The sequence below is a fragment of the Anolis carolinensis genome, chromosome 2 (assembly GCF_035594765.1).
Source record: "Anolis carolinensis isolate JA03-04 chromosome 2, rAnoCar3.1.pri, whole genome shotgun sequence".
NCBI classification, from domain to species: domain Eukaryota; kingdom Metazoa; phylum Chordata; class Lepidosauria; order Squamata; family Dactyloidae; genus Anolis; species Anolis carolinensis.
The window spans coordinates 285934781-285988713 of NC_085842.1; the positions used below are offsets into that span (position 1 = coordinate 285934781).

General features: G+C 39.0%; 2 protein-coding genes and 1 long non-coding RNA gene across 3 annotated transcripts; 2 read left to right on the forward strand and 1 right to left on the reverse strand.

Annotated features, from left to right (window-relative positions):
* The first annotated feature begins 1426 nt into the window (after positions 1 to 1426).
* Positions 1427 to 31938, forward strand: ocln (occludin). The gene is made up of 9 exons (XM_016990914.2): positions 1427 to 1581; positions 4533 to 4621; positions 6258 to 6978; positions 8751 to 8909; positions 19738 to 19877; positions 23714 to 23902; positions 26725 to 26896; positions 28662 to 28703; positions 30484 to 31938. The coding sequence occupies exons 2-9, from the start codon at positions 4572 to 4574 to the stop codon at positions 30583 to 30585; spliced, it is 1575 nt and encodes a 524-aa protein (XP_016846403.1). The 5' UTR covers positions 1427 to 1581; positions 4533 to 4571; the 3' UTR covers positions 30586 to 31938.
* A 347-nt stretch (positions 31939 to 32285) lies between these two features.
* Positions 32286 to 37728, reverse strand: LOC107982363 (uncharacterized). The gene is made up of 2 exons (XR_001729863.2): positions 37410 to 37728; positions 32286 to 33555 (listed from the first exon to the last, which is right to left on the reverse strand). It is a non-coding gene; the product is annotated as an uncharacterized LOC107982363 (long non-coding RNA).
* A 61-nt stretch (positions 37729 to 37789) lies between these two features.
* Positions 37790 to 52185, forward strand: gtf2h2 (general transcription factor IIH subunit 2). The gene is made up of 15 exons (XM_003216267.4): positions 37790 to 38044; positions 38457 to 38534; positions 39723 to 39759; positions 40139 to 40225; positions 41207 to 41257; positions 41357 to 41411; positions 42765 to 42870; positions 44120 to 44210; positions 44847 to 44934; positions 45708 to 45815; positions 46308 to 46371; positions 46882 to 46985; positions 48361 to 48463; positions 49728 to 49767; positions 51788 to 52185. Exons 1-15 carry the CDS (start codon positions 37989 to 37991, stop codon positions 51938 to 51940), a joined length of 1221 nt encoding a protein of 406 aa, XP_003216315.2. The 5' UTR covers positions 37790 to 37988; the 3' UTR covers positions 51941 to 52185.
* Positions 52186 to 53933: the final 1748 nt, after the last annotated feature.

Sequence of the window (53933 nt, forward strand, 5' to 3'; positions counted from 1 at the left end):
GGAGGCTCCTACAGGCCTACAAGCAGAAAAAGATGAAATGCAAAGAATAAGGGACACCTGACTCGATTGCAGTATATGTGAAAAGGATATTGGAGTCCTCATGGACAACAAGTTAAACATAAAGCCAACAATGTCATGCAAGAGCTCACAGTCAATGGGAGTACAGTGTCTAGACCAGGAATGGGCAAACTTTGGCCCTCCAGGTGTTTTGGACTACAACTCCCACAATTCCTAACAGCCTACTGGCTGTTAGGAATTATGAGAGTTGAAGTTTGTCCATGTCTGGTCTAGATCCAGGGCAGTCATGCTCCCCCTCTATTCTGCCTTGGTCAGACCACACCTGGAATCCTGTGTCCAATTTAGGGCACTGCAATTGAAGGGAGATGTTGACAAGGAGGAATGTGTCCAGAGGAGGGCGACTAAAATGATCAAGGGTCTGGAGAACAAGCCCTATGAGGAGCGGCTTAAAGAGCTGGGCACGTTTAACCCTGCAGAAGAGAAGGCTGAGAGGAGACATGATAGCCATGTATAAATATGTGAGGGAAGTCATAGGGAGGAGGTAGCAAGCTTGTTTTCTGCCGCCCTGGAGACTAGGAAGCCGAACAATGGCTTCAAGCGACAGGAAAGGAACATTAGGAAGAACTTCCTCACTGTGAGAGCTGTTCAGCAGTGGAACTGTCTGCCTCGGAGTGTGGTGGAGGCTCCTTCTTTGGAGGCTTTTAGGCAGAGGCTGGATGGCCATCTGTTGGGGGTGCTTTGGATGCAAATTTCCTGCTTCTTGACAGGGGGTTGGACTGGATGGCCCATGAGGTCTCTTCCAACTCTACTATTCTTTGATTCTATGATTTTGGTCTGCATAAATAGGAGTACAGTGTCTAGACCAGGAATGGCAGGGGCAAACTTGGGTCCTCCAGGTGTTTTGGACTACAACTCCCACCATTCCTCACAGTCTCAGGCCCCTTCAGCTTAAGCGGCTGAGGGGGAAAAGGAAGGGGCCTGAGACTGTGAGGAATGGTGGGAGTTGTAGTCCAAAACACCTGGAGGGCCCAAGTTTGCCCCTGCCTGGCCTAGATGCCCCAATGCTGTGTAGTGGCCGAAACTGCGAGGCGAGAGCGGGGAAGAAGCTTCATCCTCTTTCGAAACACTCGTCCCAAGCCATCTCTCTCTCTCTCTCTCCCTTCTCTTTAGGGCAGGAACAACCTGTTCGAGGCTTGAAGCCGGAGAGTTTCAGGTTAACAGGTCACGGTGTCCAAGGAAGAGTTTCCGCTGCCTCTGATCTCCTTCTCTTTTCCCCCCGTGCGTGGGCTTGTTTCCCCGGGTGACTCTCAGTGAGCCTCGGGGCAAAGTTAAAGCGCGCAGAGAGAGAGAGAGAGAGAGAGAGAGAGAGAGAGGAGAGGGTGGGGCTCCACTTGGCCGCCCCGCCCTGGGCTCAGGTATGCGGCCGACTGCGCATGCCCCGCGTGGCTGCGGGCGTGGCGCGCGCCCTGCCTCCTGCCCGGGATGCGGGCGAAGAGGAGGAGGAGGAGGAAGAGGAAGGAGGGGGCCATTGAGGGAAGGACAGGCGCCCAACGAGCAGCACAGGTAGGTCCGTTCCTTCCTCTGGGAAAGGCCAGGTGGGCTGCCTTCTAGCCCTCTCAACTGGGCTCCCTCCTGTCTCTTGCTTGCCAGCTTCCCGGAGGCTCTGCTCTCCCTTTGGTGGAACCAGTTCTTCCAGGCTTTTTTTTTTTGTTTTGTTGTTATCTCCAACTTCTGGCTTCTGTGGCATTGGTTGTTTGGCTTCGTGGTAAAACTTGGGAATCCGCCACCTGTGTTGTCTTTTCTTCCCCAGCAAACTTTTAACCTATCTAAAAGTTTAGTTTGGGGACTCCCTCTCTCAAGACTCCTTGCTTATTATCCATTCAATAACTGAGCGATTCTCCTAAGGTTTCTTTTCCAAGTTGGGTTTCCCTTGGCGACTACAGTGGTTTCAGGTGCCTGCCGACCATGTTTACTTCTCATTCGTTCCCGTGCTAATAACTATGGGCCCTTCCACGCAGCCATATAACTCAGAATATCAAGGCAGAAAATCAAAAGGCAACCTGGCAAAATGGCACTACCTAAAGGAATCCTCCACCTTGTACGACTGTGGAGCAGAGCAGGCAACTCTGCATCTGTATGCTTTTCCTCAATGCCCTGTCTCATATACAGAGGAAGGATTGTTTGAGGCTACAGACAATGCGGTTGCTGTTGCTTGTTTTTTGGTAAAAAGATATTTGGCCATTTGTGCTCCTTCTATTTTTATCAGTTTTATATTACTTTATGCAATGCTTTTCATACGAAATAATAATAATAAAATCCCACATTAGCTGCTTAGAACTGGGACATCTGAGTTCACACAGCCATATATTCCAGTTCAAAGCAGATAAGGGTGAGGTTTTATTCAGCTGTATGGAAAAGGCCTCTGTCGCTTATTGTGTTGTTGAAGGCTCTCATGGCTGGAATCACTGGGTTGCTGTGAGTTTTCCAGGCTGTATGGCCATGTTCCAGAAGAATTCTTTCCTGACGTTTTGACCACATCTGTGGAAGGCATCGGCAAAGGTTGTGAGGTCTGTGGAGTTTATATATCTGTGGAATATACTACCGTATACCATTCAACTGTGGACAAGTCTACATAAGAACCACCAAACACAGCATCCACCAAGAAAATCCAGCAAATGCTACATTTGGCAAAGGAGAAGAGGGATCCTCTCACCTCTGCAGTTCTCTACTGTATACCATGTAGCTGTGGGCAAGTCTACAGAGGGACCCCCAAACACAGCATTGCCCAAACACAAATCAAGGAGCATGAAAGACACTGCAGACTAATTCAACCAGAGAAGTCGGCCATAGCAGGGCACTTGATGAACCAATCTGGACCTCATATTACTTGAGAACAGAGATGCTGGACCACTCTAACAACCACCATGTGAGACTACACAGACAAGCCACTGAAATCCACATGCATGTGGACAATTTCAACAGAAAGGAGGAAACGATGAAAGTGAATAAAATATGGCTGCCAGTATTTTTAAAAAACCTCTAAAATTAGGACAGTAAATAAAGAACAAAACAACTCTGAAAACAGAAATTTCAGACATGAATCAGTCAGGGACAGCTAACACCTCCCAACAAAGGATTCCCCCAGGTAGGAAGCAGCCAGACTTAAGGCTGAAAGGCTATTCAATACTAATCAAGGTGGCCAATTTAAATATTCATACCTGTCTCAAACAGACAAGAGTTCTTTCTCCCACCCTGGACCTTCCACAGGTATATAAACCCCACTTGCTTAGTTTCCTATATACCTCACAACCTCTGATGATGCCTGCCATAGATGCAGGCAGAATGTCAGGAGAGAATGCTTCTGGAACATGGTCATACAGCCCAGAAAACTCATAGCTACCGTATGTCGTTTGTCTTGATATATTGTCACACCTTCCAGGCAACCATGAAGCTAAATGAGTTTTTTTTTCATGATATATGCTTTTATAGACTACAGATTCCTTTGACAAACAAATAAAGGCCGCATTTTCTGGTTTGAACTGAAATATATGTCAGTGTGGACTCAGATAACCTAACTCAAAGCAGATACTGTGGGATTTTCTGCCTCGATGTTCTGGGCCCAAAGAAACCATGGCCCCAAAAACATTATGCCCTCATATTAGTCTTCAAGGTGCCATGTAAGAATGTGATAATCTATATATGTTTTTATATCAACTTCAAATATCGACCTCAAACTAAATACTGGTATATTGAAAAGGTTACCTTGGTAGATTGAAAAAGTATATAGTATGTGTTGTTTAGATAGAGCTGTTTCATCCGGCAGGTGCTTACACCCTCAAGAACTCATTTGTGGTGGTTTCGCAATTGTTTAAGGAGCAGTTTTCTTGTGCTTAGAGCTGTGCTCTCAGAGTAATTGCCTATAGGCTGTGCCCTTATTTCCTATCCTCAACAGCCTTTAAGGCAGGCATGGGCAAACTTGGGCCCTCCAGGTGTTTTGGACTTCAACTCCCACAATTCCGGTAACTGTAGTGCCTTGTCTTGACATTTCTGTTACCATATCTCTATAAGTCTGGATTGGGCTGCATTGGACAAATATATTTCCAATCGCTGGAGAAAGGAACTAATTAAGAAGCTGACTACAAAACCACATTGGAAGACTTAGAGATGCCTAGAGAGATGTTTTTTCTTGAAATATCAACGTACTCCAGAATGACTGGAGGAAATTGACCATAAGGTCACACTGGGTAACTCAGATTCCATTTTAACCAAATCTGTGAATAATCAAATCTGCACATGTGGAGGGACAACTGTAATTCTGCCTTTGCGTTCTCTACATACTCCTGCCTAAAAAGATTTGCTATATTGTGTCACTGAATTTAATTGTAATATTGTACCAATGAATTCAGTTGAGAAACGTTACTGTTTTATAAAAATAAACATATTTAGTTTCAGTTGATTTAATATAATAAAGATAACTCATTAGAATGTTTGACTTTATTTTTTTCTCATTTTAGACATAAAATCTGAGAACCAAGCAGTCCAGAGCTTCCACTATGTCTTCCAGGCCTTTTGAGAGTCCTCCGCCTTATCGACCTGATGAATTGTAAATATAATTTTTTCTGTTCTTGCCATTTCAGATAAGTAGTGCACACTGCTAAAGATATAAACACTGGCAACTCCTAATATTAATTGTGTAAACTGTAGATATAGTTGTTATTACGCTGGATATTTTTTTCCTCTAAAGTCACTGCACTTTTTAAAATCAAAAGTATACAGTACAGATTGAGTATCCCTTATCCAAAATGACTGGGACCAGAAGTGTTTTGGATTTTAGAGTATCTTTGGAATGATGGGAATCTAAACACAGTGTTCAGTACTCCAGATCCATGCCTCCTGCAATTTCAGAGAGACTTCTGTCTCTCTCCAGATTTGCATCTCATTTGTTTATTACTTCTGTTGTGCATGAAATACAGAGGTTGAAAAGAGATTGAGGATCTGAAAGGCTGAGAGCAAAAGAGACCTAAAATACATGTATTTGGGAGAGATACAGTACATATTGTACAAATCTCCAGTGAGCTTGCCAACAAACTAACAGACACATTACAGGGAGCTGCCCCTTGATGATTGGTGGCAAAATGTTTTGGATCCTAGAGTGTTTCAGATTTCCATATTAAGGATGTTCTACGTAATCTGGATACATTTTAAATTTTGCTCTCTGTATGTAATGATGGATTTGTCTATAAGATTTGAGAGATGTGCTGATAAATTGAGGAACCTGTTGCCCTCTAAATGATGGTGGACAACAGCTCCCATCATCCCTGATCATTGGCTATGTTGTGTAGGGCTGATAGAATATAGAATCTAATAGATTCTGGAAGGTTGCAGGTTCCCCATCCCTGGTGTAAATAAGCTTTCCCATATTATACACTGCATTATCCCACCTGCAAGCTGTTACCGCTACCTTAGTCCACTCTATTTAGGCAAAATGGTTGCCAATATGATGGAAGGAGGGAAGATGAGCCATTTGAATAATGGGAAAATTAATTTGCTTAACAAGCAGGTTACTGCAAACAGAAATCTTAGTGAGAGAGTCCATAATAAATATTTATATCTGGTCATGAACAGCAACGAGTAGATTTTAAACAACAACATTTTAAGCCTGCTCCATCCATTCAAACACAATTTCTTTTTAACAACTTGCTGTCTAAGACATGGCTTACTAGTGCTAGAAGCCTGCTGGATTGAAAATGCAAAGTGTTATGTGTTGATATATTAGCTGTAACATGTTGAACCTTGAAGTTGTGCCTACTAAATGGGAACAAGTTCTGGTTTTAAATCACATAGACTTAGTTCAAAATAACTTACTTAGAATCAAGGCGTTCTTGTTGCTCACAGAGCTGCTAATCTTCACTGTTTGGGCATATTATGTTTTGACCGGCGAAGATTAGCATCCTGTCAAAACATTACACCACCTGGTCTTCTCATGTAAAAACATGTATGCTTTCTGCCAAGTTGTTTACCAAGTCTGCCAAACATTTAATACCATAATATGTAGAAAAATGTGCTCAGGTTTCCAAATGTCTGGACTGACAATTTCACCTGAAGTGCATATAAAGTCTTAAACATACGAAGTACACTGTTGTGTGTGTATGAGGAATCTAGCCCAACCAATTTGAGTTTTCATAGTTTTATTAAAAGGTTAATGGTTCCTAACAGGCATTCTTGCTTTGTTTTCCTAGCAAACCTTCACAGTATCCTCCAAGCAATAACACGTATGGTGGTGAATTCAATTCTCAGCCAATGTTTTCTCAGCCTGCATATTCCTATTATCCAGAAGATGAAGTGCAACATTTCTACAAATGGACTTCCCCTCCAGGAATAATTAAGATCATGTCAATTATGATAATAGTCATGTGTGTTGGCATCTTTGCTTGTGTTGCCTCCACATTGCCTTGGGATATGGACTACTATGGAGGTATGGGAACTGGTATAGGATATGGCTATGGCAGCTATGGCGGCACAGGTTTCGGAAGCAATTACGGTGGTTACAGTGGCAGCAGTGGCTTTGGAGGTTATGGTGGCTATGGCGGCTATGGTGGTGCATATGGCGTTGGAGGGAATTATATTGATCCTCGAGCCGCAAAAGGTTTCATACTTGCCATGTCCGCTTTTTGTTTTATTGCTGGATTGGTGGTTTTCGTAACTGGCGTTACCAGGACAAACATGTCCAGGACAAGGAGGTATTACCTCCTTCTGATAATAGGAAGTGCCATCTTGCTGTTCTTGGTATTTATTGCTACAATAGTATATATATTGGCCGTCAACCCAACTGCACAAGCTTCGGGATCAGCGTTCTACAATCAAATTTATATGCTGTGCAGCCAATTCTATTCACCTACAAACACCGGGCTCTTCGTGAATCAGTACTTGTATCACTACTGTGTGGTTGAGCCTCAGGAGGTATGTAAATCTAATAATATTATGAATGCAAATGATTTGTCACATTTGTATTCTGAATCAGAGTAATTGTAAAAGCCTAGATTTTTATTTGAATGAGGTTGTTCCGGTCTCTGAATACTTGTTTGGTCTTTGCTAGCTTATGCCACGGTGTAATTATTTTTATTTTTCCCCATGCTAAAATGATGAAGATGGAAATGTTTGAATCTTATTTGCCTAAGTTATATTCCCAGAGACAGATTAATGAGTCCATATGATGGATGTGGAAACTCAGATTTAAAGTGAACAGAAACAATTACGTAAAATCAGGATTCCAACATATGGCTGTACTACACCTATCTACCTGAGTCAGCCTTCATGAATTTTCATAGGTTTTCTAAGGCAAGGAATACTTAAAGGTGGCTTTGCCAGTTTCTTCCTCTGAAACATTTAGCCTACAGCACCTCAACTTCATATCCAAGTCAGATTACACTTATACATTGTTGGATAAATCTGTCTACTCTCTTTAACACTCTCCTTGAAATATTGAAACATTTCCTTTCAAGCTGCTGGAGCCAACAATACATCTATCCATTTAGCTATTCTTTTAATTGACTTTTTGATTTGTCCTGGGCAATTATATGAATAGTCACGAATTCTAGATACATTGTAATTGTTTTGAGTAAGCTTCCATTCTCATTCCTGTAGAAAGGGACAAACCTGAATGTTAATGATTAACATTTTAGGTCTGTGGATCATCAAGAGGATTTGTAAAATCATCTGGAGACATTAAGGAGATGCCAAATAGTTGCAAGCATATTTTGAAGACATAATTATACTCAAATTGGATTTTTTCACCTAAAGGATTGGTCATAGACATGTTTGCCAAACTGTTCACTATGTTCAGTACGAACTGTGTTAAATGCCTAGGACTGCTACATCAGTTATTTTTCGGATGGATGCAGAATTCAGCTGAAAGCTTAATCTTTGACCTTTTGAGAGATTTCTGCAAAGGGGAATGTGCAGGGCAAGGGAAATGGCTCTGAATGTTCTCCTATTGCCCTTTTTGGAGACTGATTGGTGATCTGAAGATTAAAAACAGACTCGGGAAAGAGTGAAACAATTGGAGCTGATCAAGCAAAAGTGTCGTCTGAAGACATATTGTAGTTTTGTAGGATTGTTTTAGCATCAGTCATACTGGTATTAGGAAATCTAATCCAAATCTAATTGAATGGAGCAAAAAAAGGAGTTTCTATATACATGCATTATGCATTCATTATAATTTGTGGCTTTTGCCAGTCAAACACATGCAAATGAGCATGCCTACAGTCCTGAGATGAAGTGGCCTTAGGATGCCTTTTTTAAGGCACTTGTTTAACCTCATGGCTAATTGAACCAAAGATTATACAAAATGGCCCTTGTAATTAGGAAAGCACGTCATGTCATGTCACCTTTTGACATTATTACTTTCTCAACTTAGCTAAAGCTTGAACTTCTGGGAATGGAAGTGTGTCAGTGTGATGGATTATATGGCTAGATATGTATAAGGAAACTTCCACCTTTGTTGAAATGCTGGCCTTGTTTTGTTCACAATTGATTATTAGTGTGCTAACTGAAGTTATAGAATAATCCTTCAGACAATCCTGAGAGGCAGGCTATTGTTTTTAGTACTGGCTATCTAGCAGTAGCTGTTAAAGGAATTTAAAAGGGGCAGACCTCATGTTTAAGTCTTTTTTTTCCCTTGAAGGCATTAAAATGTAATATAACATCAACAAATGTATTTGTTTATTTCCTAGGCAATTGCCATTGTGCTAGGCTTCCTGATTGTTGTAGCTCTTGCCATAATAATATTTTTTGCTGTGAAAACCCGAAGTAGAATAAATTACTACGGTAAACCGAATATTCTGTGGGATAATGTAAAAAGCTACGAGGAGGCTCCCAATGTGGAAGAATGGGTAAGTTAAGTTGTTTTCATAATTATTTTTGGAACTTTGAATAATTGTGTGTTTTGTGGCTATTTAAAGACACTGGAGACAGGAGTGTTGTTATCTTTTGTGGCGATACTAATTTGAACCACCTGCAAAGCAGTGTTTGTTGAAGCTGTGTTTTAAATCTGATTCCTGATAATGAGGCTAGGCAGATTGTGGTACACTTGAATGGATTAGTGTGGGAGCATGTAAAACTGCAGTTTGATCTCAAAATGAGCAAGAGGCCTGAGTCATGTACTCTTTTGAGCCGAGAAAAGTGTCCCAGGCTTTACATGGATTAGCCAACCAAGCTGACTTGTAGATGTTGATTGGCAAATCTAAAGTATCATAGGGAATTCCTTGTTGCAAGTCTGTGTCGTTGTTGTGAGACAACAAAATGTGATATAACATGTAGACAACATAAATGTAAAACCAAACATTTACAGCATCTATTTTTAAAGAGCGGTATAGCTTTGAAACATGCTTCTACTGTATTTTTAATCATCAAAATGCTCCCAATTGACTGTATTATTGTCTTTGTGCATGAAGTATTCACTGTGCACTTTGATATTTTATGACTTTCATGTGACACTGCCTTGCTTTCTTACTGGAGAGTTAGTGTAAAGAAACTGACTATTTCATACAGGGCTTTGAATGATACGAGGTAAACGTTTCGGTGAGACAGTTTCGGGGCGTGTTCTTTGCCAGGTAATGATCTTGTTTACTCATGTTTCACTCTGGCAGGGAAGGGCCAAATAAAACTCAGGCAGCAGCTCCCAGGGAAGAACTATAACTGCGCCTTTTGTCTTTATTGTTAGTCAAAAAGTTCCAAGTAGAAAATTGTAACTAAATTCTGATATTTGAACTGGCTTTATGGAAAACACGGATTATTATCTCGAGAAATCACTGCTCTCCATTGTAAAAGAGTTCTTTCATTAACTTCTGTGCTCCTATGTTGTTTTCTTACCTTCACATTTTAGGATTGCTGACACTAACAGGCATGGGCAAACTTCAGCCTTCCTCCAGGTATTTTGGACTTCAATGCTGGCTATTAGGAATTGTGGGAGTTAAAGTCTCAAACACCTAGAGGAAGGAAAAAATTTGCCCATGGATGCTAAAATAATGGCCCTCCAGGTGTGTTGGACCACCACTCCTAATGGAAGGGCTGTGATTTCCGGAAATGTAAAAAGTTGTAGTCCAAGATACCTGCAGGGCATTAGGTTCCTCTCAGATGTAATTCAGAATTACTCAGACACAGGACTTGTGCAAATGTTAATTAAGCCATTTAAAGTGTACTTTATTTATTCAAAATATTACTGTTTTTCCTTTCAGGCCAAGAGGGCTTCCAAGGCAATAAACAAATAAGGATTAATTAGAATAGTACACAGATAAAAACATTTTAGAAACACATTTAAATACACTTTTGAAAATTTGGAAAAGCACTCTAAAATGACCCTAAAAGCCAGTTTTGAAATAGTTAAAACAGCAATTTCAAACACTGAATGTCATGTAGAACAGCAGTATTTTGACTGCCCACCAGAAGCTTAAGAGAGGGCTTGTTGCTGCAGTTGTGCTGAGCCTTAAGGTGCTTGGAATGCTCTATTCCCAATTCAGTGTGATGTCATACTCAAGACTGCACTTTTCCTGTTCAGGAAGGAGGAATCATGGTAGCAAGTCTTCATTTTGTCTGGGTGTCAAGACAAGGCAATATTTGCAGAGCCCCGAATATCATAACGAAATGTGCGTAGATTGTGTATGAAAAAGGAGATAATCATGTCTTGTACATTGTCCTTGTTTCCTCAAAGTTCTGTGGTAGTTTTCCATGGGAAATCTGGTTAATGGGTACTTCTACCATAATTGTCAAGAATAAATGTTTTTATGGAAGACTTGGAAAAAAAAAGAGATGGGTCACATTTGTCCCTTCACACCAAGGACCAAGATAAGAGGGTTGAGTCCCCAATATCTGAAAAACCTATACACAGTTACTGTTACTGATCACTGGAATATTAAATTGCTTTTCCATTGCTCAGTGTATCAGGTGGTAGAATCTGGTTAGGTGAACAGCTGTTGCCTAAGGACAAAATTTAGGTGTAGTCCTGAGCACATAACTTCAAATGGTAATAGGAAAAGTAGTGTTCCCAGTGTCTATAGGGGAAATGTGGTAGTGTGGTGACCTGTTTATGTCTGCATGCATGTGCAGGAAGGTTGTGGTAGGGGAAGAAGGCTTTTCTGCCTGTTGAATGACAGGCTTCTCTGATGGGCGGTATGGAGGGGTGACTTGGACTGTTAACAGGAAAAGTGATTGTTGATGCCTTTTGCAGAAACCAGCTGTTAAAAGAGTAGGCAGCACAGAATTACTCAATCACTGCAGCATGTTATGTCTTTCCCCCATCATAACTACCACTGTAGTTATGCTGCCCTTTGAACCAATGAGGTTCCAATACTAGTTAGAAAAACAATGATTACTTTAAAAAACAACCCTATATTGTTCACTTGGCGCTGGGATAAGATCTTCCTTATAAGTCTGGAATATGTGCTATGCATAAGCAAGCCTGTGATATGTGGTTTGTCTTGTCTTTATAAACCTAGTTTTAGCATTAGGACTAAATCCAGATGTTCAAGGAAGTGCCTTCTCCCTGTAATGTCCGACATCCCTTCTTGATGACTGTCGCAAGTGCAGTGACTCTGCCATTATTGGGTCAGTTCTGTAAACCAAGCTATGGTTTGGTGTTGAATGCATGCTTCTTTCTCTCACTTCCTCCTGTCTTTCCCTGCATGCTTCATTTAATGAGTTGTATTTCCTGAATTGAGACCAACGACAGTTTAATGAGCCATATTTAACAGTACATAATCATTTGCCACACACTGGAAATTTCATTAACCATATATATGAAGAAGAAAAGTACACATAACTACTGGGTTCATTTTTTGTTTGCTCATATGTAAATCAACTCTTAATCTAAATGAATCTACAGAAAGGATTTTTATAATTGTTGGGTATCTCTTTTTTCAGTATTTGGTACTTCCCATACATGGCCTTGGAATGACTACACATGTTGCATAGAGACAAATTTGGGTTTGCTTGCTGTTAATAAAACACTCAATGGTTCATTAGCCAATCACAATTATCTGCAAAGTATACATGCATGATATGTGTTTGGATTCAGATTTCATTGATTTAGGTGTGCCTGTTAAAATGACATGTGAATCACTGAGCTGCTGTGTCTTCATGTTCTAGTTTAGTCACACAAACAGGAGGACAACTTGCTCTTCTGACTGTGGAGAGACATAGTGCTGTTTACAGCCACAATGAACTGTATGTTGTCATTTCTTCTATGACACACTAAACATTCTAGGATTCTTGTCATGGCTAAATGTGATAAACACAAATGTGCTATTAATAATTATATTATTAATAATAATAATTAGCAAGGTAGATATAGGCAATGGGTGTTTGGTAGGTTTTTGCTAAAGAAAATCTGTCCTAGTTTTCTTCTAGTATGCCTTTGGTCAACAAATTGATTTTTTAAGTTGAAGGTTAGTTTGTTTTTCTTTCATATGTCTGTGTGTGTGAAAGAAGATTGACAGATACATACTAGATAGATAGACTGATCGATCAATTATAGCCATTTGTTTTTCTTACCTATTTGTATCTCACAATATTTTCTGTAGTTCAGATTTTGTCTCCATACAAAATGGATGTAGTCTTCTGTCTGACATTTAAAATAGCCTTTTTAGATTCCAGGAAAATAGGAAGGCATCCTTCTTGAAACTACAGAATAGTTCAGTTAATATGGGTACTTAGGTCCAATTTCTATTGGTTAATCCCAACTTGAATGATTCAAATTGGAACTAAATTGACTCAATTGGTGAATAATAAACCAAGGAATCGGTAAATCACATTAATTCATTGAGTCTTTTTTAATTGGGACTGAAAATAAGCCTCAAGCCTTGGTGTCCCACTCTTTTCTTTGTCCAGTCTGTCAGTCATGGAACTATACTTTCTGGACACACGTGAACTTTCTGGGTATTTCACTTTATCCTTACTTGGGGAATCTTGGTGCATGCTTATTCCCTTTAGGATTATATCACTGCTTTGTAGCTGGTGGAAAAAGGAAGCAGTATGGGACTTTTATGTCATTGATATAAAGTCGTGCTTCCTTACTTAATTTAGCAAATGCTTTCCTATCATCCTATGCGTGAATTTCTGTTAGGTCTGTGGTCTATCATTACTTCTGGTTGTCGTCATCTGGAGTTTTAGGTTTGGTGTACAGGAACCGCAGAAGCCATATCTGTAATTAACTTACCTATTAACTTCTCTCTAAGAATTTGCTGTGTCTTGCAGGCAATTTTATGGTATCTCTCCTCCTGAACTTACAATAGAGGTGCCTTGGAAGACCTAGCAAATTCCTGGGAACAAATCTCATGTGGATATGGGGATCTTTACGAGTAATATTGTGTGCCTGGTATTACTTTGAGAGTTGATTTCAAAAAGCAATGACGTTGGACTACTGCTCAGTGTCTCACAAATAGATTGACCCCTTGCTAATTAACAATATGTGTAACCATGGTGGGTGATAATCTGGAGGTTTACAATGTCTGTTTCTCCACCTTCTCATGCCAAGGAAGCTCTGAAAAACGGATTGAGTGGAGGCTAAATCAAGAAACCATCCTATGGCACTTTGTAGGCTAACAAATTTATTCTAGCATGAGTTTTCATGAACTATAGCCAACTATATCAAGATGTTGTTTGATAAAGCAAACTAGGCTAAATGGCTCTTTGAACAGGAAGCCTTTTGATCTAGTAACAGAGGTCAGTCTGCTTTGAAAGACTCTGTACTCTACTTGAAAGATCAGGGTTGGGTTTTAGGGGTTCCCCTTAATTCACAGATGGCAGGAGCTGGCAAAAATCTCTCTTAAAAGCTTGGGCTAGTGGAACTCAGAAAAAAGATTTTAAAAAATACAATAATCTTGTTTTTAAAGGATTTTTAAATAACAAATAACTGGGGTGAAACACCAGGAGAAAATGCAGCTAGAACACGCTCATACTGCCCCAGAACGACACAACATCCCAGTGATTTCGACTATGAAAGCTTTTGACAGTACAAGGGGAAATTACTTCAGATTTTGCTTTTTAAGTGAATGAAGTGTTTTTTTAGTTATGTAAATGATAACAATTCAATTTTGAATTTACCATGATTGAAGAAATGAAATGAATTCATCTTTTTTAAAAAGCACTAACTTTCCACGCTTTGCATTTTCTGGAGAAAGTAGATATGGAGATATGGATATAGACACAAATGCCTTAGTATCATCAAGATCAGATTACTGGCACATGTAAGACTGCTTTTGAGAAGTGCACAGGGAAATTAGCTGATTCAATATGTAACGGTGGAGTGCTGACTAATGCGAGTTCTTTGGTGCTTGCTATTTCATATTCATAAGCAAAAGTCAAGTGCTGATTATCAGTGTAAATATCATGTTAGGTATTTAGGGGCCCTTCCACACAGCCATATAACCCAGAATTTCAAGGGAGAAAATCCCACATTATCTGCTTTGAACTGGAATATATGGCAGTGTGAATTCAGATAACCCAGTTCAAAGCAGATGTTGTGGCATTTTCTCCCTTGATATTCTGGGTTATATGGCTGTGTGGGAAGGCCCTAGGGCTTTAAAGTACTGTTTCCTCCCATGATTCCTGTCTATTCAGTGATGATTTGCCACCATTGACAGGAATATGGGAAAGGCAGGACTTGATCATGGTGCCCAGAATGTGGAATGTCTTGCTCCAAGCAATCAATTTACACTTGAAGGGCTTAAAGTGTCCAATGAAGGCTCTGGATCGCCTACTCTGTGCCAAGATCCTGTCCCCTCCCATTTAGGCCGTTGCCTTTGATCAGAGGAAGAGTGTTGGCCAAAGCCAGCAGGTCTTAACTGGTGTTTGCAGTAACTAATCAAGTCCTGACCTTGTGCCTGGGCAGATTTGAAATGGGGAGAAGATGGGTGAAGCATTCCCAACTAGTACTTCAGCCAAGGACCCTGGGGATGTTATTAAACTCATAAAAGTCTACAACGGGAAGGAGGTATTGTTTAGTCCTCTCTCCTTCATTGGGTATTCCTGCATGGCAGGAAGTTGGGCTGGGTGACCCTTATGGTCTTTTCCAACTTCATGGTTCAGTTATTTCCCTTTGTATTACTTTCTTCTAATATATTGTTCCAGCAAAGCTATTCAAACTAAAACATTCCCTCCCTCCTTTCCTCACTTTTACTCACACTTCATGCCTCTTGTAACGTGGTGTGAAAAGCCTGACTATAATACACCATGCTATGACTGTAGAGAGTTGTGGCTTTGGGCAACTCCTTATCAAAATTTCAATCTTCTGGAGAATTTTATCTTAAGGCTGTTTGGCATGGTTGTGCCCTATGGAATAGATGAGGAAAATGTCAAATCCCTTTAACAGCCCTTGCCTCTTTTTCCTTTGGAAAAGGCTTTTGCAAATACTCATATAAAGCCTGAAAAACCAGTTAAGCTGCTCTCTGCCCCTTTCTCTGTCTAAAGGAAATCCTGAGGTGAAGATATACAGGTATGCAGTTAACTGCCAGGACCACAACAATGAGGTTTAGATGCAATCATAGAATAAACCCAACTTTTATGAAGTTTCTTGGAGATCATAGCCAGCATAAAAATTATGACATTGACAAGTGAAAGAAGAGAGCATTTTAGTGTTATTTTCCCTTTCTTCCTCCATATTCCTCAGTGACAAGTAGATTTGTTTAGCCAAAGGCCCCTTAGAAAACTAATCTGCTTGTTAGCAAAGTATTTGTCTTGTTTTGAAGGGGAAATGTTTGTATTCAAGGTCAAATGCCACTTTTTTGCTGCACATTTGGTAGTAAACCCTTGGTGGGTTTATTCCAGTGCGATGCCCACTCCTCTTAACCGTTACAGAAAAATATTATTGCTGATCTCTATATGAAGAATATTCTTTTTTGTACACGAAAGATTATTTTTATGGTACGTTCTGCAGAAAAAAGTCGTACTTTTGAGAAGAATGTGTGCTCTGTTATAGCCTTGAACATTTATCTTCAGCATGATTGTTAGTTGCATTGTGCAAATACTCCTTTGCCCAGAAATGGGATGGGCTGCTTAGGAAGAGGGCACACCAGGAGGGCTGCCTCCACCTATGTTATGCTTATGACATCATGCCTTCTATTGAGAATGTCAAAAATTCTGGCACCTAGGGAGAAACATTCCTGAGTATGTGAACATAGTATCCTGACCCCCAGTTTTCCTGTCTAGGGCAAAGCTGCCTCACAGACAATTAAGTAGCCTGAAGTGACTGGTCAGCCCAATGCAAGCAGTTAGTATGGGACATGTGGCAAGGACCAGAGCTGCTGTTTTAAAAGTATAGTGGGACCTCCACATTCTCTAGGATTGGGAGAGCAACACCTATACGGAAGTGCATAGGTCTGGACTGCAAATAAGAGCCTAATAATTTTTTTACACGAGTAAACATTTTTCTAGATATCTCTAGTCTTCTAGTGCCACTCTAGTCAACTTCTAGAAGAAGTTGATCATAAAGTAGGGGTCTTCCTGGGATTTTGGGCCAATATTTATCTGTTTTATGAAGGCATTGAATACATGCCGTTGTTTGTTGGAATCTGCCCTGAGTCCTTTCAGGGAGACACGGCGAAATAGAAATAATGTTTTTATTATATTAAAGTTGTGGTGGAGGATCTAGAGATCCCCAGACAGAACATATTAATCATATCTACAAATAACCAAATCTGCAAATTTAAATGTGCAAATGTAGAGGACTTTCTGTAATTTGTTTCCAGTAATGACAGTTGTTTGAATATTACTCCATGGTCACTACTTGTTGTCTTGTTTAAAAGGATAACCTGTACATGTTATTTGGTTTTTTTTTCATTTATTTTTCTTGTTTTCATTTATTTTTTCAATGCCAGCATGCCATAGACATGAAAACCTTTTCAATGCTAGCATTCCATAGATCATGCCACTGAAAGCATCCTTTAAGTGTAACTTTTACCAAAACTCGCTAATGCTACTAACTACACAATTACTAATTATATTGCTATGCCAGTCTCATCATATTTCTTTTGAAAACGAACTTAATTGCGTGCTTGTTGTCAACAAAATTGACTTGTTATGGGTTACTACAATACTTTTGCCACACTATTTCCAATCCCTGGTTAATGGGTGGCTTGAAAACAAACAGTCTGGAGCTCTAGTTGGTGTACTCAGACTTTCCGACATATGCAATTTGGATGAGCCAGCCATTTTAAATGCATGGTTTGCAACTCCGTGTAGCACCATTATGGGCAGCAGTCCATTGGCCTGCAAGTGAATTTTAAGAGGGAAAGATTTTGCTCTGGGCAGGTTGTCTTGGGTGAAGCTGGTGTGAAATTTAGCCTTCTCTGTGGAATGCGTTTCCCAAGTTGGGCCTCCTAGTTCCCTTGGTGAAAGCTTTTTGCTGACAAGTAGAAATGTGTGTGTTCTTGAGAATGTTTTCAACAAGCAGATTTCACCTGAAAGATTAGCTTGTTTAGACATTTTGTGTACTCATGTTTTTGTCTTCTTCCTCACCAAGAACCCAGAGCAGCTAAAAGCCCACATAGCATGGCACACAAAGACTATTAAAGCAACAGTTCTAAAACAGCAAACACATTTGAAAATACCATAAGGCATTAACGAAAATCAACTGGTAAAAGAAATTGAGGATCAGTGTTTGCCTGTAAACTAAGTTGTACCTATGTTTCAACTGGCATCTAAATGATTAGCCAGTTGTGTTGTGATGGCTGAGTTATTGCTGGCTTTCTGCCTAGATTTAGTGTAGTAATTTTTTTAAGAATAGTTCCAGTAGACTTTTAACTCTGTTTCCCCACATACCCCTACATAATACTTCCAGGATTAGAGACAACAATTACGAGTTCTTAGATTAGAGTTCTTGGGATCAATATAGGAGAGGCTATTTCTACTGCTTATGGTTTCTCCATAGCCCCACGGTGTGGGAAATAGCCATCTATATCACAGAATATGGCCAAAGTCTTGTACCGGCTCCTGTTCTGTATGGTGAACCAAGAAATAATTTTCAGGTGTGGATCTTAGTTCCAGGTGTAATATTCATCATTAGTCATAACAGCTTGATGTACTGAGTGTACTGAAACTTTGTGATAAGGCTGAATCCTGGTGAACTCTGGATTATCATGTTGCTTTGAGTGTGGCTTCTGCAAACAGGATTGGCTAAATAAACTACATATCTTCTGTCTGTGGCTTATGACAGTTTGAACACTTCACTGTGACTTTTCTTCCTCCGGGACACCACAGAAGTTATTTATGGCTTGCTATTGGTTTTCTTTTGTGGCTTGTTCGAGGATGGTTTGGAAGCAAACCAGAGAGCTGAGGATGGTAGTCGTAAATCAGGAGTAAGGAAGGTGTAGCTCATGGACCACCTGGGGCCAGGTTTATGGCCCTGAAGCACCTAGATATATTCATATTTGGGGGGGGGAGCTTTTCAGTTGAAATAAGTAGTTGAGGTTTTAAAAAACCAGATCACTACTAAGATATGGCACTTTCTATGCTCCTCTTGTCTTCCAAAAGCTTTGGGATTTGGCTACATTTGGGGCAATTTCTGGAACTAGGAGTAAAGTCATGTCACTTTGGGTTGTGTTAGGAACAAGTATGCAGCCAGCTAGAGTGGGGAAAAAAGAGAAATGGCTCCAACCCCTTCCACAGTTGTCACTTTTTAAAATAGTAAAAGTAAGCAGCCTGTAATCCCAGTTGTGGCATTCATCCAGGTTACTAATTCCTTCCACCAGCAATTCATATGAAAAGAGCTGTAATGATTTTGATAAACAGTCTTATTTTAAACTTTTCAGATGACAGACTGAGAAGAAATGCTGCAGACTTACCTAGTCAAATACTCTTATTTCCTACATTTATAGGGCTATAGTGAACCCATTGTAGAAGCTGCTTCTACCATTGCTTCCAACAATTCATAGAGATGCTATCTCTGTTTATTGAAGGAGAATGTAGCCATGAAGGCTAGCACTTGCTTACAGCTTTATCTCCACTTACCGTAATTCATCGAATTGCTATCTAAGATGTTTAAGGTCACTTCCACACAGCTGTATAAAATCCCACATTATCTGCTTTGAACTGGATTATAAGACAGTGAATAAATAATAATAATAAACTTTATTTCTAGACTGCCCTCTCTCCCCAAAGGAACTCAGGGTGGTTTACAGGCAAAAAAACAAAAAGGCAAATATTCAATGCCTCAAATGAGTAAAAACTAATACAATAATACAGTGTGGACTCAGATAACCCAGTTCAAAGCAGATGTTGTGGATAATCTGCCTTAATATTCTGGGTTATATGGCTGTGTGGAGGGGTCCTTTGATGGTGATTCTCATCTTCTGACAGCAAGTGTCATGGTTTATTGAAGGGTGGCGACTCTCACATGGCTTTTAATTAGAGTTAACTTGGTTCAAGATACTTGCAATGCGCAAATGGATCAATTGTATCTGAGTGAAGTTGCTTCTTATTACCCCTGTGAAAGACAAATGGCAGGCTTCCTGTTCATCAGTGATGTGATGTGTTCAGAGGACTGGTGCAGATGGTTAATGTTTTCATTGAATGCCAGGAGAGATGATCTCTTTTTGAAAACAGTTTGTGAAATTTAAGAATCTCAAATCCCCCTCATTAAAATGTGAAGGCACTATTCAGCTCTAGAAGAATGTATCCTGTTTGATGTTATGCATATATCTTCAATTCAACTTATATCTGTTCTTCTAGGTGAAAACTGTAAATGCAGAGCCAGGATCACCAATGCCAGTCGCCGACTATCCTGATCGGGTTGCTAGTCCAGCAGATTACTCAGAGTCCGATGCTCCTGTACATCAGATGTATAATGATCAGAGCTACAGAGGCACTCCGTAAGTACACTGTACCTATTTGTCTGAATGGAGCAAACACAGTGCAGCGGAAGGCCATTGTGGGATTATGGCAACAGTGATCATTGTGGTTATGCCCAGGATGGGCTGAAGTGCAGAGTTCATGCTTCAAAAGGGAGGAAGTAGAAGAAGTAATTGACAATTTTATACTTTCGAATAGCCAAGCAAAACAGATAGTTTAGAGTCTGTTTTTAGAATCACTATGGAGCCTCATAAATCTCACAGGTAATTACTTTTGTCATATGGTCATGCAAGTTTCATTAGTTACAGTGTCTATTAGAGACATGAATAGCTATGTATTTTTGTTTTGTTACTTATCCCAAAGCAAAACATGGTTAATTGTGAATACTATGCACTTCCTAAGATGTGCAACTCTAATGATAAGCATAATACTAAGAACACATAAACACTGTGATAGCAAACATCATGCTTTTCAAAGTATGCTTTCCAGGTCACGCTATTTTTTTACCATGCAGTGTGGTTCTGTTATCTTAAGAATAAGTGTTTGCCTAAGGATATCTGTATTTGAAGAAGAATAGCTAATCAACTTGTTGATAACCTAGGGGGTGAACACAATACTTTTATAGTGCAAGCTTATATATAACTACTCAGAAGTAAGCTGTAAGAGGTTCTGTGGGACTTTTTATTTCAGACTGTGTGTGTAAAACTGTAGACCTGGTGTTTTGGGTGTCCTTTTCTTTATCTACTGCTGTTTGGCTAAGCACTTCTCCTGCACCTTAATATTAACAGAAATTTATAATGAAAGTCAGCAAGAATGGAAAACAAGTTTGTTGGAATTTGAAATTGGCTCTAAAGTTGGTTTGAGAGCCTTTAAGAAAAGAGGAATAATAATCTGTGCCCCCATGTTCTTTTCTTATATGCATCTCTTTTCAACTTGAGATTTTGTTTATTTTCTCATACATTTTTTAGAAATACAAGAACATTTATAAGAATAAAGGATCACCTTAGGTATATTTGGATAATGTTCAACATAGTGACTGAGGACTTCATCATATTGAGGCCATGAAGTTAGTGGACAGCGGGGGAAACGGTGGGGCAGTGTAAAGCTGTGTTCCCTTTCCATCGTGGGTCATGGGATCCCTTCCCACAATGTTTCCCCGCTGGTTTCCTCCCACTTCCTCCGTGGCTTCTTGTATGAGGAGTCGGTGTACACCTGACTCCTCTCGACTGTTTCTCTGCACTGTTGGCACAGAGCCCTGCTGGAAGTAGCCCTGCATCATTTGATGGACTTCGGGGGACTTTGGGCCGGAAGAGCAGACAAGATGCTTCTCGACCTCAATGTGATGAGGTCCTGAGAGAGCCAATGTATGCTTCATGCATGTAGAGGCAGTCCCCGAGTTACAAACATCTGACTTACAAATGATCCATAGTTAGGAACAGGGGTGAAACAACAGGAACACTACAGGGGTGTTGACCCTTCCCTAAGCTATCCAAAGCTATTATATATATGGCTGGAGTTACACTTAAAATGTACTTGTTCTGACTTGCAAACAAATTCAAATTAGAACAAACCTACAGAATCTATCTTGTTCGTAACTTTGTGTTTGAGTAATCTCTTTTGACAACGTTTCCGCATTCTACTGCTTACCTTATTTATTTTTCCAGTGTTGCAAATGTTCATTGAGTATTCATTAGCTGTGATGGCTCATGATTGGCCTACTTCCATGTAGCACATTGCCATTGTATGGATTCAAGTGGAGTTCTGCAGAAGGGGTGATCTGAAAGCATCTGGATTTTCTGTGGCTAGCCTTTATATCTTGAGGACTTGGTTTTGAAAAACACCTTAACTCAATGTCTTAATTATGTTTATAAATTAAAAAAATGAAGCTGGTGTCCTATTTACATAAAAGGCACTCTAATGGCTGGTTGTCACATCTGACAACCACATATTTTAAAAGGTGTGTCAGTATGCTTCACATCTTCATTGCAACATTTTAGTTCTCAGGAAAGGTGGGGGAAACGTCACCCTAGTGAAGCTTTGTTATAGTGGCCAGGCCAAGTATTTACAGTTGGCACTCCACATTTCACTTTTGCAGATTTGATTTTTCATGGATTTGATTGAGCTTCTCTCAGAGACCATGCTTTTGGGTTTTGGCTATCATTCTCCTTTAAACCAAAGCCTTAAGCTTATATGTTTATTTCTTGCCATGTGTATGGATATGCCAATTTAATAAGCAAATGATATTCCAGCTGGGTGCAGCCATCCCACACCTTTCAAGAGGCTATAGCTTTTTTTCAGAAGAGGATAGATTAAATTTCACAATCATTTCTAATCATTCTGAGAGTTCTCAGATCTCCTGGTTCAAAGGGCTTACTTGACAATGACACAATAGTGGAGGCGTGGAGAAAATTAAGTCATTTAACGTGCATGTAATTAGCCTTGGTGGCAGTAGGAAATGGATATGGGTGAAGACGAAAATGATAAGGATAGCAATGATTGATAGTATTTGGCCATCTCCAGTTATACTCCTACACCTTACAATATTAGTTTCCTTTGTTGAATCTGTCATTAAGATCTGGTATAATATATGACATTTTTGGAAGCATAGGTTGTCAGATTTTCATTTGCTTTTAGATTGCTAAAGCTTACGAGTAACTGTGAGCCCATTCACTGAGGCTGAGTTGCAATTATAGGGTGCCGTTCTATTAGTATGTTTGCTGTGCTTACATGTGCGTCTGCCTTTGCCTTGAGTCCCATCTTGCAAAAAGGGCAGGATAAAAATTCAGTAATAAATACATTTCCATCTGTGTGAGGCAGAGGGATCACACTCTAAACCTTTATACTCCGTCCCAAACATGAAATGATCATAGAATACATTAATAAAGTTAGAGGAGACCATAAAGGCCATCTGTTTTAATTCTCTGCTATCCTATCCAGGAATACACAGTAAAAGCACTCCTGACAGATGATAACCCATGTCCTAGTAGCCATCAAGCCATGGAAATGTGTTTGTCTCCTGGTGAGGAGGGAATTGGGAGGAGAGATCATCTAGATCACACATGTCAAACTCAAGGCCTATGGGCCAAATCCAGCCCTCTGTGTGATTTCATGTGGCCTGTGAGGTTTTCAGTGCCAGAGCAACATAGTTACTTTCCACACAGTCTTACAATTACAAACGGCCATTTGAAGGTAGCCAAAAGGTTTATGAACCTTCGGTGAAAATGAGTTTGATACCCCTGATCTAGATGATGAAGATGTAGGCACTCTGGACTATGAAGGGGAAGGAAAAGGGCAATGTATTCCATCTGTGAGCATCTCATGTTTCTTTCTTCCTCTGATCTGAGGCCAGCTACTTCTTTGTTGTCTGAATTGCTTCCTCCATTCCCTGTTAAGCAGAAAGGACTCTTAGGGTTTGATAGCTGTTGGGGTGAAGATAGGACGGAATTGTTCTTTCTGTTCAATGTAGGATCTCTGCCTCAGAGTGATCATTTGTGTTTTGTTTGTACATTGATTCACGAATAGTGGCTTAAACTTCAGAGGGCCAAAAAAGAGGCATTCCTCAAGAAGCCTGTGTACAAATGTACTTAACACTCTGGAAGCAAGAAAACAAACAGATACAAAAATAAAATAACACTCATAATCCCTTTGCTTCCTACTGAAAGCTATAATGTCACATTAATCCACCCTAATCTGTGAAACAAGTATTGATTTATTGTATGTTTCTGAAAAACGAGGGAAATGTTGAGCATAGTATTTTAAAAAGCACTAAGTAACAGCCTTTATGCAGCCTCTGGTTTAATATATATTATTGATGCTTTGGTCTGCAATCACAACTATTTTTTACATTTTGTACTAGGATACCTGATGTTGCTGCTGCTATAAAGCAGTCTCAGTATGCCAACACCAGCAGTTACAATGGATCCTCTAAGGAGCAAACACAAAAAAGAAAAGCAGGAAGACCTAAAAGGAGCAATACAGACAACTATGATGCCGATTATACAACCGGAGGAGAATCTTGTGATGAGCTGGAGGAGGACTGGGACAGGTACAGATGACTTCACAAACTTGCACATTGCATTAGGCAGCCTAGAGCAAAGGGGATTTATAGCACCTTTGAGACTGAAAAAAATGTTTTAGCATAAGCTTTCATAGACTGGGTCTACTTCATCAGATACATAGAGATCTTGTAAAATGACAACTCCTCTGGCTCTGTAGCATTAAAAAAGAAAATGGGTTCCCTGGAACTACAAAGACAAGTATCTACTATTACAGTATGGAGGGCTTTCTTTTGAACCCACCAGCGTCACATACTCTTTTGTTGGAAACTTGCAAGAAGGCCTTTCCAGTGGCTGCTTGTAGGTGAAGTTGGTCCCCTCTCAGCAATGCTTTTGCCTGCAGGAAAATACCTTTTCATTTACAGAAACTTCTGACTATTAATGGAAGGATCTTTTAATGGGTGTGCCCCTGGTGATGCAGCGGGTTAAACTGCTGAGCTGCTGAACTTGCTGACTGAAAGGTCGGCAGTTCGAATGCAGGAGTGGGGTGAGCTCCTGCTGTTAGCCCCAGCTTCTGCCAACCTAGCAGTTCGAAAACATACAAATGTGAGTAGATCAATAGGTATTGCTCTGGCAGGAAGGAAACAGCGCTCCATGCAGTCATGCCGACTACATGACCTTGGAGGTGTCTATGTACTTCGGCTCTTCGGCTTAGAAATGGAGATGAGCACCAACCCTCAGAATCCGATACGACTAGACTTAATGTCAGGAGAAAACCTCTACCTTTACCTAAAGTACTTTTATCATTGTTATGTCTGAAGTATTTCTAACATGTTTAAAAATAAATGCTGTGTTTAGTAGGATAATGTTGGTAATGATTTTAAAACTTTTAAAAAATATTGATTTTAGCAATACTGTAATTTACATGGCAATCTGCACTGTGTCATGTTGTGCGTGGGGGTAACATATCAATAAAGCAAGCAAACAAGTGCAATTACAAACAAAATTACATTCATATTAGAAAATTACATTCAAATTAGATAGATAGATATGTCAACTTACATGGCAGAACAGAGAGGAACAAATAGCTAAGATAAATGGATTGCTTACAAAATTACAAATGTAAAGCCATAACTCTGTAAACAAAGTTTATGAAATATGCAATTTCTTAAACTGTTCATTAATGTGCCTGTAGTATTGAGTGAATAATTCTCAAGGACTACAGATAAAATGTGCTGTGGCTCCTTACATAAGCTGAAAGAGAAACACAATTAAGCAAGGTATGCATAGCTATGGCAACTCGGAATCAGCCAGCTAAGCTGCTGAACTTCTAATGAAACTCACATGCATATAAAGCAAACAGTAATGTCTTCCATTATTATCTCCATACACTGTATGAAAATCACAACATATGAAAAGTCTGTGGGTGGGAGGGTGCAAACATGCCTTTGATTCCTTTGTGGGGGGAATCATGAATACAGTAGAGTCTCACTTATCCAACATGCACTTATCCAACGTTCTGGACTATCCAATGCAGTCTGCCTCCCGTCCGGATCCACAGCTCTTTCTCTAAGCAGCAAGGACTGAATATTTTATGGATTTAATTTTCTGTAATGTTGTTACTCTATGTTCATTTTATGCAATTCTATCTTTATAGTCAATTTGTTAGTAATCAGTGTTTTTGTAGTCAATATTTTCAATACATTGCGAGGTTTTGGTGCTAAATTTGTAAATACAGTAAATACTACATAATGTTACCGTGTATTGAACTGCTTTTCCTGTCGATTTGTTGTAAAATATGGTGCTTAATTTGTAAAATCATAACATAATTTGACGTTTAATAGGCTTTTCCTTAATCCCTCCTTATTATCCAACATTTTCACTTATCCAACGTTCTGCCGGCCCGTTTATGTTGGATAGTGAGACTCTACTGTACTTGGAGCAAAGTTATGGCTAAAAATAGTAACCATAATGAGTTGAAACAGAAGTCTTGCAAGAGAAAATTATCTAGCTGTTTACATTCTGGAAATGAATTTGCTTCACAAAATACTATGCAAATCATAAGTAGTTTGCTTAATTGGTCAATCCAGTTCGTTTTCATTCAGAATTTTTTTTTAAAAATCACCACACCAGGGTTTCAAAAAAGTGCAATTGCATAAAATGGAAACTTTATGACTGAATTCTTTTTGCAATTCCTTGATAAATTGGATTAAGTACAATATTAGCATTCACTTTAAAACAATGCTATAAAGTGTATTAGGAATTAATCCCTAAGGTTTCTGCAGAAATAGTTGACAGACTGAAATACATAGCTGGAATTAACAATTACATGAAGACATGGATATCAGACTGTTAATGAATGTCAGGTGCTGTAGGCTATATTTCGGAGGAACTGGCAAAACCACCTCTGAGTACTCCTTGCCTAAGGAAACCTATGAAAATTCATGGAGTTGCCACAAATTGACAGGCAATTTGAAGGTACAATACACACAAAGGTAAAACGTTATATTTTCCCATTTAGTGATTATATTCTTCCATTTGTACAGTTACTATTCTGCCTCTTATCTATTCAAGCATTAGATAAGAAGCAGTTTAATGTGTCTACATTGGGCATGGGCAAACTTTGGCTCTACGGGTGTTTTGAACTTCCTGACAGGAATGGTGGGAGTTGAAGTCCAAAACATCTACAAGAGGCAAAGTTTACCCATGCCTGATCTACATTCTACAGTTTACAGTTTAAGATAAAAGACTAATGAAAGGTTAATTTCCTACTGAAACTAACTTAAGCTAGATGAGTTATTTTAAAGAATAGTCTCCCTGAAATTGAGTAAGCTTTATGCCTAAATGACATTTGAAATCACTCTTTCCCCAGAGAATATCCACCTGTATCATCAGACCAACAAAGACAAACATATAAGCGAGACTTTGATGCGGGGCTACAAGAATACAAGCATTTGCAAGCAGAGCTGGATGAGATCAGCAAAGAACTCTCTCGTCTTGATAAAGAGCTAGATGAATACGTTGAGGACAGTGAGGAATACAAGGTAATTCTATTGCTTTAAATTGCCACTTTTAATACATACAAGAAAATGGATCAGTTAGTGTAACCATCTGTTATCTGTGTAGTTGATTTGAATTTTTAAAAACATAGAAACATAATTTATTTTAGAGATGAAAGCAACAAACAGAACAGCATTTTTGGATGGAAACAGCAAATAGAACTGGATTGCGGAGAGTTTTTCTATGGCAGGCATCTTCAGAGGTTGTGGGGTCTGTTAGAAAGGAAAAAACCATGAAAATGAACAAAATCTGGCTGCCAGTATTAAAAACCTCTAAAATCAGGACAGTAATTAAAGAACAACACTAAAAAAGCAGGGGAATTCCAGAGAATAAACAATCAGGGCCAGCTAACACCTCCTAACAACGGATGCCTCCAGGCAGCAAGCAACCAGACTTTGAAGCTGCAAGGCCATTCAGTACTAATCAAGGTGGTCAATTGCAACATTCACACTTGCTTCAGGCAGTCAAGGGTTCTTTCTCCCACCCTGAACATTACACAGATATATAAACCCCACTTGCCTAGTTTCCAACAGACCTCATGAAAGCCTTTGACAACAGACCTCACAACTTTTGAGAATGCCTGCCATAGATGTAGGCGAAACGTCAGGAGAGAATGCTTCTGGAACATGGCCATACAGCCCCGAAAACTCACAGCAACCCAGTGATTCTGACCATGAAAGCCTTCAACAACACAGCAAATAAAACCTTTTTTAGAATTGGGAAGAGGAAACAAGAATGAACTCTGGAGCCAGGATCTTTTATAGAGGTTTTCAGTAGCAAAATAGGTAACTGAAGATGCCAGTGAAAAGCTCGTGTTTGATGGAACGAAAGGGATGGAGTTTTAATATTATTTATGGAAAGTGCATATGTTGATTTTCTTCTCAGTAGTGTTAATGAATAAAGAGGTTCTTAAGGAAAAAGTTCTTTGTTTGGAAGTAATTGCACCCAAAGTCCAAACCAGCATTCCCATATGATTTTCAATGGTGATAATAAATGGAGTTCTATCTATTTCTGTATTTTGGATGTATCAACTTGCTCAGTGATTTAACTCAAAGTATTTGCCCAACCTTCCTAGTTAACTCCTTTTTTCCAAACTGCTTTCAAATTTGGGCCTAAGATATTTCATTATGGATGTGTATGCCAATACAGGTATTCCAAAATCCCAAACATTTCTGTCTCCAAGCATTTTATATAAGGGTTGTGCAATCTGTACTTTGTTTATTGCCATTATAAGCAAGCAACTGGGGGGACTTCCTTGCAGATCATAATCTGGGTGGTTTTGTTTCCTAAAAAGCTCTCTCCTCTTAGGTTTCCTTTAGGCTGCTTACCTTCAGGTTCTTGAAGGTTAGTATGTTGCACATTGTGGCTGAAAGACATAGCTTAATTGTGATGTCTAGTGAGAAACCCTTCATAGTTTCTAAGAGTCAAAACCTAGAGGAGGAATGAGAAATGAATGAACCTCCAGACCCAAATTGTATGATCTTGGCCTTTTAATCATAGCACATGAGGCTGATGATAGATTATTGGCCATTTTGGTGGGAGAACTACAATTGGAAAGCCATGAGGGACCCTTAGCATGGATATGGGTGGATGCAGACCATGGACCATTGCTTTCTTCATTCTTCTTTTAGAAAAATAATTGTTCTTGCCCATTAAACTATTACACAGTCATAATACTGGCCCAACCTTTATTCTGTTTTCCCTCTGGGGTAACATCTGTTGCCTAATATAATCAATGCTTCCTTTTAGGCTGCTGCTGAAGAATACAACAGATTGAAGGATATAAAAGGAGTAAGTAGGTTTTTATTTAAGAAAATGAAATATAAGAAATATAGTGTTTGTTCTTCAAGAGAGTGAGTGCAACAATACAGCTTGGTTCTTCTGTGTCTCTGATATCTTTCTCCTTCCTTTCCTTTCACACCATTAATGGCCGTTATCATTCTATAACATGCATGTAATTCAATAATGCCACAGCACTGAGAAATAGGGGACAAATATTTACTTGCCTTCCCTGTCAATGTCCTTTCAGTCATTACCTTCTACAAAGCCTAAAAAATAAGACTATTCCTGATCACATTGTTCTTCCCAAATAATTGATAGTAGAAAGGCAGCTTGCAGTGGCTTGCGTGTGTTCTCATGCATGTTCTCAGCTGAATAGAGTGCATCTCTCCATAAACCTCTGTTTACTCTAGGTTCTTTACACTGTTAAAACATTTAGGAATTTGAACTTCTGAATAAGTTGTTCAAGTTCAGGACTATTTTTCTTAACGAAGTGGATATGTTTATGAACAGAAAATCTGGTACCAGAGGCAGAAATAACATGGAAATAATAGGGATAGGTTAGTACATGTCCCAAAATAAGAGCAGTTCAACACGTTTCAGCCATGGTGGTGCTATGGGTTAAACCTTTGTTCTGGTTAGACTACTGACCTGAAGGTTGTTGGTTCAAATCCACGAGATGGGGTGAGCTCCTGTCTGTCAGCTCTAGCTTGCAGGGACATGAGAGAAGCCTCCCATCAGGATGGTAACACATCCGGACGTCCCCTGGCAACGTCTCCGTACATGTTCTCTCACACCAGAAGCGACTTGTAGTATATTCTCAAGTCATTTCTGATGCGATAAAAAGAAAACATGTTTCAGTAAACTTTTTAATCCAGAAGTAATAATAAGTGTGAACTGAAACAACCAGGTCAGGTATGCCTTGTGCAAGTAAATAAAAACATTTCAAACATTCTAGAGACAACTTCAGAGTTTCTACCAAAATTCCTCCTTCACCAACCTTACTTTCCTTGTTTCCATTTTTGTAGCTAAACTCATAGATCTATTCTTTGTTGAAGTACTGAAAGTGGCTGCTGTAGTAGTCTTATCTGTTATCCTCCCTTTCCATCTTATTTGCTAAATGTGAATCTTCAGTAAAGGGTTCTGGAGTCACCTGTTGTTTATCTTGCCTATTGCTAGTAAGTACACACAGCTACCATAAGATGAGCTAGAGCACAATCCCATTCTTTTCCACCTCAAGCTTTATTGAATTGTTTACTACTGACATGCTGCTGCCTTCCTTTGACAATCTCCCAGTACTGATGCTGTTTTTAAAAAATTCCATCTAAGGCAAAGGACAAAGTGGGATCTATGTAGACATAAAAGGACTTCATTAAAATGAGCTTTTTAATCAGAGACTTTGTATACTGAGAAATGCCTGTATAGCTTCATTTATTTTTATCAGCATGCATCACGTAGGCTAAGTAATATGTTATTTAATGTTCTTGATGAGCATCAGAGTGGTAGAGTTTTGAGTACTGGACTGAGACTCTAGAGAACAGAGTTCAAATCTCCACTCAGATATGGAAACCCACTGGGTGACCTTGGGCAAGTCATTCTCTCTCAGCTTCAAAAGAAGGCAAAGGCAAGCCTCCTCTGGACAAGCCTTACCAAGAAAACCTCATAATAAGTTTAGTCTATGGTTACTATAAGAAGGAAATGACTTGAAGGCACACAAGATTAACAGTGTCATTGACATTGAAGATTATTTCTTCCCCTTCCATATTAATCTTATCTTGCATTTTGTATTTAGTCAGCAGATTATAAGAACCGGAAAGCATACTGCAAGAAGCTGAAGAGTAGGCTGTCACACATCAAAAGGATGGTTGCTGATTATGACAGACAGAAGTCTTAACAAGAAGGAAGAAAATGGTCTGCATGGCCAAATATTTTAAGATTCATTAAGCTGGGATATGATTGTGTTGGACTGCAAGCAATGAGAGCCCTTGGTTGTTTCTACTTCACAATTGTGTCACTTGTGCCATGTTTACTCTGAAGTATGGACTCTGGCACTCATTATATGGGGCTTCTAGTAGTTTCACTGAGTCAAGGATTTTCATGATTCTTTACATCAGGTGTGTCTGTTTTAATCCCATGTAGTGGACATTTTATCTATTTGCCCTTCATGTTCTCCATGCTCCATTTTCTTTTCGGCTTTAGACCCAAATCAATCCAGTCTCTTTTTGAAGAGTTCTTGCCACAGTATAGCTTTCCAAATGGCATTTGCAGGGTAGGCTGCGTGCTTTCTCCTTGCATTAAAATGTAGCAAATAATTTTCCCCATGTAGACCATATGTCAAGCTAATGGGAATTATATTTTGAATTGCATGAAATGTCAAAATGGAGCCAATGTTCATAATCTAGTATGTATCACCAAGGACAATGTGAAACTGAATGTGAATATATCATTTTTTAAATCTCAATTTGTATTTTAGGTGGTTTTATGGTATGCATAAAAGAATTGAGGAACTAAATGTTTTGACTTGAATATAGTAAATCCATTGACTATGGATGTCTCTTTGATTTATATCTGTGTGTGCAGTCCTATACAGAGTTACCTGGGAATGAAGTAGCAGTTACTTCAAAGTCAGCACATGCAAGATTCTGCTGGAAATGACCAGACAAAGTCAGCCTGATTTGCCAAAAGTTTAGACCACTCTGTAGTGTAACCCATTTATTATGGCCAAAGAAAGTGGAAACCAGAATGTCCCTTTTAAATGTTATGATTTACGAAAGCTATTAATGGAAATGGTAAAATCTAACTGCTATTTGTACATATTGATATCCTGTGCTTTGTTAGGTCAAATACTATTCTTAACATAAATACAATAGCCTTTGATTCTGGAACACATAAGGGGAAAGTAGATGCTGTTCTACTCACAGGTGGACATTATTGGGTGCAACACAATGAATTTGACCAAATCTTGTTTAAGGCTGGCTAACTGAAATCAGTGGGGCTTAAGTTAGCCATGATTAATAATCCAATGATTTCAGTGAATCCGCTCTAAATCGGACTAAGTCTAGATCGAGTCCAGTGTATCTAAGTACCTCAGCAATGAAAATATCTGAACAAGTTAACATCTTTTAGAGTGAATAATTTTTTTAAAGTGCTTTCATAACATGTTTTAATTGGAATACAGTCACTGTGTACATAAGTCTATTTTTAGATGTTTTTATGATATGTCAATAAAATTATTTCAACTTTTGGATATACTGAAACATTAATAATTACTATTGGATTTATTACATTTACAGCATGGCCCACTGTTTAAGGCCTTGGCGAGGTATAGTACTATTCATTTGAACTTTCAGAGGGATCATTGTGCTAATGTTTTACAACAAACAACAAAGAGCCTTGTGACAACTGAAAGACCAACAGGTTTATTCCAACATAAGCGATCATAGACCAGTGTCCACTGAGGCATTTATAACTTTAATAATCGGTGATGAGCAGAACAACATCTCTATGTCTGGCAAGATTGATCAGGCTGTAAGACATCCTTTGTGTCTTTTGGGAGAGGCTGGAAGTCGGTTGCTTTCAAAATACAGTGAAATATAATCTTAGCAAGTTCTCTGGAATGTAATAGCCTTAAGAATAACTAACCAAAGCAGTTTAAAGGTATGCAAGACGACATGGGACTTCACAACATAGCTTAATATTTACTCATAACTTGCTACCTAGCCAGAAAATCTCACAAAATTTTCTTCTGTGAATTCCCATGTGACAGTTTAATACTATTTTAATCATAACCTGTTGTATGTTTTTACAACCTTTGTATTTATTTGTAATTTCCTTTTGTTTTGTAAGCTGCCTTGATCCTCAGCTTTGGGGAAAGTTTGTATGGAAATGCAAACTGTCAGTAACCTGCTCATACAAATTCCTGAATATTCCAGCAGGTATCTGCGTAACATAAGCCTGAATCATATGGTGTCACTTTGGATATGTAGTAATACCATGTTTTACTGCCTATAGGAGCCTGTATGTCTGTTCATGTTTAATGCACAGAAGTATTTCCAGAGAGTACTGGGGATGGGTCAGGAAAGAGTTAGGTATAAAATAAGTCTTCTTTAAATCTTGCCACCTTATCAAACTAGGACGGTGGAGGCTCAAAAGAAGATATTTTCAGGGGCAAAACCCTGCATGTGTTGTGTTTTTTCATGTGATATAAATTCAGATTCATGATTTTCAGCAGCAAATAAAGTCCTTTCTATTTGCCTAGTTCTCTGAGCATGTTAGCTGATTTCATGTTTATTGTTCTCTTCTGGGTTTTATTATACTTTACTGCTCTGCTTTGTTTATATTGGGTGACTGTTGACACCCTTTATTTTTTATGATCCTATGAGCTGCCATGAGAGCTTGTTAACAACAGTACTCCACTTTTTCTTAAGCAGAAATAAAAGCAAACATTTTACAGATGAAGGGAACTGACCTGTAAAGAAGTATAACTGTGTATTCTTTGTAAGCCTTGTGCTAATCCAGGTGTCAACATGGGTGTGGGTATCCAAGTTACCAACCATTTCCGGAATACCAAGAGAGACCCTTCAGGATTGCTTAACTCTTAAATGAAAGCAAGCGTTAAAAAGGAGCTTAAAACAATTCATGGATTGGTAAATCTATGAAAAGTAGCTAACCATAAGCCTTGATAGACCTCCATCTTCAAGAAGATGGATATCTGCCAACTGCTTGGGCGTAAACAATGGAAGGAAGCTTGCAAGCTTTTTCTGGCCCTGTTGAAAATAGGATGCTGGATCAGACTGGTTTCATCCAGCAGGAAAGGTTCTTGCGTAAGTAGTTTTGAATCTTAAGAGAGCAGCTTGCCAACCATCTAGAAAACAAACAAAGAATAGGTAAGTCTCTCCCTAGGAGTTTGTGGACAGATACTTCCATAAAAAATGAAAAGAACTTGCCTCATTGGAAGAGAATGGCTTTAGATGCCACATAGTTTTAAATCAACCATTACATGATACAAAGACCTGCTGAACACAAATGTGTTCTTCAGATACTTTTATTCAGTATTCCCATGAAGATAAAGATATTGGAGATAACAAACCCATTGTTTTTATAATGCTCACAATTCAAAAATGAAATTATAGAAACCAAAGGCTATATATTAAAAATGATTAGTGAAAAGAAAAGTTGGAAGGGAGGAGATGTGAAAGTATGGAATGAAGAGGCAGACTAGGACTTTAAAAACCAAGGTTTTGAATCCTTACACAGCAGCCTGAAAAGTGCAGTGGGGCTCTCCACAGGTCAGTGGGAGCAAAGTGGAGGGGTTTTTTTGTGAGCAATATTTGGCGGGAAATCTAAGTGGACCACTCTCAACCGTACCATAATTAACACATTACTATTCAGAAGGACCAGAAACTTGGGGCAGTGATTTAGCATTGGGCTACAACTCGATAGAGTATAGGGTCCAAATCCCTGTTCAGCTATGGAAACCCACTTGGTGACCCTGAATAAACCATACTGTCTCAGCTTCAGAGAGAGACCAAAGCAAGCACCCCTGAACAAATCTTTCTAATAAAAACCCACGATGGGTCTTAGGTTGCCATAAGTTCAAAACAACGAGAAGATTCAAAACAAAGAGTGAATCAAGTGCATCTCATATTCATAACATAAAATATTTTAAGTTGGAAGAGATCCCAGACCATCTAGTCCAACCTCTGCCTTGCTTGACTATACAGCTAAAATATTCCTGAAAAATAGCCATGACTGAAAACACATTGGATATCTTTTATATGCATACATATTATTTTAATTCAACTTTTCAGCTTTGAAGACTTTGGACATTATTACTGAATCTCTTTTTTTTCACTACAGATTTCCATATAATTCAGATGTTAGTGTTGAGACAAAATAATTTTTCCCCAGGTACTGACACAGAAATGAATGGGGATTTACTGATCATTTACGGTGCAGAGTTGGGATATACCTATATCAGTAGTGCCATCTGGGTATGGCTTGCATGTTTCCTGAACAAGTTAAAATAGAATTGACTAACAAGCAACTTGTGATACTGTATTTCTTAATGAAGAATATGTAAACAATCTTCCCTATCTCTTAAGAAAAATGTTTCAGTAACGCAAAAGAACTAATACAAACAAGTCTCACCCAGTTTCAAACCGAGCCAGAGAAAAAGCTGTAGGAAGAGACTTTGAACTTGAACTCAAACACTTCCTACCTTTAAAATTAATAACAAAATGCTGTTGCCTTGTAGCAAATGAATGATGCAGAAATAGGTCTATTCATTGCTGGGAGGAATATGGTATCTGTGAAGTCTGAAGGATTACTCCCATTGAAAACTATGCAAATAAAATGTAGGGTGCTAAAAACCAATTTCAATTGCACATAGTAAGAATAAACATTATACAAAGGTGAACATATAAACTGATGAATAGTGAAGATAGTTAAGATATTTTTAAGCTGCAGTCAAGACTTTCACCGAATTCTTTAATTTTTTTAAATTGTGTCAGAAGCAACGAGAAACTGCAAGTCTCTACTGGTGTGTGAGAGAATTGGCCGTCTGCAGGGACATTGTCCATCCTGTGGAAGGCTTCTCTGATGTCCCCGCATGGGAAGCTGGAGCTGACAGATGGGAGCTCACCCTGTTTTGTGGATTCAAACCGCAGTCCTTCAGGTCAGCAGTTCAGCTGACACAAGGGTTTAACCCATTGCACCACTGCAGCTCCTTAGTTCTTTAAATTAAAAATGGTGTAAATGGTCTTGGCATACATTGAAGATTGTTTAGTACTGCAATAAAATTAAAATTAAATAATGTATATATGTCTTTGTGTGTTTAAAAAAGTTTCCTTTAAAATAAAATTAACTTTGAGACTAATTTAATTTTGACACTTTGAAAGACCTTTTAATAGTTTTCCGATCTCTTTGTAATAAACTGAGGATGGCATATTTCAAACCTGCATTTTTCCACTTGAGCACCCTGGTATTTTGATGTTGTATCACTTAATTAGGAAATATTTATGTTTTTGAATCAGTGATACTGTATTTTGCAAGAAGGCTTACTTGGGACAAACCATCACATGAAATCTTGGAGTTGGGAATCATCCCAGGACCTTCTAGTACAACTCCCTGTCAGTGTAAGGATCCATCACTAAAAGCACCCCTGAGAAGTGATCATCAAACCAATTAAAAAACTTCCAGTGAGGGCAGGTCCACCACTTTCTGAGAAATTAATATTATTGTTGATGTTCAGCAATTCTTATTGTCATCAAGTTCTTCATTACATTTTCTGTAATTTGAACTAATTTATTGTAGCTCCATTTCAGCCTTTTCAGAATGAACATAAAAAGGACAACCAGAAATGCCTAGCCTTGAGGGATTTGTTTCCAACAAGGACAGGCAAAGATATTCCACAATCAGCTTCTTCAATCCATGGCCATAAAATATAATGATTAAAGTAAACAACATTAATATTTGTATTTTTCTGCCATAGATTTGAGAAGTGATTGTGGGATTTTATGATTTAAGAGGCAAAATAATATTGCTGGCTTTGGATACTGTGTACATTGATATGGGCAGCTGCTTGGATTTAGGCACTAATTTTTATCTTTGCTCATCTCTGTTGGAAACAAATGCTTCAAGGCATCCTAGTAACATGTAGTGGTAACCTTTTCATTCTTTAAAGAAATAAGGACATGAAAATGTCGTTCAAAGCTTCCATGTCAAAATATTACATTGTAATTTATTTACATTGCTAGACATCGTTGAGAAGCTATGGTACTTCCAAAAGTGGCAGTTTCACAATGATGAAAAAGGAGCAGAAAGAAGGACTGAGCAGTACCTTTATATGAGCAATAGTTGAGTTACTTTGGGAGTCTACTGTACCTCTTTCCAAGGCTAATAATTGCTTCATAAAATACATACATGAAACAAGCTATATCTGTTGGGAAAAGGGCTTTATAATTCCAAACTGCCTATCATGGTGTTTTCTTTGCTCAGTGGTGGTTTGCTTTTGCCTTTCTCAGAGGCTGAGAAAGTGTGACTCTGCCCAGGGTCACCCAGTTTTCACAGCTGAACAGGGATTTGAACCCTGGTCTCTAGAGTTGTGGCCCAATGCTGCATTATTACATTGCAATGCTACATTGGAGGTCAGCTTTTGCCAACAATGCTATGGAATTTGAAAAGGCACAAATAGAGGGCGAAAAAAAGAAATATACCAAGAGGAAGGCTCATCATACAAACCCTTGTAGGAAATGTGGAAATCAATATCCTCATTGTGAAAGACCATACGGATCCAGAATAAGTCTCTACAGTCATTTACGGACCCACTGCCAAGACACTGCTTCTGGAAGACAATAATACTTGGTTTACAATGAGTCCAATGCTAAAATCACTGCACTACACTGAATTCTTAAACCATATGCACTTTCTGACCCTTCTGAAATAGTAATGTGTAAATTATGTAAGGCTGAGTGAGGTCTGTTCAGATTTTTTCTTCACAAAAAAGCCTCCACTTTGCTCCCAAAGTCAGTATCCTATATGCAAAGTCAGTTGTATACAGAAGCTTCATTTTCTATTGACTTGCAGGTAGGTCCACTGTATGTTTTAGGCTGCAACAAGAACAAAACTCTTCCACCCATTAGAGATACAGGTAATCAAAGAGAACTTTGGGAAAGGATTATGTCTAAAATTAGAGACTGTGGCATAATTTTGTCTCACCTAATGTTTCCCACAAGAAGCAAATGGTAAGCAGCAACAAAACCAGACTGTTTGCCCTTCAGAGACAGAAACTATGCAAAGGAGTGACTCACTACTGACTGTCTCTAGACATTTAACCACTCCCAACCCAAGTTCCAAGGCAAAGCATAATATACAGCTTAAGCGGCTGAGGGGGGGAAGGAAGGAGCCCGAGGCTGTTAGGAATTGGGGGAGTTGAAGTCCAAAACACCTGGAGGGCCTAAGTTGGCCCAGGCCTGGCCTGGAGAGTCTCCTGTAACAGCGGAACACTTCTTTTCGGGACTCGCGCAGCGACCGGAAGTTTTAGACCAACGGACGCAACCAGAGAGGCGGCTTTCCTAGCAGGGCTGCTACCTTTGTGAGTTCTCCATCCTGTGCCCCTCCCCTTTGGGCCTTTATGCACAGAGAGACTGGCATGCATTCACTCACTGTCCAATGCATGCATGCCTTCGTTAGTTATCCATGGTGGCCTATGTTTTAGCCATATGCCTTGCAGTGTTGCTTGCAACCCATGATCACTCTTTATTCCTATCCTAACTAGAAAACCTTGGGCAGAGAAGGATGGAAGAGGAACCTGAAAGAACCAAACGATGGGAGGGTGGTTATGAAAGGACATGGTAAGATTGTCTTTCTGAATGCCTCCCACTGATGCATGTGTGTGTGGTGCCGTGGGTTCAACCGCTGAGCTGCTGAACTTGCTGACCGAAAGGTTGGTGGTTCAAATCCAGGGAGTGGGGTGAGCTCCCACTGTTAGCCCCAGCTTCTGCCAACCTAGCAGTTGGAAAACATGCAAATGTAAGTAGATCAATAGGCACCGCGCCGGCAGGAAGGTAACGGTGCTCCACGCAGTGATGCCGGCCACATGGCCTTGGAGATGTCTACAAACAATCCCGACTCATCAGCTTAGAAATAGAGATGAGCACCAACCCTCAGAGTCGGACACGACTAGACTTAATATCAGGGGGAAACCTTTACCTTTTATGTATAACATATATATTTTCATTATCTCCTTCCTTTGTTTGCTTCTAGGGAAGTGCTGAAAGAAGATGAATCTGGGTCCCTGAAGGCCAGTGTAGAGGATATTCTCTTCAAGGCCAAGAGGAAACGGTTAGGACTCAACTGTATTCTTTGAAGTAATCGAATGCAAAAAACAGTAAACATCAGAATAAGAGCTGGATTTCAGTGTAATTTTATGAAGAACATCCCTGGGTTTAAATTAAATTTAACCTAATCCTCCTTAGTTCTTAAATAGTTCATTGATCCTTTATATGAATTTAAATCCTAAATATCTCGGTGTCACCTTAGATCGAACACTAGAATCATACAATCCTAGAGTTGGTAGAGACCTCGTGGGCCATCCAGTACAACCCCCTGCCGAGAAGCAGGAAAATCGCATTCAAAGCACCCCTGACAGATGGCCATCCAGCCCTTGTTTAAAAGCCTCCAAAGGAGGAGCCTCCACCACAGTCTGGGGCAGAGTTCCACTGCTGAACAGCTCTCACAGTGAGGAAGTTCTTCCGAATGTTCAGGTGGAATCTCCTTTCCTGTAGTTTGAAGCTGTTGTTCCGTGTCCTAGTCTCTAGGGCAGCAGAAAACAAGTTTGCTCCCTCCTCCAACATTTCTATCCAAAAGCTTGGTCTCACAACTACATTTTTAGTTTTTTTTCTTAAGGTCAGTAGGGATAGGGCTGATCTAATTTCACTAGAGAGGGAGTTCCACAGCCAAGGGACCACCACTGAGAAGACCCTGTCTCTTGTCTCCATCTGTGAAGGAGGCAGGACCAAGAGTAGGGCCTCCCCAGAAGATCTTAGTCTCTGAGATGCTTCATAGAGGGAGATACGTCCTGGCAAATGGCCATCCAGCCTCTGTTCCAAAACATCCTAAAATGGAGACTTGGGCAGCTTATTCCATTGTCAAGCAGCTCCTAAAGTCAGAAACTTATTTCTAATGTTAGCTGGATTTCAACTTTAATAGACTTGCTTTTCAGTAAAAATACATAGTCATTCATGAACAGTGGAATCCTAAGTACTATATTAACTTTTGAGAAGTCTTTTAAGATGCAATCTGTAGAAATATTTATGCATAATTCTATTTTTTTAAATACACTACCCTTCATTCTGTTTGGAATCTCAGAATTTAATAGATATAATCTGTTAAATTGCCAAATAAACAATAAAGCAGCAGTTGAAGCTCAGAATAATTGAAAATATGCAGAAATTAATTTATGTGAAAACAGATGGTACACTGAAATATTATAAAAACAAAGAATAAACCTTTTCGTTTTTTAATTTGCAGAGTTTTTGAACATCATGGACAGGTTCGACTTGGCATGGTAGGCTTTGCTTTCTTATTAGGTCATAGAATTTACTTTTCTGAAACTTTATATTTAAAATGACATATTCCTTCAGTTGAATATAAGAACATATTGAGCAACTAGTTTTTGCTTGAGTTTCATTTTATATTTGGCATATTGCCAATGTGGAAGATCAGTTGTGTCATTGCTCCAGTATGTTTGGATGGTGGTGACATCTGGCCATAATCTATTTCAGCAATTTAGGTCACCTTTGGTGAACTTCTGGTAAATAGGTCAAGAGGAAGTCCTCATAATTGCCCCATCATCTGAATATTTAATGCTATTTGATAGCAATGCAAATAGTACAATTGATTTTAATTTGCTGAATTATTTTGTCTATTTAAAAATGTTTATGCAGATGCGCCACCTGTATGTTGTGGTTGATGGATCAAGGACAATGGAAGATCAAGACTTAAAACCCAACAGGCTGACTTGTACCTTAAAGGTAACTATTTTTGAATATGCTATTTGTATTTCTTCAGGATACATTCTAATAGCTATAATCAATAGACTGTTAGACTTGGTCTAGGGAGACCCACAGTCAGATCATTGCTTGGTCATGAAGATCAGTGACAAGTTCCCACATCATAGTCTAATAAAGATAAAAACAGCGTACATCACTTTTGGAAGGAGGGAATAATATTAAAGTAAAAAATCATTCTCATTTGCCTTTCTTCTGTGAAAGTATTAAATATTGAGATTCCTATTTTTATGCCTTACTAGTTATCTTTATTTACAAGAAATAATCTCATAAGTCAGTTTATGTTCCACCTCCTTTGACTGACTGAACCAATGGCAGCTTGATCCCAGGTTTATGCAGCAGTTCCAATTCTGTAAGACATGATGTTTGGGAACTTAGCTTTACAAGGCAATCCCAAGTCAGTCTCATTTAGCAGGCATTATACTCAATAAGTATATGTCTGATTGCAGCCATAATTGCTTATAGTTAAATATGTGGACTGTGCAGGATAGGGAAATTAACTTTTGAAGGTTAGTTTGTTGATAGCACAGCCAAGAGGGAAGAATTCTTGGCTTCTGTAGCATTTTGCAATGGCACCTAACAGTAGTTCGCTTTGAATCCCCTACAGGAGAGATAAAACAGGATATAGATAAATATAATAATAGTTCAAATTAGGTTTATATTGAATAAATTGGCTCCACAAATAGCAGTACTACTTTATGGTAGTTATTACTGTTACTAAATCCTGAAATTAGATCTATTCTTCTTAAGGTATCTTATTTGAGGGCAGGATTTTCCCCTCCTCCTCTCCAATATATCAGGGACCAGCATCACTCACAGACTTCAACTTAGAATAACACTGCTTTAGACAATGGTTAATTAAAAACATTTTTTAAAAATCCCTGTGAATATGACATTAAAGATATATAAAATAACTTAGGATCCTAAAATTTTGTCTTTCTGTAGTTATTGGAATATTTTGTTGAAGAATACTTTGATCAAAATCCAATTAGTCAGGTATGTATGTCTGCCACCACTGTGCATTACCATATATAAATGTAATTCAAACCTTTATTGGCCTAGGAATACTATAAGTAATAAAAATCTTTCTTGCAGGTTGGCATTATTATAACTAAAGGCAAAAGAGCTGAAAAACTGACAGAACTAGCAGGTATGAAATTAGTATTTCCCCCGTTCTTTCTGAATCTGCATTGTCCACTTATTATTTCTGATTCAAATAATACACATGTTTCATGTTGCCTCAATTGTGTTATATGTTATTGATATAATTAGTTATATTTTACTTTTCTCCCAATAATGAGACTTGAGGTGGCTAACAGCATATTTAAAAACAATACACAGCAAAACCTGTACAAAAATTTCAGTAAAAGTATAAATGTGACAGTTATTTAAAAGAGTTAAACAATTTATAAAATTAAAAAATATTAAGATTCATTAAAAGACTATATACAAACCTTAAAGACAGTGCTGCACAACATTAAAATTGCACCCCAGTTGGTTTATGAAAACTTGAATGCGTAAAAATCTTTTTATTTCCTGGTGAGAGGAGAGCAAGGATTGGAGGGCAACTAAAATGATCAAGGGTCTGGAGAACAAGCCCTATGAGGAGCGGCTTAAAGAACTAGGCATGTTTAGCCTGCAGAAGAGAAGGCTGAGAGGAGACATGATAGCCATGTACAGATACGTGAAGGGAAGTCATAGGGAGAAAGGAGCAAGCTTGTTTTCTGCTGCCCTGCAGACTAGGACTCAGAACAGTGGCTTCAAACTACAGGAAAGGAGATTCCACCTGAACATCAGAAAGAACTTCCTCACTGCGAGGGCTGTTCGGCAGTGGAACTTTCTCCCCCGGACTGTGGTGGAGGCTCCTTCTTTGGAGGCTTTTAAGCAGAGGCTGGATGGCCATCTGTCAGGGGTGCTTTGAATGTGATTTCCTGCTTCTTGGCAGGGGGCTGGACTGGGTGGCCCATGAGGTCTCTTCCAACTCTACTATTCTATGATTCTATGGACTGTGCTGGCTTCTTGAGGAAGGAAGTTGCAAAGTCTAGGAGTCCAGCAACTGAGAAGGTCCTTACCCTTGTTCCTATCAAATGAATCTGAAAAGTTGATGGAATAGAGAGAAGGCTCTCTCTAGAACAGACAAGGGTAATCTTCGACCCTCCCTGCTGTGTTTTGGACTTCATCTCCCACAGGTCTGCCTATTTGAAACTTGTGAGGGAGCAGTACGATTGATGAGCAACCATGCAGTTTGCTGATAAATGTGACTGTTGCATTGTGAATGCTCTCCGGAGATAAGGGAAAGGATACATCTGATTGATTTTATGGCATTTCTACCTTTCATTCGGTTGTCATGTTATCTTCCGGTACTTTAGGTTCGTGCACTTTCTTTGTGCCAGCCTGCCTATAAAAGCCACATTTGATCCCAGGAAAGTCCCCCCCCCCCCCCAATATGGTTGCTTCTTTTCACTTTGATTGTGCGCTGATAATGTGTGAATTCTTTTCAAAGGGAATCCAAGGAAACACATAACTGCTCTGAAAAAAGCTGTGGATATGACCTGCGCAGGAGAGCCTTCCCTATATAATGCCTTAAATCTGGCTACACAGACATTAAAGTAAGTGCAGACTGGAAATGTCTTCTTTTTTAAACAGAGAACATTTTTGATCAAATCTGTGACTAATCAAATCCACAAAAGTCAAAACCGCAAATGTGGTGGGATGACTGTATTAATAACCTGTTAATGTTTAGTATCAATGTATGATTTCAAGGGGCCTCACACAAGTACTGTGGTTCCTCCCCTCTTTTCAGTTTTATCTAAAGTCTGCAAAACCAGAAAGGAAATAGAAGCTGTTTCTGCTGGAGTTTTCCTCTGGGTTATTCTACAAATTAAGTGTAAAATAAATCAAAACATGCTGCAAAATTATAGTAGGGCTCCTATATCTGCAGAAGATGTGTTTCCAGACTTGGATGGATACACAAAACTGCAGATGATAGTGAACTCTATTGCAATGAAGGATCTCCAGTCCAAGAATACTGTGGACTTTCACCTAGGAGGACCTAGAAAACATCTAGAGAAGACATATTTTCTCAGGCATGGGTAAACGAAGCTGGGTCCAGATTCCACGGATATGGGGGTCATACTATATTCTAATTGCTAACATGTGCTATCTGATATTGAAAAATACTTAAAGCCCACATGGTTTGTTTCCTTTCTGTTTTTAGCAGCCTTGATTGAGCTGTCAAACTAATTAGTGAACACAAATATGCATGCACCCATAGCCTGCTTATATTGTGAGTGCATACATGCAAATATATGTATGCAATCTTGTGCTTGGATTTGGGTGTCTTTTCTTTTTTCTTTATATGGGAAGGATCTTAAATGTTTTAGTTTTGCCACAGTTTGTGATAAACAGCAAAGCAAAGGGCCTTTCTTACATGTGTCACTAACCAATTCCATCCTTTGGCATGTTGAGAAATGGGTCTGAGAGAAGAAATAAAATATGGATCTTGTCTATATAATATATTTGGTCTACTTTAGGAGGAAGCTGATAATTGGGTGTCCGAAGTGAATGAGGGATGGAAGTGGGAGCTTTGAAAGGGGTAAAGTAGATATGTGTTACTTTGAGAGAAGATGCTAGCATATAAGCCTGATGTTCTGAAACAGCCTTTTGATCAAGTAAACCATTTGTTTTTGTTTAGTTTTAACCCGTCTGCTTTCTGAGTCTTTAATATCTTAGTCCCTAGCAGGAGACATCTTGGGGGCCCTAAGTATTACATCCAAAGTGTAACTTTGTTAATGTATGGTATATCATTCAGCATTTGCTTTTGTAACAAGCACAAGTAACATACTTTACTCTCTACAGACATATGCCAGGACACACAAGTCGAGAGGTTTTAGTAATATTCAGCAGCTTGACCACATGTGATCCCTCCAATATATATGATCTTATTAAGGTATGGATTCTTTTATTTATTATTATTTATTTATTACATGCATTTATACCCCGCCCTTCTCCCCGAGGGGACTCAGAGCGGCTTACATTCTGCCACAAGGGCCAGCAACAAGTATACTATAAAACAAAACAATTAAAACATGATAAAAGTATACAAAAATTAAAATGCTGCAAGGCAGCAATATTGCACCATCCTCAGTCATTCACTACTGCTACAATTACAGATTTGCGACCCGATTACATCAGCCAATGAGCTTATTTGCTGAATGCCTGGGCGCAGAGCCAAGTTTTTAGTTTTCTTCTAAATCCCAGGAGGGATGGGGTTTGCCAGATATCGCTGGGGAGGGAGTTCCACAGCCGAGGAGCCACCACCGAGAAGACCCTGTCCCTCGTCCCCACCAGCCGCGCCTGCGAGGCAGGTGGGATCGAGAGCAGGGCCTCCCCGGCTTGCTTTTATTGTTTTTTTAATTCTTTGAAAATACTAAATCAATACTGGACAGTTTGTCTGACAGTTGGGATAATTAAAAGAAATCTGCTTGATTAGAGAGCATTTGTCACAAAACAGTAGATTTTTTGTTTCTCTTACAATTACATTTTTTCTCACTGAATATTTTTTCCTCTCTTTTTTCATGTAAAGTCTTTAAAGATGCTTAAGATAAGGGTGTCTGTTATTGGCCTCTCTGCTGAAGTCCGAGTTTGTACTGTACTTGCCCGGGAAACTGGTGGTATGTATGTATGTATATATGTATGTATGTATACACAGTGAATGAATCACAACATGCACACTATTCCGTATGTATAGAAAATGTGGGGAAGTAGATGTGTATGGAAACAATTTCCATTATTTTGTTTTATTTGTTTACTTATAAAATTTATACCTTGTCTATTAATCATTGTTTGAATCCAAGATCTGTTTCATTATAGAACCAACGCAATTTGCAGGAATTGCTAAGAACTGAAAATAAAAAGTAAATAAATTATAGTTAATACACATTCATTGACATACGTTTCCATGTATTTAATTGAAAGTGAAGTGTTTCAAAAACTGGAAATGTTAAATTGATCTTTCATTTAGTATTCATGTAGCAAAAGTTTGAGTATGTTTCCATGTAATGTACAAAACAGTAAGTAAAGATGGTGAATCTTTAAATAGTTCATGCATCCAGTAGAGTGGGGATTAGCCAGTTGCCTTTTCACATCAAGGTATTTATTTTTTGGCTTGTGATGTAGTTAAATAGAGATTTTTTTCTTCCTTTTGATTGTTGTATGGCTATATTGTCTATTAAGTCTTTTAAATAAGCCCATAAAGCAGTCGAAAACAGAAAGTTTTACTGGCTTCCCTGTCCACATGTGTTAATCAAGTCTGACAGAAAAGAAAACAATCATTGTCTTTATAGGCTTTCCTTGCTTGGCCATTTTTAGATTTAATCATCACAGGGATTAGAGGTTATTTATAAGTTTTTCCTCAGTTAATTTAACTTCTCTTTCATTGTGGTAGGAACATACCATGTCATTTTAGATGAAAGCCATTATAGGGAACTATTGATGCACCATGTAAGTCCACCACCAGCAACTTCAGGTTCTGAAAGCTCCCTAATTCGAATGGGTAAGAATTTGTACTTTACCTTAATATGCCAATAGTGATCACACATTTTCCTTAAAGATACACATAGCATTGATTGTTCTGTGGTCTAATTCTCCATACTTTAACAATGTATATGAGCTAGAATGAACTTTGTCTTCATTTCCTGCATAGGTATTAGGAGCAGGTCAGATGTCTTCATATCTGTTTTAGTCTTAACAACAATTTAGCATATGCCTGAATTCCAAAATTTGATTAATCTTAACTGTGAAACAAGCCAGCTATAAAATTGGTTTATTTTAACAAATCACGATTAAAAATAACCATTAAGTGTCAGATTTGCATGGTGCTGATTTGGGTACCACAGCAAGCTTAATTAAAAATTGAGAATGGTCACACATCTGGAGGAAGGATTGTGCTCCAAACGATATCTAAATGGAACACTATTTTTTTTTTAAAAAAATAATTTTTAAATTGCTCAAAAATATATTTTTTTCCTTTCTTCCCCTCACTCAGGCTTCCCTCAGCATACTATTGCATCTTTGACTGATCAGGACGCAAAACCATCTTTTAGCATGGCGTAAGTGAGGTGTGGCTGTGATCAGTGTTTCATGCATCATAATCTTTAAAAAATAGATAGTGCTGTGATTTCTTTGAAAGGGTGGATTGGGGAAGCACTGTTATTGTTTTCATTTTGCTTCAAAGTAGTCTGGCATGGCCACATCACTTACATGCTGGAAGGTCTTGAATTTTATTCTTTGTAAAATTATAAATATTATAAAAATAGTTGAACCAACATTCTGTGAAAGTGTTCAGGGGACATAATGCATGTAAGATAATTTTATTACACTGTAGGTGCATAGGTTTACTATCCAAGATAGCCATGGATGTCTTTCCAGCAAGAATATCTATTGTAAGGCAATCTCATTTTATTGCATTTTGCAGCAAGTTGGAACAAAATTTTTAACGTAAGAAAGACATTTATTGTGGAAGTCTAATAGCTTGCCTGAACATCGCAAATAATCCTGTGGAAATAACAAAAAGGTTTTTTGTATAGCATTTTCACCCACAAACATACTCTTTCTTATAGGCACCTGGAAAACAGCAGTGAGCCAGGTCTTACATTGGGAGGGTATTTCTGCCCCCAGTGTAGAGCCAAATACAGTGAACTTCCTGTGGAGTGCAAAGTTTGCGGTGAGTTAATAATGTATTTATATTTGGCCATTGTAATGGAGTGTAATGGGAGTTACCAAAAAAAACCACTAACTGCAAAAGCAGACAAGAAAATCACAGGACTTATCAAAATGACACTGCAGCATAGTGGCCTAGTCCTCTGAAGCATATCTACTAGTGCAGAGCCTTTTGTAAATCATTTGTGTTATGGTTAGAGGACACAACTTCATCTTTTATGAATGTATCATGTTCAGTAGAAAACACTTCTATCTTCAGCCTATTACGGACTGTCAGTACATGGATATGAGAGACCTTCAAGGCACTCCTGTTGCACTTGGGTGTGGAGCCTCTTCACTCCAAACCACACACTGTCCAGATAATCTAATGTAAGAGTTTATTAAAAGCAGAGTATAATAAAAACTCCTTGTATGAAAAGCAAGCAAATATTAAAAAGGAATCAGAGTTCACCAGGTTATGTCCATGAAAGCAAAGAATCCCCAAAATCCCACAAGGTACGTAAATCCAAGGCAGGCAAAACTATGCCAATCAAAACAAAGTACATAAATCTAAAGTAGGCAAAACTAGACCTTACAATATCAGAATAAAGGTTGTATCATGAACCACCTTTAAAACCCAAAAATCCCTCCCAGGAGATCACTTCTTTTGCACCTGGCCTCCTTATCTCTGAGCCCGTGGGAGAAGCAAGTGGATCCTGTTGACTTAGCTCTAATCTCTCTGACCTTGACACACATTTGTCTTCCCCAATTTCCTGGGACTGCACTTCTGTCAGGTTCCCATGGGAACGGCCTTCAACCCCCCCCCCCCCCCCCCCTTGGATGCTTAAGTCCCATAACATACAGTGGTGTCTATTACATAACATGGCAAAACCAAGGCTTAGTTTTTGGATTTTGTTTTGAGGGGGGGAGATATATTTTCAAGCCTTGGTGGGTGAATCTTTGGACATAGAATTTGTAGATACACAGCCCAACTCTACAGGCAAATACAACATTCATTCCCAGTACATAATTCCTGAGCAAAATTGGTGCCACGATTCAAGTCTTTTTAGAAATCATACATTTTGATTTTATAAAGAAGTGTAATAAACCTATGACTGGGATGAGCTATTAAGAGAGTGGAATTTGCACATCCTGAGAAATACGGTTTGTATTGTTCCTCATATTTCTGTCATTAAGAGTAAGATCCAGAGGCTAAGGCCCTTGCAATTCCCAAATTGCACAGAGAAGAGCAGAACTTGTACCTTTTTATATTTTTTAAAAAACAACTTCTGGAGGGAGGCTATTTGAAATGACAGTAATAGAATAATAAGCAAAAACACCTGTTAAGAAAAAAATTGTGATTTATCCACTTCAGCAAATTTCCTGCTATATTTTTGTAGGTCTTACGTTAGTATCTGCACCTCATCTGGCTCGATCTTACCATCATCTCTTTCCTTTGGATGCCTTTCAGGAGGTCCCTCTGGAAGAGTATACAGGAGAACGGTACATAAAAAAGTCTTACAAAAGTTATCTAAACATCAGATTGTTTATTTTTAAGTAATATAGGCTCTGTATACCTCTTCCCCTTTGTAAACCTTTTGTTGTTGTTGTTGTTGTTCAAAAAGAATAACTTTCCTGGAAACTTCAATGCAAAAAGGCTTTAGTATGTATGTAGTTGTCGGTGGGAGTGTGTGAAAGTCTGGGATCTGCACATCATTGGAAGTAGATTTCAGGTTAATTCTGATTTTGAGAAAGTGCAAGAAAAAAAAACCCTTTGGAGATGTGCTGCTTGTGGCAGATTTGGCAGTGCATGATCTCTCCCACCCTCCCAAATCCACCAGAGCTGTTCACTTTGACCATAACATGGCAACTAAAAGGCTGGAAAGAGTACATTTATGGGTTTTGTCTGGTATTTTTCTTGTTGTTGCGTCCCTTCAAGTTGTTTCTGATTTATGGCAACTCTTAAGGCAATTCTACCATGAGATGTTCTTTCCAACATTTGTTCGGAAAGTTTGCCTTTGTTGTCTGTTGAGTTGAGAATGTGACATGCCCAGAATTACTTATTGGGTTTCCATGACCTGGATTTATTATTATTAGGGCTGGCTATAGGGAGTGCAAAACTCCCCTTTTGCAACAGTTTCATTGACTGCTGATGTGTTTCTGGACACAATTTGGGGTTTTACCTATAAAGCCCTATACAGCTTGGTCTTGTTATTTGTTTATGAGCCTGCTGGAACACTGCAATCATCTGGAGAAGGCTGTCTCTCAGTCTCAAGTGCATTTGACGGGAATCCGGGAGGGCCTTTTTGGTGGCTGCTCCCAGATTCTGGAATCCCCTCTCAAGAGAGACCAGAGGAGCCTCATCCCTGCTGCTCTTCTGCAGGCTAGTGAAAATGTTCGTCTGCCATCAGGAATTTTGGGGATGATGAGGGTGGGTGGTATTTTGGGGGCTGTGTAATTTTAAGTGTGGTTCTAAATACAAACTAATATCTTAATGCATTTGCTTTGTTTTAATTGTGTCATGTTTCTTGTTTGCTGTCTTGAGTCCCTGTATCAGAAGAAAAACAGAATAAAAATGAAGTAAATAAATAAAATGTAACATAATTATGGTATATGGGATTATTATTTGGTATACGGAAATTAGTAACATATAAAATATACTTTGATTATCTATCAAGAACCTCTTGAACTCCATCATGAATCATCATGAGGGGATTGTGTTTAACACGTTTTTCTAATATAGTTTTGTAAATATCTCTTTGAATAGCTATTGTCAAGGATGTCATGGAGGAATCGGAGACCAACACGTAAGTTTTCCATTTTCAGCCTACATTATGTTTTCTTTTCTTTTTGTGGAAGTTATATTTAAAATGAATTCTTGAAGATGATGAAAATGTTACTTGTGATCATGTTTATACATTAAGCAATGTGGATCATTTCAGTTTAATACACAAAGCGATGTTTTGGTTAAAATATTGATGTTTAATGACAATACATTGATTATTGGTTAAATGAATAAATATAAAAGTTCTGTTTCTTGGTAATTTTAAAGTGTTCACAATTATTGTTTCAAAATCATTGGGGTTTTGATATTAAATATACTTCAGATACTCTTTATATTAACTGATCCTGTATTTTCTCAAGAGATAGTGTTATATATTTCTTGATTGTCCTGATGTAAATAAGAGAAGAGTATTCTTAAGACAGTTGTAGAACAACCGCCACCTTGCAGGAGACTTGTGGAGATAAATCACAGCAGCCATTTTTTAGAAGAGTGAGCAGGAAACTCTTAGGTTCTCTAGCAGAGGAAGTCTTTGGTTTCTGACAATATCATGAATCATATAATTTGATCCTCTCTTCCAGAAACTCCACAGCTAATTGCTCATAGTGCAGAATGTTTTCATACCTTCCTGTTGCCTTTTGTCAACAGAGGAAATGTGTATATTTTATCTAGCACTGGATTGGTCTTATTTTCTACAGACCACGGATGACCTAGTGAAGCAGCATTCCCACTGAGCATTTGTTGGTTTCCATGCACTCCAAAAAGCACATTGTTTCAGAGCATATGCCAGTTCTTAATTGGTCTCCACCCATTTATACATCAAGCAATGTTGGTAGATTGAGCGTATATTTCTGTCTGGATTCTTTGTTGCACCAACTAGAGAGTGAAATATTGGAGATAACATTCTGGATTGATATAGAGGAGGAATCTACATAACACATGACTGGAAGAACAGATGCTTTCAGAGGAGGTTCTTAATTGGATATCTGTTTGGCTCCAGTTCGTGCCTTATTAGAATCATAAAATTGGAAGAGACTCCAAGGGCTATCAATTGCAACCCCATTCTGCCATGTAGGAACACACAATCAAAACACCCCTGAAAGGTTGTCATCCAGTCTCTGCTTAAAAACCACAAGAGGAGACTTCAGCGCACTCTGAAGCTGCATGTCCCATTACCAAACAGCTCTTACAATGAGGAAGTTTTTCCTAATGTTTAGATGAAATCTCTTTTCCTGCAATTTGAATCCATTGCTCCATGTCAAAGGGCCCTTCCACACAATCATATAACCCAGAATATCAAGGCAGAAAATTCCACAATATCTGCTTTGAACTTGGTTATCTGAGTTCACACTGCCATATACTCCAGTTCAAAGCAGATGATGTGAGATTTTATTCAGCTGTGTGGAAGGGGCCCTCACCTCCAGAGCAGCAGGAAACAAGCTTGCCTTCTCCTTTCAAATATTCAGACATGGCTATCATGTCTACTCTCAGCCTTCTTTTCTATTAACCTTTCTTTAATGACTGAAGTGTTTAGCTTAGTTATAAAAAACAGCTGGAAAGAAAGCCCAGAACCTTAGGCCATGTGGTTCCCAGCAGGCTTTTAACCACCCTGATCGCTTTTAGATGCTAATGAATTGAGGCAACAATAAATAAACAAACCAATTGAAACAGAAAGGCAGCATAGAAAATATGATAAATATGATAAATAAACTAATACAGTTCATAAGGTATCCTTGCCATATAACTAGCCACACTGAATACCTAGATAACCTGCTCTAAAACACACCAGTTTCAAACTATTTAATTTAGAAGCACTATTAAATACTGAAAAAGGCAAGTTGGTAGGAAAGAAGTCCCACAGGTTGAGGACCACCAGATAGTTATTACACCATCTTACCAATCTTAGCACCAAGTAATGTGAAACACTGGATGAGATCCAAAATTGTAAAACAATTTTAAATTGCGCTATATGCTCAAATCAGTAATAATTTTATTACTTTTACTTGCTGTGATTTCACTTTGATGTTCCCAATCTTTCCCTCCAGGTCTACATCTGTAAAGAATGCCAGAGTGGTTTTTGTGTGGATTGTGACATTTTTGCTCATGAAACACTGCACTGCTGTCCAGGTTGCATTCACAAGCCTCCTACTTCCTCTCCCTCTCCCTCTACTTCTGCCTCTGCCTCTACCTCTACGTGATGTCCGTCCGCTTCACCATCACTCTTGTTACTCCTGTGGCCTGAGTATCCACTTAATATTTGGTGAAGGAGATTAAACATGAGTTAGAGTGCCTGGCTGTATTCTTATGTAAATATTTTCACACTCTTTAGATAATAATTGTGCTTGTACACTGTAACTTGTTTTTGAAGAGTTTTATTTGTGTTGTAATAGCAATTTTGTATTCCTGAGTACAAAACTGATAAATTTAATATGAAAGTGTTCAACTGGGTATGTGTTGTTATCATTACTATTGTATTCCTTCAAGTCATTTCTGATTTCTCACAACTTTTAAAGCAAACCTATAAGTTTTCTGAGGCTGAGTATGTTTAACTTGTCCTTAGGGTTTCCTTGGCTGAGCAGGGATTCAAACCCTGGTCTCCAGAGTCAGAGTCCATTACTCAGACTACTACACACAAAGAAATGTGAGAGGGCATTCATATTCCTATATAGTAGGCATGGACAAATTTCGGCTCTCCAGGTGTTTTGGATTTCAACTTCCACAATTCCTAACAGCCGGGCTGTTAGGAATTGTGGGAGTTGAAGTCTATAAAACACCTGGAGGACTGAAATTTGCCCATGCCTACTATATACATACATAAAAAGCCAACGGGATTCTGGCCTGCATCAATAGGGGTATAGTGTCTAGATCCAGGGAAGTCATGCTCCCCCTCTATTCTGCCTTGGTCAGACCACACCTGGAATACTGCGTCCAATTCTGGGCACCACAGTTGAAGGGAGATGTTGACAAGCTGGAAAGCGTCCAGAGGAGGGCGACTAAAATGATTAAGGGTCTGGAGAACAAGCCCTATGAGGAGCGGCTTAAAGAGCTTGGCATGTTTAGCCTGCAGAAGAGAAGGCTGAGAGGAGACATGATAGCCATGTACAAATACGTGAAGGGAAGTCATAGGGAGGAGGGAGCAAGCTTGTTTTCTGCTGCCCTGCAGGCTAGGACACGGAACAATGGCTTCAAACTACAGGAAAGGAGATTCCACCTGAACATCAGGAAGAACTTCCTCACTGTGAGAGCTGTTCGACAGTGGAACTCTCTCCCCCGGGCTGTGGTGGAGGCTCCTTCCTTGGAGGCTTTTAAGCAGAGGCTGGATGGCCATCTGTCGGGGGTGCTTTGAATGCGATTTCCTGCTTCTTGGCAGGGGGTTGGACTGGATGGCCCATGAGGTCTCTTCCAACTCTACGATTCTATGATTCTATGACATACACCAAGACATTTTTCAAGAAAGATTAAGGCTGCAGCAAAACTGCAACTCTAAGCACACATACATGGAAGTGTGTGTAACTCAAGTTATTAAACATAACATTTGAATAGGGATCTTGAATCAAATAGGATGCAGATTCTGTGATAACAAATCTATTTTCAGTTTTCAAAGTGAAACTGCTTGTCTGTTGTATTTAGTTTAGGCAAAGGGTGTCTTGATGTCAGGTGACTTTAATTTTGATAAACAGTTCCATTGTGCAGTATGATTGACTGAAAGGATCCTGACACAGGTTTATTTATTTATCTATCTACTTATCGTATCCTAAGCAAACCAAGGGTACAGTTGTAATGTATTTAGAAACACAAAGTTAAAAATCTGGCATTATCCTAAATATCCTTTGACCAGTAGCTGTCTACTTGGAGTGCCTCTGGTGTTGCTATAAGAAGCTCCTCCATTGTGCATGTGGCAGGGCTCAGACTGCCTTGTAATAGGCAGTCTGTGGTTTGCTCTTCTCCACACTCACATGTCATGGACTCCATTGTGGCCCCATTTCTTAAGGTTGGTTCTGCATCTCTGTTCAGCGCCTTCCAAGTCGCACAGTCTTCTGTATGCCCAGGAAGGAGTCTCTCATTTAGTATTAGCCATAGCTTGAAGTTCCGGGTTTTAGCCTGCCACTTTTGGACTCTCGCTTGCTGAGGTGTTCCTGTAAGTATCTCTGTAGGTATTAGAAAACTTTCTTGATTTAAAGCATTGGCGTG

Excerpts from the sequence above, each read along its gene's own strand:
- ocln (XM_016990914.2), top strand. The coding sequence starts at position 4,572 with ATGTCTTCCAGGCCTTTTGAGAGTCCTCCGCCTTATCGACCTGATGAA. Across the intron at positions 4,622-6,257 it reads CCTTATCGACCTGATGAATT|CAAACCTTCACAGTATCCTC; the intron begins GTAAATATAATT and ends TTGTTTTCCTAG. Across the intron at positions 23,903-26,724 it reads CTGGAGGAGGACTGGGACAG|AGAATATCCACCTGTATCAT; the intron begins GTACAGATGACT and ends CTCTTTCCCCAG.
- gtf2h2 (XM_003216267.4), top strand. The coding sequence starts at position 37,989 with ATGGAAGAGGAACCTGAAAGAACCAAACGATGGGAGGGTGGTTATGAA. Across the intron at positions 41,258-41,356 it reads ATCAAAATCCAATTAGTCAG|GTTGGCATTATTATAACTAA; the intron begins GTATGTATGTCT and ends TCTTTCTTGCAG. Across the intron at positions 46,372-46,881 it reads AAACCATCTTTTAGCATGGC|GCACCTGGAAAACAGCAGTG; the intron begins GTAAGTGAGGTG and ends TCTTTCTTATAG.